At 39.4% G+C, this 72,089-nt stretch overlaps 1 protein-coding gene across 1 annotated transcript; it reads right to left on the bottom strand.

The window, feature by feature from the left end:
• Positions 1-11,695: 11,695 nt before the first annotated feature.
• SLC38A2 (solute carrier family 38 member 2) lies at positions 11,696-27,899 on the bottom strand. The gene is made up of 16 exons (XM_062491957.1): positions 27,670-27,899; positions 26,893-27,075; positions 26,563-26,644; positions 26,323-26,438; positions 23,380-23,453; positions 23,190-23,282; positions 22,914-22,995; positions 19,953-20,035; positions 18,942-19,000; positions 18,666-18,815; positions 17,806-17,885; positions 17,609-17,709; positions 17,094-17,218; positions 16,358-16,502; positions 16,142-16,239; positions 11,696-15,371 (listed from the first exon to the last, which is right to left on the bottom strand). The coding sequence occupies exons 2-16, from the start codon at positions 27,009-27,011 to the stop codon at positions 15,273-15,275; spliced, it is 1,506 nt and encodes a 501-aa protein (XP_062347941.1). The 5' UTR covers positions 27,012-27,075; positions 27,670-27,899; the 3' UTR covers positions 11,696-15,272.
• Positions 27,900-72,089: the final 44,190 nt, after the last annotated feature.

Here is a 72,089-nt window from a genome sequence, read left to right on the forward strand (position 1 = left end):
TATTTGCTTTTCTCTGACGTTCATCTAGTTTGAAATGGCTACTGGTGCTTTTCATTTAATTTCTCATGTGGATTAAATAAACATGTGCCACTCACAACAAACACTGCTACTCATGACTCATTAAGTTGAGCTTCCTAACCAGGTAATCAATTGCCTGAAAATGTTGCGACAACAGAGTTGATGACCTGTGTAATGTGAAAATGAGGGTAACACAACCAAAGGCCACCTTCTTCAGGCCTTTTGCACACAACAGTGCTGCGTTGGGACTTCTGAAAATGGAGGGATTTTTTCCTCATAATTTTCATCTCATGCTTGGAAATTTTTTTTATTGAAATTTGTGTTTTCCCCTTGCCCTTTTCCTTACCCTTTATTTAGGCTAACTTGCACCATAAATAACATTATGTCACCTTACATAATGAGAAAGGTGGAGCACCAATGTCTTTAATTAGGGACAGACAAAACTTTCCCTTTTCAATACCTTCAGTCCATATCTCTTTGCTAATTAAAAGACCACACTGCCAGTTCACCTGCATTGCCCCATATGCTGATCCAGACCTCATCCCAGCATGCCCCAAGGACATAGGGGCAGTAAGCACACCCTATACCTTCCCTCATTTTTGTGATAATATGCAAAATCTAGGTGGTCTATCTGGGGCTGTTTGAGTATGAATACTTATTTGTGTGCTCTCTTACAGTTTTGAAGTACACACTGCACATTTGGAGAATGAAATTTTAATATATACATATATTTAATATATAAATATGTATAATAACACCTAGTGTTGAACTGCTCCGGGAAAATATTCGTCTACTAACAAAAGTGACTACCATCCCCCTGCATTTATCCAGTCTAAAAATACTGTGTCATACAGAATTCACTCATATTTCATTTGTGAGTCTATAATTTTCTCTAAGAATTTATTTCTTGCTGTGAAAGTGTTTATTTTCTCCTATGCCAGTGGCACTAGTGCTTGAAGTGTTTATATTGTTGTCATGATGCTGCAGTAAAACTTGCCCTTGGTTTTCTACTCATCTGGATTATTCTGTGTTAGCACATCAGTAGAGATGGCAACAAACCAGGACACAATTTATGGAGATGGGGTGCACTAACACACTCCGGCAAAAAGGTTTGCACACTGAGTAAGGCAAACTTCTGAGCACACATGGCCATCTCTGAGTAAGATGTAGAAGCAAATTTCAAAGTTTGGCAGAAGTAGAGGGAAGCTGCTCTAAGCCAAAATGGGTGTATGTGAGTTTGGCCACCCAGCAGAAAATGTATCTGGTACTTGCTCAGCAAAATGGAAAGATTTGACAAGTTTATCCCTTGAAATGTTGGGAGGGGTAATGTGCCTGATGTGAGAATGGGAAAGGAGCAGTCAGTGATGCACAGTGAAACTTAGTTTCATAGCAAACTTTGGTTTGCTGCTTCTATTTCTATACAAGAAATATCTAGAATAATCTAGATCTATACAAGAGATTGTGCTCATGCAAGCTTTTTATATTTCTATTTTTTTTAATTACACCAATTCATATAATAAAGTATGTAATCTCTACTTACAAAACCCATCTTGTTTATTTTTTATGCCTTTTGGCTATAATGATGCTACATCTTTTGATACAAATATGGGTTGAATACTACTTATTTTGATATCTGTGACAGCATATTCTCACCTTTCATATTACATCATACAAAGGAGACAATATGCCCTTGTGAGAAAGTTTATGGAGGGAAGTCACAAAATTAAATTGTTATTCGTATGATTTTAAAATGGACTTTCCTGAGAATATGTGTTCCTCTGCTACACTGCAGTTTTTCTACAGTCCTGTTTACAATGCACAGAAAGATTTCAATGTTACTTCATTGACATCTAAATTGAACAGTCTTCAATTTATTTCTATTTCTCCTGTATTTGGTTTTAGATATATAGATTTGTCTCTTTTCTGCTTTGCTTCTTCCAGGAGATAGGTATGCACCTTTCAGACAAGTGGGAAATGATTTATCTTTGGTAGAAATATGTTATGACATATAACACTCTTATTGATTTATCATGCCGTTATCCTCAGATGTGCTTTCCTTGCAAAACTGTTGCCTGTGTTAAAGAAATGAGCAGCTGAAATTCCAATAATCCCAAGCTAAATCTGAATCAAGCTCATAAATCTAAATATGAAACTAAGAGCAAGATGTGATCAGAGTTTGCATATGTCAGCTTCATTTGCAAAATCAAATTCTGACAATGGAATTGTCAGGAAATGGAAAACAAAAAAAAAATCATCCTCGAGAGGATCCTAATAACCTCCAAATCAGTGTACTTTAATTTTTTTTTTCATTTCATCCTCTTTAAGGATTAATACAATACACCAGGATGGTGCTTCCTATGCAGGAAACTTAAGAGACAGAAAATAATGTTAAAAGCTCCTGTATTACATCAGAATGAAAAAATATTTGTAACGAGAGGAGGATGAGAAATGAATTTAAAGGAAATAGTAGCTTTTTCATAACTTTGCTACTTTGCAGCTGCAGGCAGGAATTTTCCTAATTTTCTCCGAAGTATTGGTCACTAACTAGTCGATGGGAAGGAAACAGCAGTATTGTTCTGCGTGCTGCCGTGTGACTTCCCCCAGCGGATAGCAGCGGCTTTGCGCGGGGGGCCAGGGGAAACTCCGGCATCCGCAGCATCGCAGCTTCCCCCTCCCGCTCCACAGCCGCCCTGGCAGCAGCCCCGGTTCCCCAAGGCATTCACACAGCAGCCGCCTTCCGCCCGCCAGCCTCTTCTGCCTGATTCTCCTGCTGAGAAGTCTCCGTCCCAAAGTGGCCACGGCTTCCCTGAAGCAACTTCAGGTCCCTTAGCCGAAAAGTTCCTTGAAACATTTACTGTGAAAGGACACCTGCGAGAAATTCCTTGACTGGTGAAGCTGAAGGAATGTTTGGGAATATCTGTAAGATCTCCTTAGCTGAACAAAACGGTGTGTTCAAAGGCCAAGTCCTTGGAAGATGCATCTCAGTGGCACACTTTGTTTTTGCCATGCTGGTGCCGTGCCCTCTCTTATGGGTGCCGTGTCTGATGCTGTGAAACACACACAGGTATTTCAGCCTGGAAAATATCATGAGAACAGTTTTGGTAAGGATTCAGCAGAGTATGTAACAGGATTAGGTATCCACAGCAGTTCTGGGAGCTGGGGTGGCTCTTCTCATGCTGCAGGGATTCTCCCAGTCATTTTTCTCTGCACATGTCCCAGTTACTTGCTTGTTTCAGTGCAAAGTTTGAGCTCCAGTTTCTTCCATTTCCAAATTAATTCTGTATAGGAGGTCTTGAGAAAAAAAAAAAAAAAAAAAAGCTTGTTTAAGACTTGAGTCCAAAACTATTTTAAAATCAGCATTAGTTAGTGAGACTGCTCCAGCTACTTTAAGCATGTACTTAATTTGGGTCCCCAGAGCCCCAAGCACTGTGCAGGGAAGACCGACTTTGCCTTTAAGTTCAGGTAAGGCTGGGGCAAGTGCTGCTCCTCTCCTCCAGCAGCACCATTGGGCTTGGAGTACAGATGCTTATGTTCCTGCAATAAAAGCAACATTAGGATGGTAATATGGATGCTGTCAGGTTTGAAGATGGTTTGAGTAATTTCCAGATATCCTGTGTAGAAAATTTGGTTAGATGATCGGTAAAGATCTGCACTGGATTTTGGAGGAGATTTGCAGCTCTCTTTCTGTTTGTGCCTCAGTCTTTGTTAACTTTGTGGTTGGTTTAAAAAAAGTGAAGCTAAATGTGTGACAGCTAGTACTAATATCACATGAGATCACCAATGCTAAGGCTATAAATCTCTTCAAAGCAAAGAATTTATCTCCTTTTCTGTCTTCCGGATAAATGAACAATTTGGCAACAGCAACGTCATCCAAATGAATTATTCAAAATCTAAACTTCTTGCAATTTCTCTGTTGCTATGATCTTTAAAATAATTCACCCCTGTCATCTGCTCTTGGTGCAGCCAACTATAAAGAAAAATGAAAATGGCTTCACATTCCATTAACATTCTTCTTCACCTTATTATTCTTTTCAATGGGCGAAGTTATCCTTCCTCAAAACACAGGCAGAGTTCAGGCTGTCTATTTTGTTCCACAAAGACTGTTTTTAAATGCCCAAGAACAAAGATAATTTCCTATGAGTCAAGGCAAATTCCTCCCTTCAAATGTGACTATTACCATCAATCTTTTGGCCAGAAAAAACACTTACTCTCTTTTCCTTCCTATCTGGTTCCTGGAAAATTGCATCATTCCTACCATTAAAAGAAAAAAAAAATATTTTCAGGAAATGAAGTTTCTAACTCAAGGCCAGAACCTTGTTTACGACTGCAATTTTTAGGATATCCTTGTCTTTCCAAATATTTTAATTGACTGTGATCAGAAAAGCCTACAGCATCACTGGTATGTTTTGGTACAGCGTGACAATACTAGGATCCCTCAAATATATGGATCAGGCTCACTATTCCCCAAAGGAAAGTACATTTTATATCTGTAGCACCAAAACTCATCAATATAAAAGCTTTTTACAAAGTGAGAGAGCCCTTTTCTGGAGAGACGTACACACATGTCTGTGTATTTTCCCTGTAGCTGCTTAGGAGAAGGAGGAATGCTCTGTCTGCAGTTTGCCTGTAAGGCTGTGGTGGGGTACACCAGCACATCTTGGCTGCCCTGAGATACTTGGCTGTGCCAGCAATCAGTGCTTCTTTGTTTTCCAGGATTGGCTTCCTCACTGTTGCCTTGAAAACCAGGACAGGAAAAGGCTTATGTATTTTTGTCTAAAAGTTAGAAAAAAGTTAAGTCTGAAAAAGCTTAGTTATCCCTTTGTTACTTGTTTGTAAGTTATACACTCTAAGAATCTGTGTTTAAATGGTGATGTGGACCTCCCTGCTACTCCAATGAGCTACTTCCTTGATATCACTGAGCATATAAATACTGGTAATTGCTCACAGTCAGCAGGAAAGGTTCTGACTTACAGTGATTTATTTTATTGCTTATGTTAATGTGCCAGTGGGATAGAAGAAAGCCTTGTGGGCACTAAGTAACAAGAGTTAAGTAATGACTCAGGTTGCCCTTGGAGACTGTCAACACATACCATTTTCTCCACTATTTTTTTCACATGATTTCAAAATAATTCCAAATGATTATGTATACTTGTTAATTGAGCTGCTTTACAGGCTGGGGTGGCTGATGTTTAGTTTTTTACACTTTCTTTTATATGTACCTTACTCAGGATTATTTCCACAAAGTCCTTTCCCCCTTTCTATTCAGGGAAGGCAAGGGCGCAAATAACCTCTAAATGACTTTGGGATTTCTGGTGTTTAGCAAAGGCATTTTTCTCATCTCTCTTTTCATTTGTTAGTGAGTCTACTTTCTCCCTTCTTCACCATTATGAAATCATGCTCCTTTTCTGTTCCTCTCCTTTTGTTTCTTTTGGCTTGCTTTCCTCCCCTGTGACTTGTGCTTCAGTGATTCCCATTGCCAACTCCAAATTGCAGTTGCTGTCTACATTTTCACTCCTGCTTGTGGGAGCCCTCAGTGGCACTGGCCTGACTGTGAACGTGCTGAGAAGGGTAAGAAGAAGACCTGAGGGACCAGCAGACCCCACTGTGATGGGCACTTGGCCAACAGTGGTGGCTCCTTTCCCTGCATAGGATAACTGGCTGCTGGCAGTTTTCATTCCCACCCTTCAACTACCATGATCAAGCAGCCCTTTTGTTAGCACACAGTTCAGTTTTTGTTTTGGACACCTTTCTCTTTTGGGCAGCAACCAGTTCAGTGGCCTGACCACCTCTTTGCCCCTGAATCTGCCTGCTTTCCACATCTTCCAGCTCCCTGGAAGGCTGCAGGGAATGTGGAATCATGGCTAAAAAACCAACACTGACTAATGTAAAAAAGCACCAACTGTAAGGGTTTTCAAGCCAGATCAGTGTGCAGGGCAGCAGGTAAGCGTGGCCAAGCTGCAGCAGGACGATGTAGAGAAAACTTTGTGCAGTTACATTTTCAGTTATGCTGTCCAGTGCCAAGGGCCATCCACAGTTTAGTAGCGTTAATGCATCAGTTGGCTTTCATAGTCACTACCATGATATTGCAATATTTCTCACTGTTTCTTTACCACTGAGTCTTTCAAATATTCCTCCTCTTTTTATACTTCTATAAACCATGGCAGTCAGTTTGTCAATTTGGGTGGAAAGGACCTATTGACTTCCACTTGGAAACCTGTTTATCCTTACAGTCTATGAAAAGGTGGTATGGGAAGACACAAAGCAAATGAAAAGACATTTATTTGTGAGAAGAAAATAAATGCAGAGAGTTTGTAAAACCTTGGGATAATTAGAAAAGTGAATGGTGTTAGGTGTCTGTATTGGAAGGGGAAGGGAAAGCTACAATACATTATTCTGCAGAAGAGTGAGAGAAATGAAAGCAGGAAAGATTCTGCAGAGAAACTTCTGCAGTTTATCTCTGTGTTATTGAATGTGTAATTGTTGTTGTAATAACTCATTGTGCACAGACAGGAAAAGCATCATTCCAGTAATTTCAGCAGGGAAAAGTCTGAATCACATGGACAGCTTGATTCAGATAACAGCAGAACAGACAGAAACAAAATAAACTGTAAAAGTACTTTAGATTCCATGTATTTAATTTACTCAGTATTTATAAAAATAAGAAGGCAATAAAAGTAGTTACTCTAAGTAGCTGTTGATGCCTTTTTCAGAAGGCTTTTATGTTTCTTTAATGATTCTGCATGACAAAGATTGTGTCTGATTCTTTCCAGCACTTATCCATATTCAAGTAAGAAAGGAAATACTTCAGAGGTTTAGTTTTGGTGAAGCTGCTGCTAGAAAATGCAGAACATGAAGACTGATGTTCCCTGCCAAACTAAAATTTGCAGGGGAGGACAGCTGGGTAGTCTAGTAGTTAGCCATGCTCAGACATAATAACCATCACAGAACTTCTCTTCTGGGGCTTAGAGATAAGCAGTGTGTTGATCCAAGATACTGATTGTTTAAATGTGTTGAGAAACTTAACTGCACGATGGAAACTGACTCTGTTAAGTGCAGGGGTAGTGAAGTGCTGCATATGGCCTACCATAATGGGTGGAAATCTATGGCAGCAAGAAAACAAAAACATTTGTTTTATGTTAAATTACAAACTTGGTTTTGAAATACAGTGTGACCCGGATGGTAACACAGCCTGTATTTTCTTTTGGCAGTTTAAAGGAACTCACTACAGCACTTAGGGCTGAGTCTTGGGGGGAAAAAAGGCTGCCACACTTAGTTCTCATAATCAATTCAGTGTTCACATTAACCCTATAAGATCTGAAGGAGCAAGGATGTGAAATACAGCATATGTGAAACAGATGCTGTCATGGAGGAAATTAAGATTAAAAGATAGCTTGCAGTGGCTGTTACAGTGAGTACAGGCTTCCACAGTACAATTTGTGAGAAGAATTTGAGGATCATGGATCTTTTTGGGACTGAGGAAAACAATGGAAGTGTGGAGATCAGTATTGGCTCTTATCTGGTTTACTGGAAGAGGAAATTACTGAATTCATTCCCCATTTGACCTTTTATTGTCTTTCCACGTACGTGCAAATAGATTGGAATTGCCCTTGTACCTCTGTTCTCAATGTGACAACCAGTCAGACTATGATCATAACATTAAGAAGGACTCATTTGCTTCAAAATATTTCCTGAGACACCTATGGTTTTAATAATCTGTTTAGAAGAATATAAGCCTTGCTTGTGCCTGAAAACATCATCTTTGCAGTAAAGTGAGAGAGAGACCTTTGGCTCTGATCTTTGGGAAGAAAGCAAGTGCCAAAATCTGGCATAAGCTGAAAGCATGCAGCCCCTCTGAGCTGGGTGATGGCAGCAGGCTATGGACAGTCCCCTGGGTGGTCAATCTGTGTTTGTGCAGATTTTGTAATATTCCCCTCTCAAGATATTTCGACTTGATTTCTGCAGGCAGGCTGGAGGATGCAGCAGCCTTGCTACTCCTGGCATTGCTCCTTGGCAAGAAATACCTACACCCGGTGCTGGCCCCTGGTAACTTCAGCACCTTCTTGTGACAACTCAGTTTCCTGTGTTCTTAGGAACTTCCTCACTTACTTCCCAGAAAAATGCATCCCTCATATGTAATTTTCATTTAGTCCAGTAATCCTCACAGAGCAACCGTTTCATAGTGGATGCCTCCCCAGTCATGTCAAAAAAGCAGGCATAAGTACAAATATTTTAGGGGCAGGCAGCTATTTTCAAACCAGTCTTCTGAAGGTCTCCTGGTTGCCACTGTTTTCTGATGGACAAAGAGGGAAGCTGCTCATGTGCTCTGTGGCTGCTCTCCACATTTTCACAATGCTGGGGCTCTGCTGTGGCCTTTTTCATCCCTATCTTAGCATTTTCCTCACTGTTTTCCTCAGCCATGGTGCTGGGGCATGCTCCCTATGCCTTGCCCACAGCAGGAACTCCTTTCAGTTTTAGTCATTGCCCAGGTCCTCAGTGGGGTTTGAGCGGGGCCTCCAGGTGACAGCACTACAGGCAGGGTGAGGTGCCCAGAGGGTGGTTCATGCCACCTCTCATCAGACCTCTCTGTCTGTCTGTTCTGTGCAGTTGTTTGGGCTCCAGCCCTAAGGTGCACTTCACCAGCTCATTGAATCGTCTCACTGCAGTGAGCAGGAAGGAACAATATTGGAGGTTCAGGAACTGATATTTACAAAAAGTAAACTGATATTAACAAAAAGTAGATGTGTGATTTACCGCATTAGCCCTAGCCCAGTATCTCCTGAGCATTTGGGAATACCCAGAGCACCTTGCTTCCACTTAATTTTGCTGCAATCTGAGCTGTTTGGAGATGATGTGAAGAAGACTATTAAAGATCATGAAAAAACTAGCTATATAAGCTAAGTTTCTTTTCCAGGACCCATACTGAGTTTCTACATTATTGCTAGTACCTATCCAACATATATCACCTATCAATGTATGAATTGCAATTAGAAAACATTTTGTTTTTTCTTTTTCTATATGTAAATATTAATGAATATAATAAATTACAATAAAAATTACCACTTATTTCTAATTTAAATAATATTTTCAAACATGTCTGGTTAAGCCAGCTGTTACTGGGATTACCTGACTGCTCTGTTATTGGATATGCTTCTGTTCTTTCAAATAGTACCTAGCTTCAGATGATTCTCCTGACATTTGCTATCATGAATAACTGCAGCAGGACAGTTCTTTTGTTCATCTCTGTGGAAATACAATCAGACTAAATGATTTAGCCGATTTGAGAATAAAATCAGGGAAAAGAGTATGTTTTCCTGTAGTAAAATAATAAATCGTATTTCCTAGAAAAATTTCCCCTGCCATCATCTACAACAGGGCCCTGTGCTCAGCCAAGGGCTGGAGGGGAAAGGACTGCCTGAAGGGAGTGTGGATGTGGCTTTCTCTGGGCTGGTGAAGAACTAGAGGGGTGGCCAAAGAACAAGAAAATAAGTTACAGTTACAGTTACAGTGGTGGCCATAAGGAGACCAGGTGGGTGGAGTTTAGAAAAATCAAAGGAATATATTTCCAGCTGTGCCCGGGTAAAGAAAATGTTGGTGCTGGGCTCAGGCAGGCATATAGTCAGAAAAGTAGTGGGATGAAGGAAGGTGGCTTGCAAGAGGAACTTCAAGAGGTGATATTCCAGGGCAGCTGGCAAACTGGGACAAAGGGGCAAGCAAGAGTGGCAGAGTTGAGAAAGAGTCACCTTATGACAGCCAAAAGGACAGAAGGAAATGCATGTGAAAGCAGGTGAGGTCTGCACTGTCACACTCAAGAGACTGGAATTATACAAGCCAAGGAAAATGATGCTGGGCACATCTACACTGGAGATGGGATAGCATGTCCACAATCCTTGAAGGAATGGAGGCTGCCTCATGGCATCTTTGCTTCTCCTGGAGCTGAAATTTGGGCATACACTGGCCACACTCTGTTCTGTGTCTCCAGAAAGGAAACCTGGGCATGCAGACTGAATGGGAACTGTGATGCCCTGCAAACAGGGATATGAGCTAAGCCACAGGGGGATGTTAAGGACATCACCTCATGCAATCCAGCTGCTGCATGAACACTTGGGGGTGAGATGGCTAGGCATGATCTTGGGGCAGGACAGACTTGGCAAGGCCAGGGTGGAAGAAAGAAGCAAATTTCAGGGGAACAAGAAGAAAGTAAAGGTGCCATCTGTCTCCTGGACAGACCACAAAGCTCAGCATTGTGAATAAACTTGAAGTGACAACCCTCTTCTGGAGCAAAGGCTTTGTGGCAGGTAGAGAGACTCAAAGCATGGGATTTTAGACACCGTCCCAACGTAATTTCTGTTCCTTTCTAAAAAATCGTTGCACCATCTCATTCATATTACAAGATGAGCAATCTTCAAATTCTTGGGAGTAATAAGATGTAAAAAAGACTGCTTCTCATGTTATTTAAGTTGGTGGAATTGCCTGATTGTAAACATGAGCTTAATTGTTCAGCTTGTCAAGCAGCATTCTAGAGGAAGGGCCTCTGCACTGCTATGAAGTTCCTGTGGGATGGCAGACACCTTATGAGAATGGAGCCCTTCCAGACATGATCACCCTTTCCAAATAGCTAGTTTGGTGCTTAGAGTTCTTACTCCAAGAATGATCATTATGCCAAACCTCTTTGAAGTTATGCTTCAGATGCACGTAAGCAAATGCTGAAATACAAAACAAGCAAGCATAGGACATTTAATTGTGGACTCAAATACTTGGCTGTGCCACAGCGCTTCCTCTCCATGCTTCAGCTCCCCAGAGCTGTATTCTGATTAACACCTTCTTAAAGGCCTGCAACATTATGAAAATGAGTAATTCATGTTTCACAAAACATGACACTAAAATGAGAACTAGAAAGGACTGAAGGCATTAATCTCTCATCAGGATGGGCTTTGGATTTTGAGCAAACCCATACACACTGTGAACACACAGAAAGCATCTTAAAAAAGTAATATAATGAACAGCTACCAAGTGAGGATTCCAGGAAAAAATACTATGCAATCTTATAATTAATGGAACCTTAATTAAGGATTTCCTAATTTCAGAGCATTTAACTATCCTTCTTAAGTATTCCTTTTGTATAGTGTTTTACTGTCTACTTGACACACTGAGTTGCAACTCCAGCATCTCTCAACCAATTCTGAGTATTTGGGACAGATATTCATATGACATGATACAGATTCATGGAGAACCAAGAACTCGTATGCTACACTTGGTTTGTACTCACTTTCCAAAATGGAAGCAAACCAGGCATACCAGTTTTGTCATTTTTTACATAAGCAGTTATTCATCTCCTGGAGATTCAAGTGGAGGAAAGTAGCATAGGATTTTAGCAAGACTCACTCACTTATTACACCTAAACAAGATCTAACATATCAGGTCTTGTCTCCAGCTATGCCTTTGCCACAAAAGAAATTACTTAATGCAGGTTCCTTGTAGAATTTGATCTCTCAGGCCCAGACTTGTCCTCTTTACCCTTCTAGTGCCCTAAGTTGTGGATGTAGTTGTACACTGTTCCCCCCCACCTTTCCTGCAAAGTGCTCAGAAAGTTAAATGCGCATGAAATTAAAGGTACAATTTCACCATCATCTCTAAAGAAAATCCTCCACATGCCTCCCCCAAGGAAAACATCACACCCTTACTTAGGATTATGTTTATTTCTTTCAGTTAAAACAAACATACAATGTTTCATTGAAACTGTGTTGCTGGCCACCATCTAGCCAGCAACCCTAGCTAGGCTGTGGGCCTCTACCAGTAAGGAGAGTATTTACATATGTACACGGATGTACCGCGGGATGCCCAAATTTGGCAGCCTAACGAGAGTCAGATTGCAGAGGTGGTGAACTTGCTGCATTCAGGAAATCGTAACATCCATGGTAAATTTTAGACAGAGAGTACACATGAACCTGAACAATGCTTTCTATGGACCCAAGTGATTCCTGTGTTTATTGCAACATATACATTTGTAATAAATACAATCTTAGTGTTTTCTTACACACCTTAGGCGTAACACACTTTGCTCTCCATAAGCATTATACTTTGTTGAAAAAGGCTCTTTCCTTTGACAGCTGTTACACAGATGTACAACACAGACAACTCCTTGAAATGATGTAACAATCAGTAATGAGAGAGGAATATATACATAAATCCTGGACTCCAAACCTACATTATATACATTATACTTACAGTATATACACACATACAATTTATGTACATAGACTATCATAAATACTGAAAAATAGTTTTAGTTTTAATGGATTAATGCTTTATAAATAACATGTTACATTTATGACTGAAATATCATGGAAGACAGTAACGTCTAACTGAGGTGACATAACAGTGGTTTAATACTGAAGCTGCTCTTTTAGATGGTTTATAATGTAGGTAACTTTGACAAGTTTGGAAAAAAAATAGTAATTAAAAAAAATAAATAAAAAAATCACAAGTTGGAAATCGACCCAGCCAAGTGGAACTCAACTGTTGCAGGTGTAGAGTCAGTCATCAAACTATGTAACAGAATGTATAACCTGGAAATTGCTACATTCAGAGAATTAGTGACATGTACAATACACTATGAGGCATCATCACAAAAAATTTTCCCTTCTGGTTGCCAAGAAGGACTTTGTAGTAACTTCTCACTTACGACTCCTTCCTCTTCTATGGTTGCTGTTAGAAAGGAGGATATTCCTCACTTTCTTCCCTCTTCTTAAAAGGAAGCACTTCATCCCTTATGTGCTACAAATTGCTCAAAGGTAGACAACATTTTAATCCTCTTCCACCTTTGCACAGTGGAGGAAGAAGAAAAGCTGCCAAAGTACTGAGGAGGCACAGGCACGTGCTCAGCACTTCTGTGGAGATCAGGTAACATGGGATAGTTAGCCATGGATGTACAGTACCTGAGGCAGAGAAGTACCTACGGAGCATTAGTCAGTGCTGACTCCAGGATCATTAATTGCCAGTTGAGTACCACCAAATTAATAATACAAATAACACACGAGGAATCTAACTTGTCATTACAGTTTTACAATATAGTCTTAGTGACCAGTACTTACAGTCATGCAGAAGTATCAATATAAAATACCTGCAGTTGTTTTTCCATAGATTTTAGATGGCTGGGCAGAGCTTGATGTTATCTGCCAAATGGTGACTATTGTTTAGATTTCTCTCTGATTAATTCTACAAGAGCAAAAAAGTCTCAGGCACTGTTTAATCAATGGATTACAGGCCTTTACTTGGTCTCTCTGACATGATGACTGGGTGGGACTTCATAAATAGATTTTTAAAATATCATGTCAGATGAAGACAGTTGACCGCATTGCCATGACTATTTCATTAATAATCTCTATGTAGGATTTTGTACCCAATATTGCTGTGTTTGAGAACCTCTTATAAGCCAAGTACGCTGTTATACAAATGTTACCTCTCTTCAACCTGGGACAAGAATGAAAGAGCAAACATGCACTAGAAACAAAATAGCTCATCACAACCATACAGCACCTGTTTCATCAGCTAGGGCTCGTTAGAAACTTATCTATTACTGAAGCAAACAAGTATGAGATGACTATCCAGTCTATGAGGTTATCTTCAATACTACTATACAGCATAAATTGGAAGAGGAATCCCAGTTGCATATGTGAAGAGAGTTTGTACCAAGCATGAAATATTGGTGCAGTTATTTTTTGGATTTGACTCAGAAACAGAATAGTCAAGTAATTCAAAATCCAGTAACGGATGAGGAATTTGAGAAATACTGTACAGTTTTTGAGTATCATACAACTAGAAGACTACATTAGGACGTTTTTGTTTTTCTACAGAGTGTTTCAAGATAGATTGGATAGAAAAAAATACCAACAAACATTGTTACAACTGACAGTGGACCTTATTAATAAAGGGAACTTGAGGAGGGAGTTTTGTATTAATGGCATCATATGCTCCAGTGCCATTCAGTTTTTATCTACAACAGGAAAAAAAAAACGCAAAAAAAAGCAAAAACCCCAAACCCTGTTTTGCTCAATTGCACTACTGAGTACCTCAAGAAGGGAAATGTCAATGCCTTCTTTGAAATTTTACAATTCTCAGTGCCTTCTCTTACAATTTAGATTACCTATGCTTTTCTCAAATGTACCCTTTTCTAAAGGATAGGTATTTAAAAGTTTGAAAATTTGCGTTTCCACACCATTTTTGATAACTCTAGCTACTTACATAAGCCTGGAATTATTTTCAGGATTATTTTCTCTAAGGGAACTTCATGGGAAACATTTAGTATCAGAGAATTTTGACCTGAATTGGCTTATTTTCTGTTTTGGTCATTAGAAGCATTTTAAAAATAAAATTTCTCCTAATCATGCCTTTACAGAATAATAAAGTATGTTGAGTGGGAAAGGACCCATCAGAATCACCACGTCCAACTCCTGCCATGCACACAGCACCCCAAGAACCTAAGCGTGCCCAAACACACTTCTTGAGCTCCGTCAGGCTGGTGCCATGACCACTTTCCTGGGTAGCCTGTTCCAGTGCCCAAACAACCTCTGGGCAATAAAAAAAAAACCAAACTTCTCCTGATATCCAACCTAAACCTACCCCGACTCAGCTCCATGTCTTTTCCTTGGGTCCTGTCACTGGTGACATGAGTGAAGAGATCAAGAAAGTCAAACTGAGTTTAATTTAGGACACTAATTAAATACTCTTCTGAGCTCTTCTATTTTATTTTTTCATTCTTTTTAGAAAAATGTTTCTTAAAGTCAAAATAGTGCTTTTGAGGTCCATAAGAATTTTTGGTACAAAAAATAATAGCGTTTCTCTCTTTCTCTCGCTCTCTCATTGTTATTTAAACACTTTGCTGTAAATTAAAGAGTTCTTTCTCACATCAAATGGTTCCATTAGGCACATTCAAGTAAAATAACAAAATATCCAAGTAACAATGACAAAAGCCAAACATGGCTTGATAAAAGTCTACAGAGAGTTCTGTCCATTCTCTGGAATGGAATAAAGTTGTCACTTCCTTCAGCCAGACACTCACGTGGTTTGATGCTAATATCCACTTCCAACATGCAGAATACTTCCTTAAAGACAGAGTTCAGATATTCTACAATCAGAACCATCAACAAAGAATCTGCCTTTTAAAGGAAGCTGAATAGCTCATTTTCATTCTCAGTAGATATCTGAGTGAACACTGGCATTTGAAGTGGAGTATTACAGAGATTGAACCAGGACAGTTAATGGCCATCAGATGTAACATTCTGGGTCCAGTCCAGAATAATTAGTGTCATACACCCAGTCATCACAAGTATACCACTTAGAAAGAAGAATGAAGCCTGAAAAAGAAAACATAAAACATGTATTTCAGATAACAAAGTTGTGACACTGTTCGTAAGCCACAATATACACCTATAAACTAACACCTATGCATAGCACAAATGCCATTGCTCATGGAGGCCGAAGTAAAAGACACAAGAGATCAAGTCAATGACATGGAGCTAAGTATCTTTCTCATATTTGGAGTCCATTCTCAAATCAAACAGTAAATTTATTTTCAGTATAACAGACCTCACCCTCAACTAAGGGAAGTGAATGTGCCTGCTGATACCAGTCAGGCTACACCTGACTGTGCTAACTTGAGTCTGCCTCAGTATGTCTGATTGCATTATGAGTCAGTGTGTCTGTGATTAGTAAGAGCCCCAAGAACAATCAAGATAACCCAAACAATTGGCAGAGATGAGCTGTTATGGGGAAAATTATGTAAGTAAGACTTAAAGGAATATCTGAAAAATGTTGAAGCTTTTTGAATACAGTTCTTAGGATGTTCTGTTGAAATCTGGCTCTTAGCAGCAACACAATGACCCAGCTACTGTTGAGATTGGGGGCCAGGGGCTGAGAGAAGCCACTGAAGTGAACTGAGTCTGGTGGCAGCCAGTTCCTTGGTTTTGAGTTTCTATGCAGCTCCATGCAACTACACAAGGTAACATTAAATGCCAATTCACTGACTACCTTCACCAGGACTTCAAAATTCATAAATCATGAATACAATTAAATTTTTTCCTTTGAATTAGTAAGCAAGTGTAGTTACACATTTGTCTATACATACCCCAATCTTCTGCACTGACTTCATTGGTTCCTTCTTCACTAATTTGATATAGAAGGCAGAAGGAAGTATAAAGATCAGCATGGCAGCCGCAGAAGCACCTGCAGAGAAACAACATGGAAATAAATATTCATAAACAGGTACACATACTCTAAATTAGACTGGAACTGCTTTTTCTGTAATGTGAAAAATTGCTTGATCTGACAAGAAAATGCTTACCAATAAATCCAAAGATGTCTCGAATAGTAGGGACAAAGATAACGAGCACATTGGTAAATGCCAGAAGAGCAACAGTAATGGAACAGTGACGCCACCAACTGAACTCCTTGCCTGCCCACAGCAGCTGGGTAATGGAACTGCGGATCTTTGGAAGGCGGGGGGGAAAAAAAAAGCAGAACAGTTTAGACTTCATTTTGGAAGACAGTGATTTGTCACCTGAATTAGACCTTCCTTCTGAAAGTATTTTAACATTGTTTTCCTGAATGCCTCAGATTTTAAAACAAGGTGACAGATGAAAGCAATATGGAGGGAAAAAAACCAAAAAGTATCTGGCTTGAATAAAAATAAATTCCAGAAATTTTGTAACATCTAAGAATGCCACTCAACAATATAAACATAAATGGCCAGATCGTGTCCACAAGTATGTACAAAAACATGCTGGCTTTTTAGGCTGATAATACAACAGTGTAAGTATTTTTCTAGAGGGGCAATCCATTACATTTCCCCAATACAACCATACCAGGAAAACAATATAACAGAACATACCTTTATCTACTGCACGTAAATATTACATATTTATTGAATTAACAGTATAGCTATAATTTACAGAATTTATCAGAATAAGTTTCCTTTTTCAGTTAAGAGAAAAACTCTTCCATTTTTCAATTAATAAACTGGAGTTGTCAAATCAGTAAATGACTACAGCAATACAGGTGTTAAAAAAACAGTTACTCACTGGGAAAATAACTACAGGTACAGTAAGCGTTACAGCCATAAGTACAGCAAGACGCACAATAAGAAGGAGAACATCAGCACCCAGATAAGCAGAGTAGGTGTGAAGCAGTTCTGGTTCAACTTTCCCTGTAAAGAAAACAGTATTTTAATTAGATTTAGTTGACAAACCTCTTAAACATGCACATCTGCTCTAGATTCCATGCAAATTTCACAGTTACATCATCAATATGAATTGAAAGCCTCAAGAGCTCCTGTAAGAATGTACCCATTTTATACAGGGATGATTTGGAGGCACAGAATCTGTTTTAATCCAATTTAAATCCTATGCCTTGGGCATAATTCTATTACTGTTCTCCTTTAGGGTGTGCACTTACAGAAGTACTAAAAAAAAAAAGCCCAACTAACAGTGTACATTTAGAATGCATAGTAAATGCTTGCTTGTTCTATTTTTAAAAATAATACTGTGAGTTTGCAGAACATAAGTAAATGTGAAGAAAGCAGAGAAGCAATATTCACCATAAAATGTCAAGTATCCAAAGAGAGCAGCCAATAAATACATGAGGAACATGGCAAAAAAAGATACATAGGACACGTTCATCATTCTTTTACGGCTTCGGCTGTAAGAAAAAGTACCATTGTTAGTAGTGACCACGTACTGTCCCATACTATATCTGTCTGTTTAGTGAAATTACAGATATATATCTAACACTTACCCTTTCAGTTCTTCATAAATAGGAAGAATTGCAGGATGGCAGACAAAAGAAAATGTTAGGATCGGGACAGCATAAGCAGTCTGAAAAAAAGGGTATATTTCATAAGTATCTCAACAGACATTAGAAATTTACTTTACAAAATCATCAGATTTTTCAGTTTTGGCCTTATTTGGTGGTAAAGACCAGCTATTCACAACAGAAATTTACTTTACAAAATCATCAGATTTTTCAGTTTTGGCCTTATTTGGTGGTAAAGACCAGCTATTCACAACAGAGACTTTCGAAGAAGTTAAAACAAGTCCAAATTTTCTTAAACCCAGACCCTGAGGTACCAAGTAGTCTCAAATGTCACTGAAGTCCATTCTGAGCTGAATGTATTTGCACTTAAAATCATGTTCAGCAACTCACAGGCTTAAGCCATTGCATCTTGAATGTGGTATTGAGTATTGCACATGAGGAGATTCACCACTGTAACTGGGAGCATTCAAAAGTCAAGAATTCAGGACTGAGAATAAGTCAGATCTTATTTGCACACTTCTACAATTTTCTTCATCTTCTGCAATCTACTTTTTAAAAAGTAACTAACTTCTTTGAGGAAGCTTGAAAAAGGCTGCACTGAAGAATGAGAGATGTGTTCTTTGCCACTCAAACAGGAACCTCAAGCTCCTCTAATTTCTGTGTATTTGGCATGTGGAAACACAGTCTGCATGAGGCAAACAGTACCCAAGTCTACTGGAACAGAAAGTCTTAACACATTCCAATTTTAAAATTGGGAAACTGCTTGAAGGAAAAATGACCTAATTTATCTGCCACATACTTAGTCTCGGTTATTTTCAACAGAGCATCTGATTTTCAGTTACCTGTGAATTGAAGATGAAATATTTTGGCTTGCACATATCATCACTTGTTATATTTTCATCTACCAAAGGTGCCACTGTTGCATTTAATAATGTCACGTTCATAATGACACTGTCCATAGGACAAGGAATTTGAAACATCTTCCAAATTACCTAGAAATAAAGCCACACATTTATTACTTTAACTACTGTAAGATGTGAAAATTTTTAGAAACTATGCTTAATTTCACTTTGAAATGCAGTTTTAGAAGCACTGGAAGTTTACAAGATTATACTTACAACAATCAGAAAGAAGACCATGCAAAGTAAGGAAAAGCCACTGGTGTAGCCCAAATACCCTGTGATCAAGAAAGATGAAAAAAAGTCTAAAGATACAATAAACAGAAACACCATTCAAAGTCAAAACACTATGACAAAATATATTCTGTCAAGTGATTTCTTTAGATTGCCATTTCCTTAGCATTACAAAGAACAAATTAATTATTCATTGACTTTGTGCTAATCCCAACCCAGATCTAAAGGTTCTGAAAGACATATTAGGGTCTGAACATACAATGAGTCTGTAATGGCAAACTTTGTAACTTACAAGAAAAAGCAGCAAACCAAAAAACCCCACAGCAACAACTATATGAATTATTGTATACCAAGAATGATATAGAATTAATTTTAACAGCATGCACTATCAAATAACTTAGCCTTTTTCCTTCTGTTTTTATTGATTTATTAACTTTTAGAAAATAGTAATTTGAGAGAGTAATTCACATAGACTCTCAGCTTATTGAAGTTCCATTACAGGATTCTCTGAATAAATAGCCTGTTAACGGAATTATTCACATGTATCATTGAATTACAGCCACTTCAGATAAAGCATATGGTATGAACATTCTGTCACTCCTCAGGATCTAAAATGAAAAGATACTGCCCAGGGTTAGCAGCCCTGTTCTTTGAAGGCTGTTAAAAGATAGCAGGTAACAACATTTTATTATTGACCAAAATAGGTCAAACTGGGATAAGAACAGAAAGTTACTGTTGAGCTTTGATCTGAAGCCATCCTATCTGCTGTCCTTTCATTTCCCACAAACACATCTGTAATTTAGTATACTTGTCTTGATTTTTTTATCCCTTTCTTCAAGGAGACTGACAGCAATTACCTAAATGTTAATTAGTCCCAACAGACAAGCTGGAGACAGTTGTTAATTCACACAGCATTTCGTAACTCAAACACTGCATCAACACATTTCCCCACAGCATTTCCAATGGTTTTTGTTTTGATTGCTCTCTGCTACTTACCTAGATTTTTTAGTAGGGACAGGGGAAGAATGAGGATGATAGACACCAGCAGCACTAAATAGTCACCATTGAGATACCATTCTCTGTAGAAAAGAAGGTAATACTTGTAAGCATTCAACTATTTAAAAATTACATTTGCAGTTTAGTCTTCCCTCTTATCTTCTACAATGTATGGCTTGGTAAAAAAATGCACTACCTGATGTCACAAATGACAGCATTTAATTTCCTATATGGACCTAACACCCTACAATAGCTTCTTATCTCACCCCAAATCTGCATTGTGCCTTTCCTTTAGTGTCCTTTTATAAAAACAGTAACATCTGGAAGTCAGAAGACAGAAAAAATAAATGATTGGTTAGAAAAAATTCAAGTAGGATCAATCACAGAAAAAAACCAGTTTTCTTAAGTGCTGGTTCCCAACTCTCCAGATGTGCTAGAATATTGCAGGGCCCCAGCAGTGTTTCCATTTTTAATGGAAATACAATTCTGTTGGGTGCCCTGCAGGAATTAAAGAAAAACAGGTGAGGGCTGAAGGTAAGGCAATAGCTCAAGCCCACTAGCTGAGAAAACTCCAACAATCACTAGGAGTCTCTTGGAGGCACATTTAGTCCCTTTCAGTAGGGAAACCATGATAAGAACTTCAGAAGCTTTTTCCTTCAGATAATTTTTGCCTTTTTCTTCTGTAAGAAGCAGCAGCTATTTTTTCATAAAACATTTTTGAGCATTAGAAGATTAACATCTTTTTTGAAATATGTAAGAAACAAAGTCCTACAGGACCATCCTATATGCTTTAAGCTATTAAAGTAACACTAAGTTACACATTTATTCCCAAGTATTACTACTTTACATCCTATTATGATATCATTTAATAGTATTTATTTTAAAATGGACTGTATACTATTTAGGTAAACATAATTTAATTTGAAATTTGCATATCCAAACTCAGTTGTTGAATGATAGCCTTTTATATGGTAATGGAAATACAGAATAATTAACAGACTTGCTCTGGATTTACATAGTAAATGCAAAAATGATGTAGTCATCTCTTTTCCTCAGTTTTACCTGGGGTAACTATATGTAACAAAGGAGCATTTTAGAAACTTCAGATGTATAGGACATTAACACCATACACCTTTTGTTGTTTCTTTTTTAAATATAGTAGACTTGTGGCAAATTTAAATGAAATCACAACAAAGAAACTCTTTGCAGTCGATACAATCACAAGAACATGCACTGCTATTGTGCATACCATAGAGAGGCCATCAGGACTTTCAGATCAAGGACTTCAAAGTTTTCTGTCCTGAAGAGTAAAGAATGGGATTGTGCAGTTTTAAAATATAGCCAAGTACTTTAGAAGTTGCTAAACAGATTTTAATAATGGAACTATTGTTTGTAATATTGTCTCAAAATTCCAGAAGTTCTTTTACAGTAAGCATTATGTTGGGACACTTAAACTAAATGGTTATATTTTAGGCCCCAGGCTGTCGGAGTGGAATCCACGCCAGTGGTAGCCACCCAGACTTCCTTAAGCAATGCATGGAGAGAGTCAGTTAAATGGGATTCACGATTGCCAGAGCACTGAGAAAATGCTTACTTTTAAATCAGTGTACAGCTACCTAGTACCAGCCAACAAGAAAACAAATTTAAGATATAGATCTCAGTTTCTGAATTTTCTCTGCCAGATTTGCAAAACAGCAGCTGTACCCAGTGAGACTCAGATTTTATTTTCTCTCTTAAATTGCAACCAGTTTTGAATTCTTTACTGAAGATGGGACAGTTAAAAATATTTGCCTCCAAGCCCCCTTCTACATACTCCAGGGGCTCTCTTAAGAATCAAAAAATATGGACTTGAATTCAGACAAGGGAGAGAAATTAACCTTCCCAGAAAAGATTTTGTAAACATAGCACTACTAAGTAAGCAGGGTAGGTGCATTATTTGAAAAGTATTAAAAAAAAAAATATGGCTAGCACTGTTATTATGACAGTATCTATCAGCAAGCTGTATGAACACCACCAAATGGCTTGAACCCCTTGGGGAACATGGCAGAAAAATGCCTACCTTCTGAACTCGGGCTTAGGTGTAAGTTGGAGTCTTGAGCTGCTCAGCCCTCTCAAGACTGGGACACTTCAGGACAAGGCACAGAAGTACAACTCTGAAGAGTGAGATTTATAGCACTTAACTCTATCCATCTGAACTCAGGCATCTTGTTTTTACACACCCTCTCAATACAGAGTGATATGATCAACTATTCTTTGGAGATGAGCAAAAAGCATCCAAGACACACCCAACTGACCACTACAGAGGATCACCCTTCTCCAGTGATTGTACTAAGACTATGGTAATGATGAACTCAAAATATGGTTAAATAAAATGAATCTTCTTTTTAAAGCCGAGCAGGAAAGCCACTCTGGAGTCAAGGTCACTCCAGGACTACATGACAAGGCATCTACCACTCTAGTCTTGGACATATGAACTGTGGTTTAGGCCAACGTTAAGTCTCGGTATTTTTTTGAGAACTGTTCCTTAAGACATTCCTTGCATAACTGCACCTTAGTCTTACATTAATCGCTTGCCACAATATTAATACTAGAAAACCAAATTAATCAGACCAAACCATTTTGAATGCAATAAGCCAAAACAAAAACACCAATCATAATCACATTTTTCTTTCCTTATCAAGTGTATGTACTGACTGGTACATACATTAACACTTACCTGATGTTCTTTACAGAACAGTTTTCTGCAATATGATGTAATACCTGTATTTTTCTACCCTTTTCCCATGTCAGGCTTGATCTAAATGAAGTGAAGCACTCAGGGGAAGGGAAAACTTACTGTATCTCTGTCTGAGTAAGAAGCTACGCTATGGTGTACCAAACGTGGTCTTCATATAAAAATATATACAGTCTCCATATTTGTTTCTCCTAATAGTTTCTCTGATGAGGAGTTCTAACACCTACCCTGTGGTCTCTTCGATGTTCATAAATGTCTTGATGACCAATGGTAACTCATATTTCACTATGAAGAGGTAGCTTGACATAGCTGTAGGTGAATAACATCATAGATCATTACAAATATAGAATATGCCACACGATGCAAGAATCACATAACATGTTTCATAACTTCACTTGAACACAAGCAGTTAATGAACACATGTTGTGTGACAAATAAGTCTCCAAGAATAAGCAGGAACAATAACTACGGACAGTACAGACATCTTAAGATCTTGCACTCACCTCCAATGTTCTGCATTGTAATTGATCCAGAAGCAGCAAGTTTTCCAGCCATACCGAAAGCCTTCATTCCCAACTGTTCATACAATAAAGATCCTAAAAAGAAATTACGATATCCCATTGGAAGGGTGCATTTCACAGAGATACCATAAGAAACAAGTAGTATGTATTTGTAAAATAGTAATTGCCATACCTCCTTCATTGGCAGTCTTCAAAAGAAGATGCACTGAATACAAAGAAAATATTGAGACAAACAGCAGGAGTATCCTAAGGAGAGATAAACATGCAGATTTGTAATAGCCATAAATGACTTATTGTAACCCTATTAAATAAAGATATATTAAATATAAACATTATCCATATTAAAATATTATATAGGAACAAATGTAGATTATTAGGTCAGTTAAAAGTTTAGAAGTGTTCAGAAAACCCAATTAATGCCATATAGAGAAAGGATTTTATACTAAATTGCATTTCAGAGATATACAAAGAAGTTCTAATGTAGGTTTGAACAACAATTCTATTCAGTGTAAAGTGGCATAATCATCACCAAGTGTCAGGCTACTATACTTGGCTACATAGACAATAACTAACTTAAAGTGTCAGTGGAAATGCGTGTGGGTGGGGGGGAGCAGGGAAGATTTGCATCCTTCTAAGAAACTATTTTCCCATCTTTCTGTCCCTGTTCAATCGTGTGCCATGCACCTATGGAACACATAGTTGAGGCTAACTACAGCTCAAGTGAAGATTATCTCTTGGTCTTAAAAGAAATCAGCTTTTCAGCTTAAAGCTGTGTTATGTCCTTTTTCTTCATGTAAGGATGAAACTTCAAAGCCTTAAAAGAATTGACTTAAAATTCAGACTCACTGAGAGCTGTGTTTTCAAATGAAAATACACATCTATTGTCATTAAAAAAATTCTTTCCTCAAAAGTTAACTCTTCAGATGTGCTTACATGGGAATCGCTAGTGGCTTGTTTATCTTCCCCACAGCTTTTACAGGCAATGCATATTATTTCCAGAAGCACATTTGCATCACCTAAAATTCGGATCTCTCAACAACAAATCTCTCCCACAACAAATGCACTTCCTGGAGTGGCACGCTAGGGGGGACTTCGCGGCTGCTGGAGAACACAGTGGAAAATTACAAAGCGTTAAAAAAAAAAAAAAAAACCACCTGGTCTTTCTTATACCAGTACAAGCATTTTGCTTAATCGGAAACCTGAGAATCAGCGTATCAAAAATGGCTTAAAAAGGGTAAACAATTTCCCAGAGTACATTTCTTTTTGCGTCATTTTTAGTGTTGGTGAAGTTGGTAAATGCAGCACAAAGAACTGGAAACAAAAAGATCTGAGAAGCTTCACAGATCTGTGTAGGAAACTTCCATTACAGTGTCAATTCAACACTAACACAAGCACACAAATAAACCTCTCTATTTCTGACAGGTAGAGATTAACTAGGATTTGACAGAAACATCAGGTAGAAACAGCCGAGCCGAGATATGCCAGGGTTACACTACTTTAAAACAACGCAGACCCTAGACCTCTCAGTCCTAACCTGGAATGGCTGCCTACAGCATAGACAAGATCAGTCAGCAAACTCATCTTGAATCTCATTCAGTTTCTGGCCTCCAGACCATTCTATTCATTTATTTAGTGCTGACACAAGTGACATGTCACAGCACTTACACAAGTGCCTCCATAGTCTTCGAAGAACTTACTGCCTTAATCAACTGCATCTGGATCTGATTCTGTAACCTAGTTACTAAGGGATGCCTGTAATGCCCTCACTGTCATCATAAATCCACAGTATCATCTGCGATTAACTGTTTTCCTGCCTCAAAACTGCAATCTACAAGTTTTGAACGGTAACAAGCTCACCTGTCTTTGAAACAGCACTAATGCAAATAGATCTGAATGCAGTATCTGGAAATAAAAATCAACTAAATTGCCTCAGCACCCAATTGTTCAATTGGCAATTTTCAACACTTTTCTTCAGAAAAAGAGGACCCCCCCCAGTCCATTCAAATAGCTAACCTAAAATTTTCCTTTTTCCACTCCTCAGAGACATTCTACTGTACATTACACTGATTATCTTTCATGCGCTGCGTAAAATCTTTAGAGCATGAAACTGATGTATAGAGAGAAGTATCTCTTCTAGATTCATGCTATTTTTTTCATTCAGTTTAACATCATCTAAGCCAGTGAAAATCTTAGATTAACAAATCATCATATACTTAAAACCCTTTATGTCAGAAGGCACGTTGGTAGTTTCCTCAGGAAACCTGAGCACCACCCGACACACTGTGAAACATCTGGAAGTAAATCTGACCTACTTTCTGGAAATCTGGCAGCAGACTCAGGGAAATTCTGAACTAAACATTGCTTTTTTCATGTTCTTGAACATTCAGCACATTCATTTATTTCTAGGATAAAAGCACAATGTTCCTTTAAACATATCCATGGATACTCATTTGCAGTCAAGTTACTGATACTACATGCAGTGAGCTGAACTGCCTCCAATACATGAAAGATGTACTTTCCCAAGACATTTAAAAGCACTGCACATAACTGTGTCCTTACGTTGTTTCCATTTACATTATTGTAGCTTTGTCCTACACCTCCAAGCTTTTGCCAATGTAAACAGGCCAATAAGGATATGTTGGTTATTCCAGATCCCTCCCTTGCAGGCAGACAAGAATTTTTATAGGTGTAACTGAAACCATATCCCTGAATTGAATGAAAGCACAGCAACAAAACAGACTTCTTTATTGGTTAGGAACATTGTAACTCTGTAGGCACAATGATGTCAGATGAGGAAAGAGAGACCACATCCCTGACTGGGGCTTGGAAAATAGAACTTTCAGGGAAAGCCTACCAGTCATACATTGAGAAACTACAGCTAAGTCAAGTAAAATTCACTGTAAAATGTTTCTGAGGACTGCAGAACTTGCAACAAATCTGTTGAATTTTTGCAGGTTCCTCTGAACGCATAACAATCTCTAAATTTGAAATAAGCCATAAACCCTAAAATGCGATTCTGCACCTAAGAGAATGACTTACACACCAAGTATTTTTCCATTATGAATTACACACCAGAAAGACAGGGGTTTTTTTTGACGAATCAAAAGATACTTACACAAAAAGAGCAATTCCAGTGTTAGCCATGGCAAAAGAAAGACCAAGGATGCCACTACCCACAATAGCATTGCTCAGATTAAATACTGACATTCCGAAGGAAGTAGTACCCGGATGCTGAGGAAAGGGAGACAGGTAATAATTAACAGAAAGTTATTACTCATCTCAGAATTAAACAAATTTGGCAGCACGTTTTCGTTTGCTTGTTTGTTTATTCGGAACGTCATTGCTGAGTACTTACATATTGAGTTTCGTATTTCTTCTTTCCAAGGTTGGAGTCGAGCAAGAAATTTTGGTTTTCTGGATCAATATCCGCATAGTGGCTGCAAAACAACACTGCATCATTAGCGACTCTTACGGGCAACTCGCATAGTCACTTCCCGATCAGCATTTCCAATCCCTTTCAAAGGGAAAAGGAAAATCCGATGGAACGGCCCCGACAGAACCACCCCACCTGCCACCGTGCAGGCGCGCGGAGCGTTGCGCCCGTCTCCGGCCGCAGCGACGCCCGTGCTCCCGCACGGAATGCCGACAGACACGCGGCACCGCCGGGTCCCCGGAGCCCGCTCACCTCTTCACGGCCGCGGGCTTGGTGGGGTAGGGGTAGCTGAAGTCGTTGCTGTTGGAGCTGTAGCTGCTGCTGTCCTCGTCGGGCGAGATGTTGAACTTGCCCATCTCGGCGCTGCTCATGCTGGCGGGGTTCGGGGCTCGGGGCCGGCCGCTCTTTTGTCCTTGCCGGCGGGACTCGCCGCGCCTGCGGAGGGGGCGGGAGGCGACGTCAGTGCCGCAGCGGGCGCGCGGCCGTCACGTGGCCCCGCCGCCGAGTGGAAAAGTACCAGGCGCGCGGGGCGGGGGGCGCGCGGACAAAGGTGAGCCCCGCGCCGGGGCGGGGGTGCGCGGCCGCCACCGCCGGTACCGCCGGTACCGCCACCGGCACCGGCGGCGCCGCCACGCCGCACTTCCCCCCCTCCCCCCTCCGCCTCCCCGCCCCGACAGCGGAGAGCGGACTGATGCAACACCGATCGGAGATTGTCACATCGGCTGCCGGAGCCTCCCGTCCCACGGCTGTCCCTCCCCGTGTTTACCTCCCTCCGCCCCGCCGGCGACAACGCGCATCCCGGCGTTTTCAATGGAAAAACTCAAGCCGGTCGCGGGACTGCGTCGCGCCGCAGTCGCTTTGCGGGTTTGCCACCTTTGCGGGACGCAGCGGCGGCGCGACCCTACGGAGCCCGGCGGGGTCCTGGCCACAAGCCCGGGCGCTGCCGCCGGACAAAGGCGCGAAGGACGAGCCGCGCGCCGTCCGAAAAGTCGCCCCGTTCCTCCCGGTAACAGCCAGCCCCTGCCGTACCTTCTACGCACGAGCTTCTTGAACGCGAGGGTTCCTCCCGAAACCTCGGAATAACAGTAGTTCCTCCTGTCTCTGCTGCTACTCCTCGCAAGGGAAAAAAAAGCCCTTTACTATGAAATGTCAGCGAAAACAAGAACCTAAATAAATAAAGGTAGAAAAAAATAATCGCGTAAAAAAGTGAGCGATATCAAAAGAAAAGAAAATATCGCATCCGCATCTCTCCAGCGTCTCTCCCGATCTGACGGCCCCCTCGGGGCGCCGCCGCTCTTCAGGCAGGAATGTGGGCGTGTCCATGGCAGGGGTGCGGCGCTCTCCCCGCAGCCGCACCGCCCCCCGCCCTGCCCGACTGACCCCCTGCCCGGGCAGGGGCTGGGGGGCCGTGGGGGGCTGGGAGCCGGTCACCGGCGTGAGCCCGGCGGGGGTCGGGGGCGCGGCCGCCAGCACATGAGCCGAGCAGTTCTCCAGTGTTTACATTGGGGCACTGGTGTACACGGCGGAGACGGGACACTGCGGTGCTTGTCAAGAGCGCCCTGCCCGAGAGGCGCTTCTACCGGCCCAGTACAGCATCCGCAGCGTGACTGCAGCACCCGGTGGCTACGGGATCACCCAGGATGGGCCTCCCTCTTTCCACCCGCGCCTGCCTCCGACCTCAGGCGCTGGCGTCTCCCAGTAGCTGGGTGCGTGGCAGGGGACGGGGTGCCATTGACCCATCATAGCTCCTCGATGCGGTTACTCCCTATTTTTAACACCTGCAGCAGCGCACGTGCAAGCCCGGACCCAGAGGGCAGCCGACAGTCTCCCTGAACGTTTCCTTCGGGAAGTGAACCAGAATGACAGACTCCCCCCCAGTGATGTGATTCACGATAAACCCCCTGTAGGGAAGAGAGGGGGAAACAGAACATCCTCCTTCCTTTTCCTCAGGTAATCACTCCAGAAGATTTGGAGAGCTTTGTTGTTCGGCCCTCCCTGGGAGTGGGCGGCAGGGCTTTACTGTCCGCTGCAGCTCCTCACACGCACGGCGCAAGGGCCGCTCCGAAGGAGGCTTCACGGGGGTAGCGGGGGCACACTTGGCTGCTGTCTCTAGAGGGACGGGGGGTGCAAAGCAGCCTCCCCAGCTCCTGTCCTGTGGGCACCAGCGCACTCCCAGGCCAGTCTGGTGCTGCTACCCTCGAGTGTGGAGGATGCCCTGACACCGAGTCGTTTGACCCCCTGCGTTATCGCCCTTGCTCCCTTCTTCTGCAGCATCGAGAGCCCGTGGAGGGTGCGAGGGGCGGCTGCCTGTCTGCTGTCCCGGGGCAGTGGCGGCCGCCGGGACACGAGAGCAGCTCGCACCGTCGACGGAATCCCTCACGACCACCGCCGCTCCTGGGCCCACTGCAGTGCCCGCGGCTCTGACGGAGACTCGACGCTTCCCAGGGCTGAGAGAGGCGGGAGGACGGTGGCTCTGCCCCGCTAGGGTCGCCGGGGCAGGCGGGCGGCGCGAGGCGGCGGCACCGGACCGCCACCACCACCGAACCTTCTGGACCGCCCCCGCCGAGGCCGGGATGGGGGGGCGGGAGCGAAAGCCGGGAAGGGGCGGGGACCGGCGAGGGCACGCGCAGGAGATGCAGAAGCCGAAAATTTTCCATGACTGCAGTCGCCCCCCCCCGCCCCCATCCGTCGCGGCACGTCACGCTCCCCCCGGATCCCGGCGGGGCGGAGCGGGCGGGATGCGCTGCGGCGCCTTCCCGCGCGGCCCCGGGGCGCGGAGGGGCGGTGGCGGCGGCGGCGCGCCTCCTTCCGCGGGAGCGGCGCTCGAAATGACCCCGGAGCTCAGCTCGGGGCGTTCTGAACTGCAGCCGGCTCTGCCCTGCCGGTGCGGGGCGCTCGCCTTCACCCCGCCTGCGGACGCGGCGGAGCGCGACTGGGGCTGTCTATCGCGGTGAGGGGTGATAAAGTCGCCCCAGCAGTGCCAGTCCGCGACGTTTTCGGTCCTCTGAAAGTCTGACTGCACAACGGGCAATTTGCAAAGGCTTCGGCGACCTAACGGGTTAAATGGAAAGGCTGCATCGCTCGTCTTCGCAGCGCTATCACGGCGATATATAAATAAGCACTACTGCGGGAAAGGCAGGGCGCACTCTTTGCAGTGGAAATGGTGAATGCCTGGTGCCTTTTTCAGTCAATCCCGTTCTTCGGGTGGCAGCAGTTCTGTGAAACAGTGTACATGACAGAGGTCAAGGTGACCTGTTTGTTGTGGGTTTTGCCAGTGTGGCAACAGGCGTAATGACGTATTGGTAACGTTTTTGGACTGTATCATCCATTTCAAGGCAAGCGCACAGATTCTGTGCATGGTAAAATATCCCACATGTGCTTGATAAATACAGAAACAGTCTTTATAGATATGATCTGGTTGTCGTGGACAATACGCTTTTTAAAAACTTCAAACCAGATTTTTTTAGCAAATTAGAAGTTTTGCTCTACAAGTGCTTGGGTTTTTTTTTTTTCTCTAGAAGTGTTCTCATTTTATATAGAAAATGACGATGAGGCTTAGTTCTCTCTTGTTTGTCTCATTTATGAGACAAAAGATTAGTAAAATGCATCCAGGAAGAAAAACTGCTGTATTTCTAATGGCCCCATTATTAGAACTCTGCAACATGTAAGTGCAATCTGCACTGCTCCAGAATATCGAGTCTTTAAAATTTTACCCATGCAGTCTGTTTGCTGGTTCAAATGATCTGCTTTTTTCAAGTGGTTTTAAGTAATGCCTCACTGATTGAATTATAATTTTCCTGACATTGTAATTGCCAAGAATGTCCTTGGCAAAACATACATAGAATGTGTTTCATCCAATTTTGAAATTTATTTTGTAATCCGAATAATAAAAGTTAATATTCATCAGTTCCTCCCACCATAGTTTCAACAATTCGTTTGTTTTCATTGTCATGCTTTTCTTTCTCTCTTTTTAAAGTGTTCTTTTGTTCTTTTTTCCACTTTCCTTTGTTTCCATCCTCCTTATCCCTAAGTCACCCTAATTTTTATACCTTCCATTTGTTTGTTTTTTATTTTTTGTGTGCCTTTACACATTGGAAGCTTCCTTACAAAGTTTGAGCATTTAGGATTGTTAAGAATGAACTTTTTTACTTTTTATCTCGACAGTCTGTCCCTGCTTTATGTTTTGAGGCTGTTGTAAAAGAAACTGTAAGTTAGTTGTAGTTAGGTGGTGCAAAAATTGAATTGTGTTCAGTGACACAGGTAGAAATTAACTAGAGTTTTCAATTTATTGTACGGGGAAGTAATGGAGGTTTTGTAGCTTAAGAGCTATCTGCTGTGTGCTTCTAAATATCAGTCTGCAGTAGAGACCTATCTATATATTCATACCTCACTGTAACATCACCTGTCATTCTTCATCCTGTGAATGGTTTCTTTTGAAATTTGATTTTTTTTTGCATATTTAGAAAAAGAACTAGCTTGAAAGTGCTCAGGGTTTTTTCTGTTGTTGTTTCTTGTTTTTTCTTGGTTTTTTTTGCTTGTGCTTTAGCAAATAAAAGGCCTTTATTATATGGGAGGGTTTTTTCCATGCTATTTCTTCCTACATATATAAATAAATCTTGAGAGATACCATAAAACCATCTGTAACACACACCCAGTAGAGTCATTTGTGTTTATGTTAAGCATGGAAAAGTAATGTGTACAGTAATACTGTAAAAGTCAACTCCGTTCACAGGATTTTTAGATGATACTTCCTAAATTGTCCAAAGGATATCTAATGAAATATGTAATATATCAAAGCACTCTGTACTAATAGCTACATAACATTCATTTTGTCTGTGCCTAGTATGAATAATATGAAAATCCCAACAGAGTAGGGATCTGCATTGGGTGAAATTCTCAGTACTGCTAAGAGTCTGGGGAAGGATAGTAATGGAGAACAGTAACAGAGACCTGAGAGCTATGTTGTGTCCTGAATGTCCAGTCTGCATTACTGTCTACATGACAGATGTGATCTGTCATGAGGAAGAGCTGGAAGTATGAGTGAGTGGGGAAAATGAGGATTCATGGTTTTGCTGTATAGACTCAGTGGTCCGTAAATATGCAGGCGGGGCTAATGGGTTCCACCATCCTTCCAAACAGTTTGGTTCATGATTCTTACCTCACATAGACTGCCTGTGGCATGCAATTAATGAAATTATAGGTTCTGATTATATGCTTTCTTAAACAAAACTTCCACTGAAGCCAAGAAGTATTACGAGTGCATAAGGAATGCAGGATTGCATATCCTCCCTCTTGGGCTTTGTGATGGTGCGTTGGAGTTACATATTAAACTTGGTTTAAACCTTAATTTTTCCCCCTCTGTGCTTATTCTAGTCTTGTTTCAGTTTTGCAATATGAAAACAACAAAATAACTATGTTAAGACTATAAGCAGCAGTATTCTTTTAAAAAAATAGTACATTTACTCTAATTATAACTTGGATTTAAGCCAAAAATAGGGAGAGACTCTGAGTTTTAAAACCATCAGATTATGCTGTTATACTGCAATAAACTCAAAACACTGAGAGCTGCATGAGATATGTAGTACTAATCAACTGAATTTGTCAGCCTTAAATGGACATTGCCAGCTGCTATAAAAATAGTTTTTACATTATATTTTTAACTCTGTAACATTTTTGGGAGTTTTAAAAATAGTGTTTCTCTGTTAATCTTGATTCATCTTTTCCACTCAGCAAGCTCTGATTTTTTTTTACCAGTATAAAATTCACATAAGTTTTTAACGTTGTGATGTTTTGTTTTTGCTTTTGTTTTTGTGTTTGTTTGCTTGTTTTTATTTTAGTATAGTACAATTCTATAAAAACTTTGGAAATGGTATTTGTTAATTAACTGAAAATGTTGTCATTTTCAAGAAGCCATTCCACATATTTTTGTTTAGATTCTTACAGGAATAAGAGCTACTATTTTTGTTCTTTTAGCATTTGCTGGTGGCAGAGAGTATAATTTAAGACATGCATTTGGATTCCCAGAGGTGTTACTGCCATTATTACAGCAGTCTGTGCATCTGTATCACTTATTATGTCAGCAGATCTTTGAGGACATTGTTTGTCAACCAAATAATGCTTCACATCTTTGGAGAGTCACTTGCATTTTTGTGGCTCCCTTAAAAATAATTTAAGTTTAAGAAATTAGATGACGTTATCTGGGCATGCTGCTGTTCAAGAGGTATGTACAGAAGGGAACAAATCTGGAACAATTGTATAGTTATGAAGAGGTTTCTGTGCTTTACCAGACAGAATAATCATGTATGCACTGACATGGCAAAAAAAGACCAGTTAGGGCAGGAGTTCAATAAGCACTTTATTCTGATGGATAACAAAGCCCCAGTGAATCAAGAAAATCAGCTCCTCACTCCGTATTTCTTGTCAAAAATACCATGAAAACAGGTAGCAGTCAAAACATATTACAACTGGATCTCTATTCAGTAAATTCATGTGTATGTAACTTTGTATGCATTAACCTTGTTTATGGTAAAATCACTGCTGTTCCTAAACATCTTGAGGACAGGATCCTACTTTGTGGTTGACAACCATTATCTATTGAACTTAAACTTCAGCTTTTTGTTTCCAGTGCAGAAAGCACAAGAATCGTTTTTTACAGTATCACAATAGGTCCCTAAAATCTGATACTTTGTGTCTGACAGTAGCCAATGAGGATTTTTTTGTGGCAAAGGTGGGAAAGAGGATAAGACCATGCAGTTGAACGTTAGAGCAATCTGACATTTAGAATTTGGGATTTACTGAACCAAAAGTTGTATCCATGTGTTTGTATTTCATAGTTTCTGTTACTCATCTACATGAAATTGTTGAATCACTTTTGAACCCATGTTTGATATTTATCATAAGCAATGACAAAGCTTACTTAGGCATTTACAAAAACTTCTTCCATTTGTTATTTTTTCCCCCCCAGACTTCTTCACAATCAGCTCATTTGTGATCCCCATATTATGTACAGTAATAATTGGGGTTTATACACCTTTATTCTACATTGTATGGTTGTCTTTCTTGAAGTCAGAGTCCTAGTCAATCTGAGAGAAACTTTAATTAATCTTTGTTTTCCTTGGATTCCTGTCTCAAAGAAAATGAGGATTGTTCAAGATGTTATAGGTGCTTTCTCCTTTGCTAGAGAACAAAATTTAGGCATGGAGTCTTTCATAAAATGGCAACAAGAAGCTTTTACCTTGACTTTTTTTGCAGCTCTACATTCATGTTGATGTGTGTTCTTCTGCATGTTCTGAGGAAGGACTTCTCCCTCACGTTTTTAGACTGTTTGCTGTAGGTCTGAATATTCTAAGTTGGCTGGTGTCCATATGTAGAAAATTCGTAGCAATTTTTTTTTATTTTTGAAAGATGTTTTTTAGTTGTGAATAATTATCACTCAAATTTATAAACCCATTTCTTGTGGGAAGAAAAATCTCTCTCCTACCTTAGTATAGTGTACAGTTCTTTGGTGAATAAAACAAACATCTTTAATTCAGTTGAAGAAATCTTCATTGATCAGTTCCCGGCAAAAATTAGGAATGGTTAAATAACCTAGTTTATACTCTCTTCCTTGCATGCAAACAGAAGATTTGATATAAATTAATGAAAAGAATTATTACATAAATTCTGTATGGTAGTAAGAACATTTTTGTTTATATACATACCAGAGAATTGATGTGCTTGATCCCCCTCCTGTTTATCTCCTATGTGCAGTGTACTTTTACAGACTAAGGAGGTGCTGAGTCACACTTTCACCAAATGGTTGACAGCCCTGTTTCTACGAAGAGCTGGTCGACTTTCTCGCCTGCGTATCAGGCGAGCAGTGTTAATGCCACTTACTTAGGAAATGAAAGTATGACACAGCATTATAGCTGACCTCACTGAAAATGCTGTAAGCAGCTGAATGGAAATGTGTTTAGGCAGCCATGTAGGGCAAATCAAAATCTATCCACATTAAATTATTTACTGGCAGTAATGATTCACTGTTAAAGAAAGTAATGTAATAGTATTCATTTCAACGTGCTGAACTAGCAGTTTTGCAGTGCGGTTATTCAGAGGAAATTTTGTTTGAATATATGAGTAGTAATAGATCTGAGAGAGACATATATCTCTCTGTTGGCAATGTTTCCTGACCTCGGAAAGATATGTGCATAACTAGAGTAATTAAATCTAAGCCTAAATAATCTACAATTTATAATACCAATATATAATTTGGTATTGAATAGCTTTTGAGTCCAAAATAAATTAATTGCAAGAAGCTGCAAATATTGTCTTCCTTTTTAAAAATGTAGGAATGTTTTGTTGTGGAACCATAAATATGTTCAATACATTTATTTCCCCTTGGTATATGATCTTTTAAATCAGCTTTTCTTCGAATGTACATGCTTGGAGTATGACAAGCAGAATCCAGTTTACATTTGCACAAATATCTGCAGTTATTACTTGCTTTAAAATCCTTTAAGTAGTTACCTAGTTTATGTTGCTCTTAGAACAGAATTATTCCATAAACAGCACAGCTCTTCATGTTTCATTTAGCTATTTGTTTGGGTTTTTTTTGTTAAATGTATGACTCTTCTAACAGAGACAGAAATTTACCTTTAACCAATAACAGTTTTATTGCCATTTGGCATGTAAATGCACATTTTTTGAGGTTTATTGTACTCCTTTGGTACTCCATAAGTTTTGCCATGGCATTCAGCAGGGTGACTGCACTTACTCGGTTGCTGCCATAGAAGTGCTTATTACATCATTCTTTTGATGACCTTCTTTGGATTGCAAACAGATTATGATATGATTCAGGTCATTTGGATTTTCTTGTATCCTATAGGTACCTCAGGTGCCATGATACTGAGACTTCACTGTATGGGAAACTTACTCATCTGAATAGTCAAATAGTCTTTAGAAGGAAATAGAATCCCTTCATCAGAAATTTAACATCATTTAAAATACAGTATGGTCAAATATTTTTAAGTATGTATACTAATTAATATCAAAATAGGTAATATATAGAAACATGGTTTTAATGGAACTTTGGAGTCAATTGTGGCTAGTGAACACTATTATGATATACAATTTGTTTCTTTCTGTTCTGATTGCCACTGACATTTTTAATGTCATGTTGATTTACAGAATTCTTCACGACCAGGATCTAATTTGTTACGATTTTCTGGTTAACAGTTGGAAATGGAAAAGTCTCACAGAGAAACCAAATTGTCAAGATAACATTAAAAAATTTTCTGCAGAATGAAAGAAATGTAGGTTAATTATTATAGCAGTGTACTAGACAAACACATAATTTATACTTTTCTCCCAAACTTTGCATTCTTTATTTTAATATCATTGGAATAGTATATAACAAATACTGTTTGTGGTCAAATAGAAACTTGTGACCAAAATGATCTCAAAAAGCAAAAAAATTTGGAACTCTTCCCTCTTACAGATTTACAGAACTGTAAATATTTACAGAATATCACTGTAGAGAGAGTAACTGACCTAACGAAAACAGTACAAACATGTAGAAAATTTTACAGAACTGGCAGTGTTTCTTTTCCACCTCTCTCCATCTAACTCCCCTACATGTATGCAAGTAATGTTTTATTCTGTTGTTCTTTGTCTGCTTCACTTCTTTCATTCTGTTTCAGGTGCAGGACCATTAGTCCTCAGATCAGACTGGCACATTGCCAAACCTTAATGGTACAGAAAATCTGCTTTGTAGCTTTTGGTTTTTTGAAAAGTTTTGGAATGAACCTATAGGCAGGCTTGACAAAAAAAAAAAAAAGTGAGGAGAGTGGTGGAGGAAGGCTTATTGGGAGTCACAGAGAAGTTAGAAACTCATCTAGAGACCAGTGTCACCTTTTCCACTAAATTTCCATTGAGATCCTGTCATGGACCCCGTACTGCAGTACCCCGTACTGCCCTAGGCTGAGTTCTCTCCTGCATGTGCATAATCTTGTTGCCAGTCACTGGTGCAAAATGGTTGTACACTGTCTTCCCAAAAATTAAAGGACCATTGAGTGTATGACTACTTTGGCTGACACAAATCCCATTTGGGCTCATTATTCATGTATTCCCAATGGTCCTTAAGGTCTCTGCAACACAGAATGGACCATTCCTCTGCACCCCTTGTCCCATCAGTTCTTTGCTGTTGTAACAAAATCCCTCCAAAGCATGGGAAGAAGAAGCACAGGGTAGGACCTGGGTGCTGACTGGCCATGAGGTACTATCAGAGTCAGGATATTGGCCTTTTGCTTGAGAGTTGGCTCCTATAAGAATCTCCCCTCTGTAGTTAAATGAGTGGTGAAATCTGTGTTTTCTACAGGCTGTAGCTGCCCTGCCCAGCTTCCTTGGGACTCCCACCCACATCCTGCCTGGACATCCCATTACTGCTTGTGTGGCTGTGTGTGTGGATCTGCATCCAGCTGTCTCTTGCAGTGCGGATTTGCTGGCTGCCTTCCTGGCTGCCTTGTACCTACAAGATAGACAGCCTTGCCTCTGTCCTGTTTCCTGACTGGACCTTGAACTCACGTGATAGTCAGCCTTGGCCCTGGTACTCTTCTGCAGGAATACCTGGCTGCACCCCCTGGATGGACCATGGACCTGGTTCAACACCAGGTGTCTGGGTCTGTTGGTGAACTGTGATCCTACCATCACCCTGGCCTTGCAAGGATGAGGGACTGCCCTGCTGCTGGGGTGCTGGTGTTCTCTCCCGGCCTGTTTTGGGGTTCCCGTAAGCTTCTAGTTCATCCTCCCTTGTGGCAAAATGCTTCTGTCCCTTTTCTTGATAGTGCCTAACTTCATTGACCAGCTTGGCAAAAGCATAGCTCAGACACAGTTTCTGATCTTCATGATATATGAACATTTTCACTCTTAGACAGATGGTACAGCTTCATGCTACCTGCCTGTATCTTTCATGGGAACTTTCAGTATGTACAGCAGAAATTAATGTTTTTTTCCAAAATTTTATAGAACTTCAAGATACCTTTTATTATTGCTGTAGGGATTTTGTATTTGCATAGTAATATGTTGCTCATAGTCAAAGACTTTCACCAAGGATTTAGCCCCAAACCCTGCAGTTATTAAGAGAAACATGTGTGACTCCCTCTATATGAAGTCACTACAAGCTTTTTCAGGTAAAAAAATACTTTCTTACTCAGTGCTACATTTGCAAAAAGAAAATAAGTAAGTCTGAAGCTCCAGCTGCTTATGATGAAGATGATATGGTAGTAGATTATGTTGATCTATTTTTGGATGCATACCTCATTCAATAGGTTTCTTTGTGAGCATCTAGACCCAGCATTGAGGAAACAGTCTTTGCATATTAAAGTATAGCTGTTAGTCTTTTCAAACTATCATAAATACATAAGTTAAAAGTATTGAAAATTAGTAAGGTGTTGCATTAGTTTATAGAGTGAAAGACATGCCAGTACATATATTGTAACACCTTATTTCAAGGGGTTTTTTTCCTTACTATTGAATGAATTAAAGAGGGAGAATTCTACTCCAATGAATTATCAGTACTATGCAAACAGTTTTATTTTTAAAGCACATAGGGCTGAAGAAATTTAAAATATTGTCTTATCAGGTTTCATGGTTATGTACACACAGATAAATAAACACTACCATACAATCATTGCTGTATTAGACCATATAATTATTAAAATAATATTTCAGTGATAGTAGTTACAAATATTCTTGTATTTATGTGCCTGTAACATGTATGCAGCTGCAGTAACCAATCTATGATTCTTTTAAATTTTATCAGAACTTGTATAACTAATTTAGTCTTTTATCTATCTGTGGATAATCATGTAGAAGCTAGGCACAGAGGAATGCCGAACAGATAATATAATTGGAAGTGTAAATCTGAGTGGGCAGGCAGTTGGATTTCCTTCAGTCAGTTCTTCCTAGCCACTGTCTTTGAAGCTGTAATCCTTCTGAGCCAAGCAAGGTCTCAGGTTCCAAACACACATTAATGTCACGATAAGAAACTTGCTGTGGAGAGGTTGTGCTGCACTGGGGTGTTACTGCTCCCACAGCCAAACTGGCTGGGAAGTTTCCTCATTTGTTTCAGTACAAAGTCAATAGCTTTCCAGGATAATTTTAAACAACACAAGCTCTTTTGCATGAAATGCATGAAGAAAGCTCACGTATCTTTCATCAACGTCAGCTCTGGGCAGAGTATCTTTCACTAAATTTGTGATCACAAACATCTGGTTAGTGGTAACTGTTCTTGCAGCTGGGCTGAGTTGAGATACACGGTGTCTTCAGGGGTGCAAATGATGGGAAGAGAAAATGACACAAAGGATGATGGGATCTGCTTTTCTTTTTTAATGGTTTGACTTCATTCAGTGGGGTATATCTGTGGAGCCAGCATGTTCCTCACAGGTGTATAGATACTAGGATTAGGACCCAAGTTCGTATTTTCTCATGCCCAGTGCTGGGTAAAACATTTTAAACTTAGCTTTCTGTTTAAATACTCAAATACACATATTGCTTTCGTTAAAACTACTGAAGCTGCAAGAGAATGAAAACTAGCAGAACTCAGTTTTCTTCTGACAATTGAACAAGTGTTGCTTATGCCAGGCAAGTTTAAAAGATAAAGGATAAGAGCTTGCAAATTTAGTTTTTTTCTAATAATTTTCATTAATTTCTATGATCAGATAGTGTTAATACTGTGCCTAAATATACAGGCAAATAGTGTAAAAGTTTCCTGAGATGAGATGACATAAGCTTTCATAATAACATATGCATTCTTAAGTGTAGTATTTCCCTCTTCTCCAGGCCTATAAATAAAAAAATATGTGGGCAGTAAGTGATATTCTTGTCTTTCTCATTTTATACATCTCCTATTTCCAATGGAAATGAAACATTAAATAACTAACTTTTTGTCTACTGCTTCTGGTCTTTATGATAGTATATTATTTGAAGAAGAAATTCCATATTTCAGATGTAGTAAATAGTTACAGTGAAATTTTAAATTTATTTATGTGGTTTAAGTTACACAAGAGCTTCATCAACCAATTAATTTTTTTTCCCTGCATATGCAAATCTGAAATTTTAACTCCATTAACTCCATTTTCGTGGACCTTCCTTCCTTCCTTCCTTCCTTTCTTCCTTCCTTCCACCTGACTCTTAAACATATTTTTCACTGTGTACACCTTGCAGACTTTTGTTTCAATGCCCAGCTTGAATGTTTATCAAAATCATATTGCAAAATTTGTCCTTCACAGTTGCAAAGCATGACATGCTTTTATGGGGTTGTTCTCTCACAAGATAACAGTTGTGTAAATGAGATGCAGATGTTGACCATCATTGAATGCTACCATACAAGTGATGCAAGGCAGAGTCCATACTGAGGCATTTTTTCTGCTAGTAGACACTTATTGCCTGCAGGTGATCACAGACTTCATTCCAAACTATCTGTGCAATCCTTCCTCTAATCAAAAAGCCTGATTGTGACTTCCTGTGCATATGCACACGTGAATGAAATCAGGGATATGTTCTTTCTGTACATAAGAAGGCTTTAACTTCTTCTGCCAGATTTGACAATACCAGGAAATATTTTCCCATAATTTTGACATAATTTGGTTAAAACCAGGACTAGAATTTTATCTAGATGAATTAAAAAAAAAGGGGGGGGAACACTAAATCTGGAGTCCAAAGAGACAGGTTTTGGTTAATTAGAAGCCTAAGGATCCAGTTTCCTTCCTTTGGTGGATGGTAGTAAAACAGTTATAATAATTAATCTGTTCTAACTCTGTAGCTAAAAATCATTAGTGGGAAAAACTGTTACTTTGAAGAATGAGGTAAATGCTTTATCCTAAAATGTTGTGTCTGTGGACAAAATAGTTATTTTGCTAAATCTTGTTGATTCATTTGGTCTTGAAGGAAGTTCTTATGGGTCTTTACTATAATATTCATATACAGCTGTTAGGCATTAACAGTCATGAATGTTGTGAATAATCATCTTGTTACTGTTTCCTCCCTTCATTGGTTTTGTTTTTAATTAAAAAAAAATTTAAAAAGATATTTCCTAAGAAGTCATATTTATACTTTCTCCCTTTTCTCACAGTTGGTGTAGACATATTTCCTTTATTTTTTGTTTTTTAAATTTAGATGTAGGAATTTTCAGTTGGGATGTATTAAGTTAAAAATACACTGAAAAATAAGGCTCCAAATGTGCAGAAATGTCTGTATTTAGCTTCTGGAGCAATTAAAATATTTTATTGAAGTTTGTATTAAAGGAATCATAGAAAACAAAGTAGCTCTTAAAAGACATCTAGTTCATCCTCTGTTCTCAGGACGTAGATGATTAAATCATTCTTGGCAGAGAGTAGTTTGGTTCTCTCTTTGATGTAATTTAAATCCACTACTGTCCGCCTTTGCAGTCACCTTTTACACATCTGAAGACCATTATCCTGTCTCCCTGCAGTCTCTTCATTTGCAGGTGGTAAAGTACCTGGTCCTTTCAATGTCTCCCAGGCTCAGGGAACCCTCTCTGTTTTCTTCTGTTCTCTCACCATTTGATTCCTGGCATACCTGGAAACAATGCTCAGACTGAAGATAGTACTCCATCTGAACAAAGTCCTTCTACTGACCCTTTCTTAGGATGGTATTCATTTTTCTTGCAGCCTTGTGGCATTGTTCTTCTGTGACCCACTACCACCTCTGATCCCATTTCTAGAGCTGCTGTCCATTCATGCCCATGTTATATTTGGGCGTTCAGTTATTCCCAAGTGTTACACTTTGGATTTGTCCATAGTGAATACATTTTGTTTGTTTAATGACCACATGCATCTTATTTTGATAATGCATCCTCTCTATGTCTTCAGTTCATCTTCTGAACTCAAATCCTCTGGTCTGCATAGGTCTTACAGCTTATCTTAGCACTGCATCCTTTGCACATCTGGCATGAGTACTACTAATTCCACTGTGCAAACCATTAATGAAAACACTGAAAGTGCCACATCTGGTACAAGTACGGTAAAATGTAATGGATATGGAATGTCCTAGTCAGTGACTTTTCATTACTGCAGCTCACAGGACAGGTGTGGTGTGGACAGATGGTTTTTCTACTAATAGGCTATGACTGGAGTGAGCTCAAGTGAAACTGTGTCAAACCATCCAGATCTGGGGAGGTCTGAGTCTCTTCAGCAGCAGTGCTGATGAGGGTCCCCATAAAGCCCAAAGCCAAAATGACAATGGTCTGAAGCATCAATGGCTCTTCAACAGAACCAGGAGAATTATATTTGCTCTGCTCCCTATGGCTTTATGCTTCTGGATATAGAAATCATCTCTGTATAACCATACTAGATCTTTAAAAAAAATGTAATATAAACTCTTTTGTGAAAAATTGAATTTGGTTTGGCCTAGTTTTTCTAAAAAAGAAAAAGATGGCAGTCAAGTGTGGGAAAGAAAGAGTTAGAAATATGAGCAGGAAGTAGAAGTATTATTGGGACAAACATTAAGGAACTAGAGCTGTTGTAGTACTCAGAGTAAACCATGATATTTAAGTTTTCTTAATTAATGGAAAATCCTGTTGATTTTCACTTTTGAAGGCATAGATTTAATATTCCCCTTAACATATAATTGGCATGTTTCATTAGGAAATTGTATTTTTCTCAAAAAATATCGACAAAGTTTTTTTGCTTTCATCACTGCTTCTCCATGAAAATAAGCCACCAGATATATTCCAGCTTCAGAGTGAATTTTTGAATTTCATGTGTTTTAAACTACATTTCTGTTACAGTTTTTTTCCCAATAACTTCCAATAAATAGATACAGCACAAGAATGGTCTTTGACAATAAATTTTGCTGTGAAAACTGCCTTTCTTTCTTAAAGCTTCCTGTAAAATCTTTCCTTATCCAAACTCATGATAAAGATGAGTTTGCTGTTCTTGCTAACAATTATTGCACTCTTTTCCAAGGCCGTTTACAAGGAAATAAATAGTTTGAGCTGTATGTACCCTTTCTGTCATTCAGCTCAGCATATGAAACAGTTGAGATCCACAAGGAAACATTTTAATATGTTTTGCTGTAATCAGCCTTGAAATTAGTAGCAAAAATAATGCACACTTAAACATAACTCCTTTGTTATAGGCATGGCATAACAGGATTCCTGAGACCAAACTCAGATTTTTGCAAGGGCTCTTTATAAGTACTTGCTTATTTAATGGAAGTAAAGTTACCAAACACCACACCTGCTATGTATTACATGGTTTATAAAGTATAGCCCTGTATTTCCTTTGAAATGAGTAAGGCATGGAAAAATTACCTTAAAAAATCATGTGTCATCCAGGTAATTTTCCCTTAAGATATAATTGATTCTTAGAGGCTGATTCTTGCTGCTGTGTTACTCAGTGAACAACAATACAGCCTGATATAAAGCATTGTTTTGCTTTATGTTGATATTCTTCTTGACCGAGTGATGCTGCATTGTATCAGCATAATACAACCAGAATCATTCAATAGTATCCCAAACATTAGAATAATTAATAAGTGATTTTGGGCATTAAAAATACTGAGTTCTGGCATGGCCACAGTTTGAATTGGATCGACCTGGATTTAACTCAAGGTTTGCTCAGTACAAGACTAGTCTGAAAGAGAGCAAATGCAGTTACTAAATCGGTGACATATGACCACAACAGAAGTATATTTGATGGAAAAAGGAAATTGAGAAATCCAAGACAATACGATAAGGCAGTGGTCTCTTCATGGTTTATTAAAGTTAGGCAATGTGTACCCTAAGAGGCTAACTTGCCCCATATTTTTGGAGCTCTCATTCAGAGCTGTTATTTTGCATTTCAAACAGTATTGTTACTTGAAATGAAAAGTTGAAACCGAAATGAATACTTCCCTTCCTCCCCCCCCCCCCCCCCCCCCCGACTTTGTGATGTGTAAATGAAATTTCAGACTTGTTTTTGTTGTCACTCTTCCATCTTTTACCCCAAAACCCAGATCCTGTTTGTACTGGAACATTCTTTTCTACTTGTTCCTGAATAGCAGGTGTTGTTGACTGATTGAAAAGCATGAGTTAGTAGTAACTGAAGGGCTAGGCCTGATTTTGTTAGCCCATATGAGATTTGCCCACCAATTTGTGGCATCTGCTGATGGGTTGAAACAACTGACATGCACAGGCTTTTTTCATCTGCCTGCAACTTTCTTCTAGCTGTAAATATTTATCCCCCTACCTCACTCCAGTCTCCATCAGAACTGAATGTCTGGTTACTCACTAACATTATTCTGTCAAAGTTATTTGAGTGATTTTAAATACTTCCTAGTGGGAGATTAAAAAACAAAAAATAACCCCTCAATCAAATTTGTCAGAACTGGGTTAGAGTAGACTATGTGTGCAGTGGCACCACACTTGGGATGGAGGCCTGAAAGGGCAGCTTGGGGAAGTCTGTACAGGTAACCACTTACTCTGAATGTGCCACAGCCAGAGAAGTTCATCTGACAGGCCTTTCTTTAAATCTAGCTTCACCTTTAGTGCATTTTTCAATTAAGAAAAGTGTGAGGTGACAGCAGCATCAGTGAAATAGCAGCATCAAAACATCTAAAGAAAGAAACAAGAAAATTCCCAAGAAAAGGAGGTACTTTTTAGCTGTAATTTTTAGGCTTTGGGGGTTGGGGGGGGATAAGTTTGTAACCTATTTTAATGCCCATGATTAACTTGCCTTTGGAAGTCACAACTATTGCTAAAAACATGGTGACTTCTCACCTTCGCTGAAGGTTTTATAGAAACTTGGAGCAGTTTTTCACACCTCTGCACAGCTGCTCCCCAGCCACTGGAGGATATTTCTCAGGATATCAGTCTGGGTTAAGAAGATAATGCTAGTTTAAGGAATCATGAATCCTTGCACGTGCCTCTTCTGCTCGTCTCATTCCTGCCCCTCCACCACAATGTATTACCCTCTCCAGGCTTTTTCATGACCTAGACCCTTTCTGCAATTCACCTCCTCAAAGAGCCTCACTAACAGCTCCATGGGGATTGCTGTGGGGGCAGCAAACTGGTGTGGTGAAAGAGGAGAAACCCAGGTTTCTTAAACTGGTTTTGCTACAGAAGCCAGTGACAAGTGAAGCAACCGCTGAGACAATAATGTCTAAAATTATTGTAGAATAAATATGTTAAAATGTTCTAGAAACTATTTGGAAGACTGAAGATGACTGGGTATGGGTGGGACTTCTTGTTTTCAGCTTTTCAAAGACAAATGACCTGAAAATATGCACATTTATTATGCTTTCCAACATGACAAAATGAGAGCATCCAAATTTTGTCTTTGACTTTCAGATCCAAAGAACACTATGTATGATGCATTAAATCTAATTATTGTGGTCACTTGCATTTGAAATGTGCTACTTAGAAGCATAAGAGGTAAAGCATTGAATTAACGTTTTAGCATCTGTAAAAATTGCTTCTATAAAGCGGCTATTTTGACTAGGCCAAGGGCGTGAGAACCATTGCAGCTTTGTTCATTGGTGAAAGTCATGTCATTTCAGGTAATGTTTTAAAACCTGCATAATCTGGACAACAGTGAATTCTTTTGTACCGTTTCTTCCTGTGTATGTGAAGCTCCTGCTGCAACAGAATCCCAGTAATTTGAGAATGAGAACATTCAAGATCACCTATAACACAAACAATAATCATAGTTCAACAGGCCAAGTACTGATTTATAGCTTTCTGTGTAGGAAGATTACTAACAGGCAAGAGTCCAAAATGCTTCAACCATCTTAAAACGTTTCCAAGCAAATATCTGATTTTAATAAAGACTATGCAGTATGTAGGAATCATGAATGCTAGAGGTTAAGAGATCAGCAAAGAGTTCTCAGCAACACCGATTTAACACAGAAAGCAATGGGGAAAGTCCAAGATTTAACTGTTCAGCTAAAGCCAGAACGGAAGCTGAGGCAAGAAAAAGAAAACACAGGTTCATAAACATGATGACATCTTTGTGCCAGGAAGATAAGTCACAATAGTTGTAAGACCTAAGTACAAAAATTTCATCATAGATTATAGCAAGTAAGTCAGAGTGGTAATTGTGTCATGTTTTCACCATAGATTAATCTATTTCCCCTTTTGATTAAAAAGTTAAGGGAGTGCAAATGCAATCAGATAAAGCACACGGTAAATCACATAGTCAAAGTACCCCCTGTAATTTAATAAAATATAATAGTGTGTCAATGAATTCTTTTCAGGTTAGGCAGAGAAGGGGTTTTCTTTAGCGTATTTAGGCACACAGGTAAAATATTGCAGTATTAAGTGAAAAGAAATGCATGTTGTTCTAAACACATCAACTAATAAAAGAAGCTGAGGAAAGTGTCCTGATCATCTCTGTCCTTTCAAATGAGGAGAAATACAAATGCTGCAAGGAGTTGAATTCTCTGGTTTTTGCTCAGGAAAGCTCACAAGCACATTCTTATTTTCAAGCTCAAATGTTCCACTGGAAATCATTGGTGGTACCTCAACAACTTGCAATATCGAGTTGTTAAAATGTTTAATGTTTGGGGTTTTTTTGTTATCTTGCATATGTGTGGCAGGTTCTCCTAGTGCAAAGCAGCGAGCTGCTACATGTCTCTTGTAACTGTGGGTACAGAGGAATTTACAATGTAAGCATTTTGTTTCATATTTTGTGAACTATGTGCCCTCACCTCAAATCTGCTCTAGATTCATTGTAGCACAGAAATACTGCAAAACTAACAAAAATTCAGTGGAGGGGATGGGGGATAATCCTTCTTTATAGTCAAAAGACATTTATTTGTGGGAGACTTTATGGAGCAAGAGCAATTTATCACAAGTTTTATTGCTTTGCATGTGAGGCTGGGTAATGATTTAATAAAACTCCATTGTTTGCTAACTGGAGTCATGGCATTTTGTAAAGGAAAGGGCCCTTCTATGTAGTAATACAGAAATACTCTGGCTGTCATATTTGTAAAGGAAATAATCTATGTTCATTTCATAATAATAAAGGGGCTTGAGGTTATGCAAGTACACTAATGCAAGATGGTGTTTCACTATTTAAGAGGCAGATGACTCCATTATTTTTCCATTAGTTCTCCCTGTTTTGTTCATAGCAGTTTTAGCATTTGTTTGCACTTACAGCCTCTTGCTCCTAGAGAAAAAGAAATTATTTTTTAGAAGTAGACAGTTTACTGTATGCCATATACAGACTGTTGTTTGCTTATATTTTAGTGCAGCCTTTACCTCATATTCTGTGTTCAGTTAATACTATATGAAGGAGAATAACATCCTCTTCTCCTTCATTGTTTCTCTTGATTCTGTGTCTTGGGATTTTAACAGGAAGAGAAGCTCCAATTAAAAGCTGGAGTTAGCAACTAAGGGTTTCAAAAATACAGCCTAAACAATTACCACAGAAGTGGCCAGAGCAGCTAGTTTGACTATGGGTCTAAGATTTTCCAAGATTTTCCTTTAAGCTGTGGTTCTGGTTACAGCTGACTTTAATAATCACAGTTAATACTGATTTTCTTCATGGCATCCTGTTTGCAGCATCTGGACAGGCAGAATCCTGATTTCTGCCAAGGACTTCCAGGCAACACAGTTAAGAGGCAAATGCTAACACTGCTGTCAGTAACAGAGAAGTTATCGCTGTAATTTAAAAAACTGCAAGCTGAGAATAAATTGACTGATGTTGTTGGACTTTTCATTAAAAACACAACAAAAAGTAAATTCAGATCCAAAATCTACTTACTTGGTTTCTGCATGTGGTTTTGGTGCAGCAAATGCCTCTAGATGCACACAAGTCTAAAATAAATTGTGCTAAAAATCAGTACAAACTTTATTTTTTATTCCCTGAATGTGTAAACCAGTGCAGAGTGCCAGCACTGAGATGCTTCTGATCATCTGCTAGCTGCTGGTCTGCATTGGGGTGCTCTGTATTGGGGCACAAGAAAAGGATTTAATTTTACAATCTGGAGAGGCAGTTGCAGTGTTTCAAAATATGGAAATTTTAATCACTGCAGCCTGTGAACTACTCTATATTTTGTGACAGAAGAAAGATGAATGAATAAACTGCATCCTCTGTGCATACCAGTCTTGGGTACAACAGTACTTGCTGGTATGAGAATGCACCTTCTGTTTACTCTTTCTGAAAAAAGTGGGTTTTGTGAAATCTGTGTCTCTAATAGCACATTATTTACTATTCTTTGGAAATTATCTTGCTTTATAAGTGTTCAAATTTTCTTTTCTTCAACTCAGAAGATGCTGTTGGATTTCGAATTACCTGTCTCTAAGGAAGGAAGCCAGTTCAAAACAAGAGACTCTTGATCCATCTTTCAGGCAAACATGATGATGTTATTCCAGTGTCCTGGGATGAATTATATCAAATAAACTTCTTAGATTTTAAGGTGATTTTGCATAAGGAGGGTTAAGATTTGAGGCATGTGCCATTACCAATGATGTGCCACAAAACAGAAGCTGGGTTTAAAATTACTCCTGCTGCTGGTGATTGGTGGACCTGGAGGTTGGGCTGTTGCTTCAGAGTAGCTGAATAAGCCTGTATTTCAACTGTGTTTCTGATGAGAAGGATGCTCAATATTTGTGCTGAGTAATTTATCAATATGTACCTGTGTTGATTTTTGATGTTTTTCTTAAAGAAACCCTACTGTAAACTGTTTACAGCTGTCTCAAATTTGTAAAAAATTGTTCTGATCTCTAGGTTCTTCACAACTATTGAACTGTTTATGTATTTAGTTAAAATTAGCTTCTTAGCCTGATCAGTTCTGCCATATGTATATCAGTTCTGCATATATGTATATTAGTGGTAAGTGAATGCAAATGGGAGCATGACGACACCCAAACAAATCTAAATTTTAATTTGCATGAATCCTGTTTGAAGGTTTGGCCTAGTGTTCAAAATGCAGTGCTTCTGAATCAGAAGCTATAAAGTTACAAGAGGGAGTGCTGGAAATAATCCATGGACATCTTGTTCTTATTAGACATGGGCTAAATCATTCTGAGAGATTTCAAACCTGTTGAAATATTGTTCATTAAAATTTTGATGTTGATTTCAGCATTACTGGGAGCACGTTTTTCTTATCTTGGTAAAGATGACTATCAAAAAGGGAGAAGACAAGTATATACGATGAAAAACATGAGAAAAGAAGTCAGATGACAGTGTGAAAAAGAAAGAGACACACTGGGAAAACAGCAGAGAAAAAAAAATCCAATTTTTGTAGTTATGTCTGTTTAGGACTGAGACTGTGCCAAACCTTGGACTTGGAGGCTGTTCTGTCCTTAATACATTGCACATGATTGTCTGTAGCTAGAAAAACATTTTTGTGGTTTTAAAAATATTGAATTATCCTTATATGAAATAACATAAACTATGAGTTTAAATGACAGAGTAAGAAGAAATTAAGTTCATTTTGTAAGCCCTCAGAGAGTTTAAAAATTCCTTAGGTTCACAAAACCTCAGACTCCATAAGGTCCATGAAGTCCCAGAGTAGGACACCCAATGAAGTTATTTCCATGTGCTTTAATAAAGTTTTTATCAGACTTTTTCTATTTAGCTAACAAATTCTCCTTTCAAGACATGTTTGTGTTAAGGACAAGATCCGAAATACCCCATTGACAGTTCCTGTGTAATCTGGATAGAAGTAAACTAAGGAGGGAGATTATAAAATCTGCATAACTTTCAAAGGTACAAGACCATGGCAGTTGAGTATTATTATGAATTTTTATTTCAGCAGCTATGTCTTGTTCCAGGTAGGCTCATTTGCCTTTTAGGATCTGCATTTTTATCCATTGGAAGCATTTATTGTGTCTAAGCTCCAGAGAGGGTGGTCTATAGTATATTCCTTATAATAGAATTATCTCCTGTTGGCTACCTGCAAGTAATTCCCCACTTAACAGGGCTTTTTAGCTTGTTCCTCAGGAGAGCCAGTCTCCACCCTATATGATGTCTAGGCTCCCAGCTTAGTACCTTAACAGGCTGTGTCCATTTTTCAGACCTTGGACTGCTACTGAGCACTGTGGAGCTGTGTCTAAGTGTCAGCTTCAGCAGGCTTGTGGCACTCAAACCTGCAGCTGCCATGTGCCTTCTAGGTAAGTAATGCCTAATGAGTGGGTGCCAAAGCAGGGGCGTGTGTGGAGCTAGATAGTGAAACAAGCTGATGTGAATAGTCAATATCACTAGACTGATAATCAACAGAGATACCTTGGGGCTGGGTGAATGGAAGAATGGCTGTGCTAGGTCACAGCAAGGATTCACACAACCCAATATGGTGTCTGTGATACTTATCTGGCAGGGAGGCATTCTGAACATGAAGGTGGTTTTTGAGATGGAGCCTCATTACTAGCACTTCAAGTAGTCTGACACCTGCAACTTCCCCAGATCCAGGGAACTTGACTTTAAAATTTGTGATGTGGGAGATTGTTTTTGTTCTTTATCCTGAATTAAAAAATATTTCTACCTCCGAACTACCAGTAAACTCAAGTGAATGCCTTAATTTAGGAAAAATTTAGGAAGAGGTGGTCTGGTTGCTGCATAGGTCAACATCAACTTACAGCATCTTTGATGTTCCTTGAAAGGAATTCCACGAATTTAATGAGAATGACACCTTTTGGTTCAGTTTGAATTCTTATTTGGAGCTTCATTCGATAGTACTCACTTTTGAGTTGGTAGATGCAGTACAAAATTGGTGCCAGACTACCCTCTCCATGACACTTGTGATTTTACAGATTTCTGGTACATTCCTCAGTCATCTGTTTCCTTGATCAGTGTCCTGAGTAATTTGATAATTTCTTTATTTGGAGCAATTACAGACTTCTGATCACCTGTCCTTGCTATTTATTATTATTATTATTATTATTATTATTATTATTATTATTATTATTATTATTTTGTTTAGAGCCCCATTTCTTTATTCAGCTTTGGAGGTATCTCTAGATTGTAGGTGGAGCCTTCCTCCAGTCAGAGGTGTTTCTTAGTGTTATTAGCCTGATTAGACAAAAATGATACGTAGTGACTGACTTTTCTTAGGACACATTATGTACATGTATCAGTGTGAGTGTATGTGAGTACTTGAGATTTGCTTCACCTACTCTTCTACCTACTGCAGATAACACAAACCTGTTTACACATTATTGTACTTGGAGCAGGTTTGGTAACTCAGGTGTCCTGTTTTCCTGGCCAGTATATGACCCTGTGACTGGAGACTCACAGAGGCTCTTTCTCTTACTCAAATTACAGGACCATCACTTCAGCCGTATGCAGTGTGACTGCTCCAGGAGGAACACCCCTACTGCAGCATGGCCTTGCCTCCTGCTTCAGGCCAGCTCTCAGAGATGGCAGAGGTGGGTTTGGGCTTGCTTGGGATCTGGGAGCAGGTTTTCCTTATCATCTGCAATTCCAAAGCTATTGCATAACAGGGCTTCTCCTCCAAGTGAAACATCTGCTGCAATACTTTCTTCATTACTTACTCCTATAGTAGGGAGTGTGTGCATGCGCCACTCAGCACTTGGAAGTTTGCACAGTGGCACTGCAGGTATCAGAGGCCATGGGTCATAGAGCAGTTGCTGGTGACTTTGGATCACAGGCAGGAGATAGATAGTGTACTGAAGAACTCTGCTGACAAAGGCGTAGGTACCTACAGGATTAAGTGGCAGGAAAAACAGAATCCTAGGATTTATTTGGGACTGAAGAAGTGCACAAGGTTAACTTGATCTCCGTAAGAAATTGATGATATTGTGCAGAAAGTTGTTGAGCAGCAATTGCATTGTCATCCTCATTACCAACATGATGCAGCACTGTCAACCTGTGTAAGAGGTCAACAATATCCTAGGTGCTTGATGTGGACTTACTAGGAAATAGCTATTTCACTAAAAACTATCTCTATGGGTTCACAGAGGTGGCATTGCTGTTATCCCTGTGTAATTCATGGGCCTGGGGAGCAGAGGGGTTCAGGATTGTCTAAGCCAAGATCATTTAGAAATTCTCTCACAGAGCCCAGAAGTGACACCTGACACCTGCTGCCTAGAGTCCCAGCATCATAACTGGCCACCAAATTTACTCCCTTCCTTCCCTTCCTTCCTTTCTAATGCTTTCAACTGCTCTTCTGAGAAGAAAACAAATCACTTGTAGGGAACACAGAGGAGTATATTGATGGTTCATGGAGCTGGTTGGAATCTTTCTTTCAATGATTTTTCTTTCCCTCTAAGCATGTCCAAATCTTATTGCTTTCATAGAACAGTTTTACAAAATAATGGATCAGTCATATTATTTGTCTGTGAAGAGAAAATGCTGTCTGGTTTTCATTTGAAGAGGAAGTAAATGAGCTGTCACAACCTTTCTTGGGGACAGCTGATAGAAAATCTAGGTGATTAAAACTGGAAATTAACTGGGATAGAGGTACTCAGTTTAGAAATGTATTAATAGAACACTAAGGTTGGGATTTACACACACAACTAACAGAAGTTTCATCTGTGTGTTTGTTGTGACATTCCTAGTCACTGTTATCAAGTAAAAGCAAGGCAACTTTCTGGTCAAGTATCTGTAATGTAACTATGAGCTAATTTGGGTAAAATAGTATACTGAAGTGATTTTAGTAGAAGGATGTGTCAGACTTTCTTAGTTTGAGGCTTTGCTCACCTGTTGCTGTAGGTAAAAGCAAGGAAGAGGTGGAGAGAAGGAAATTCACCTTCATCTTTTTCGGAAGAGGAGAGGTAATGGTATAATGTGATTAATGATTTAGTGTTTTCATGATCCACAGACAGAGCAAATCACTCTGACTTCACCTCAGGGGTGTCAAGATAGAAGCTGGAGCTGCATGGGTGCTGGACCCTTTGCCCACTGAGGTCCTATTGATGCCTTGGGTTCCAGGCAGCACTATGTGGTGGTTGTCAAAGGAAACTTTTCAGATGGAACTCATCTTTAGATCTGTGTAATGAAGCGCATTAATGTAACATGGTAATGGAGCTAATTTCTCCTGGGAGGCTCTGATACATTTGGAAGGATACTGGTGTGTTTCTTCTCTGCCCACCTGAGATCAGAATGAGTGTGGGAATGGTGATGGCAGGGGGATAATTTGAGGTGTATAACCCCATGTGGGAGCTCCTTCTTCTGTGTATGCCAAGGAACAGAGGTTAAAATTCATTTCTCATTGAAGTAAACTAAGAAGGTAAGGACATGAGAGTTTGTATATGAATTTGCCTATTTCAGTTTGCAAGTATAATGAGTTGTGAATAAGAGCATTCAGATGAGGTTATTTTTACAAATGTGTTATTACCTACACAACAACATCACCCTGTTTTGTACAGTTGTCTGAAATTAGCAGAACTGTTGTTGAATGATGAAATAAAAACATCACTAAATTAGCTGCAGATCAATATGCCTTTCTGTGAGCAAAATAACAGGTGCTACTGTGGTTCATGGCAATGAGTTATCAAAGCCTACTGATATATTTTAGTACTAGAGAGACCTGTGAAAATGCCAAAAAATTTTGTTTTGTTTGAAATCTCATAGTGACATTCCCAGTAGGAGAGCTTAAGCTAGAAATCCAGAGGTATGTAGAAATACCTTGTAACAATGAGCAAAAAAACCAACAAAACAAAAACTATTTGTGTTTCATGTAGGCAAAAATCAGTTTATCTGTTTGTTTTTCCCAAAATACATAATCTCCAGGAATATCCATCTCAGTAAGGTGAGTAATTTAACTCTTTGCATGTTACATGTTTATTATGGTCTTTGTGAGTCTTTTTTGACCACGCATAGAGAATAAGGAATTTTGCTCTCAAAGCCTTATAAGGTCTGGTGCTAGTGAATACATGAGAATAATAGTGCTAACAAAATTCTCATCCTTTTTTCACCCATGGCCTCTTTATCCCCTTTTGAGTGACTAGTGTTAACATCATTGTCCACATGTATTCATGCACAGGAGCTTTTAATCTCAGCTTTTCCGCACTGAGTGGCTGTGCATATGTGGACACATAGCTGCTGTCATGTTAAAAGATGGTGAAATGACTTTTGCTCCTAGTATTCTCCTGCCATTTACTCTTTCCTGCAGGGTATTCACATAAGTGTTCTTTCCAACTTCCTTTATTTTATAATGTGTGAGCACTTACATCACGCAATTGAAATTATTTTTTGATTAATATTGAGAGACTATACATTGCACACATGAATATAATATGCATTATGCATAGGTACTAGTGGTTGCTAGCTACTGTTTTCCAAACAAGTTATGCATATGTATATGTGTATGTGTATGCGTATGTATATGTATATTTCAAGTTACATAAGTGTTAATGTCTGCCTTGAGCACTGTAACCTACTAGTATCGAAATGGAAAACTGCATGTTTATTCTTGCAAAATAGTAATAGAGTATAACTAACAAAAGTACACTGGAACACAGAGAAAGATGTAGAATCAAAACATATTCTCTGCTATGTTAAAAAAAAATTACTGAGTTGAACTTAAGGGTATGTTCATATGTGAAGTGAGAGATACATAAGTTCTGAAGAAATTCAGAAATTTCTGTTTTATGAATAGTTTTCAGAATTGTATGGGTCATTGGTCAAATTGATTTTTTTGCATTTTTATTAAAACTATGTTTTGGATGGTTTGTGACTCAGATCCTTTGGAAAATATTTTACATTTTTGTGTCTGCAAAATGAGAATTGTTTCCAATTTATGCAAGATGCCTAATCAAAATAGTGTATAATATACCTCGGAATGAGATAAGAACATAATAGTTTTGGAAGCAATTGCATATTTATTAAACAACAATAACTCGCCTTTATTTTTTGTGTAAGCGTTTATTATTTTCATCTAATTTTCCAGAGACCCCATTACAATGCTGTTTGTTTTATTACTACTGCAGTATTTAAAAAAATCTCCTGTTACTTATAAACAGAAACTTCATATGGGTTATAGTTCTGACCAAAACTGAACATAAACTCTCATTAGATTATGGCACCTCATACACGAAATTATTAAGGTCGCTTGTGATCTTAGGAATGAATGACCTGTTCATCCAAGAGAAATGGGAAAGGGCAAAGGCAGCACAGCTTGTTTTTCTACTGCACCCCATTTGTAGGCAACAGTACGCAGATGAATATACAGTAAAAAGAAACAAAGTCTGAAAGTTAATACCCCAGGCGCCAAACACATGTCTGTGAAAGAGGAATGCAAGCAGACATTTCTATGTGCAGTACATTAATTCCTAATGGGCTCTTTCTCTTTTACAAAGGTCAGATCATTGAACAGAACAGAATCCCATCTCAGCAATGTATTACCTGCCTTGGTGTGTGTGGAGTAGTGGCATAGCTGGGTTTCCTTGCTATAGGGGTAACAACCCACAGTGAGTGATTCATACTTCCACTGGTTAGAAATGGACAGCGCAACAGGTCAATCCTCTTAATGTTGGCTGTGTATAAATTGGGCTTTTTATACTGCCAAAGTATTGTTGGCCTCAAAGTGCTAGGTGTCCCTGTAACACTAGAAGGGTGGGATGCTGATGAAGATGCCTGCACAGGATCATACCCCATCTGGAGTTTTGTTCATATGGCCCTTAATTTAGTATCCTTCTTTCCTTTTTGTTGCTGGTAATGTGATGGAAAACATAAGGTTGATAGTTTTAGTCTCTGAAGCTGGGGTCTAACATAGTCATGAGGTGTGAAATCAGTGCAACCTTTGCCATGAATTGTCTCCAGTGAATTTTGCCATGGGAGAAATCAAGCCTGGGCAGGGCCAGTGAAAGGGTCACTAACATGCACTCAGGAGAGAGTGGAGTGACTTTGTAGATGGCCTTGCTGCTCCTGAACAAATGCACAAATCATGGCCAGCTGCAGGGGCAATTTCTGGCTGCGGCCGCCTGTCCAGCAGAGACCACCAAAATCACACCCACTTCAGCCACCAAACAAGTGAGAAAATGTGTTCTGAAATCAGCTGAAATCATACAACAATCTGAGAGGTTGAAAATAATAAGCAAGTTCTTGAGTCTTTGCCTCTTTTGGTACACATCTTCTTTCTAAATCAAGGTTCCTAATTTAGATTTTGGACTATTTTGTACTTCTGGCTTCATATACAAACAAACAATTATACTACATATACCTATAGGACAGCAGTTTGCAAATCTGATATATCAGCATTTCTCTTGGTTTCAAATGCATTTTTTTCTCAACTAAGAACCACAAAATTTCATAAAGCAAGTTTATGCAGGATTTAAACTAGGAATAAAAAGTTATAACTGTAGGTTACAGGTTATTCCTGTAAAAGGAATAACTGTATTAGGTTAACTTTTGTCAAGAGAATATGAGTGGAATAAGCGTAATTGAGACTGGAATTTTTCACTGCCATTGTTATCCAAATATTTGACAAAAATAAAAACTGATCTTTATATAAGTAAGTAATGTTTTCCAAGAAGGAGGTTGGTAGCAAACAGTTACTGAATTTGTGTTTCAATGACCCTTTATGCGCAGATTTCCATACAAATATATAAACAGGTTATACAGCTTGTTAGCATGGTGTATTACAGATATTGCATAACCATGTTTATTATTCATTGTCAAATTTTTCCTTTAACCTTTTCAAAACTAACTGAGAATCTTAAATGGTAAATGTAACATTTTTGTAGGTGATTTCTACTGAAATCTCACTGTTTTGTACTATGCAGTGAGAATAAAAGTTATGAAGAGTGTAATAAATATACAATCATCCTAGATATTTTGAGTTAGCTGTGTCTTGTTTACTCCAGCTGTAACATTGACTGAAAATTTTAAGGGAGGATGAGAAAAACAGATTCTGGAATTTCTATCAGATATCTTTTTCTCACTCATCATCCCTTTGTGAAAGAATGAAGTTTGTGCATTAGAAAGGTGCAGGATGTGATATTTCCAGGTGCTCACAAAAATGTGTTTCAGTGTTACTTAATGAAATCCGATGGGTGGAAATGGCCTCTGAAGGCAATTTCCTTCCTTAAACAACAAATGCTGTCATCAGCTATTTTTGATTAGCCTGTGAGTTTTGATCCTGTCAAGGTAATAGGGCTCTGGTTACAAATGCAACAAGCCTTCAAGTCTAGCTACAATTGCATAATCATGAGCAAAACTTGACCACCTGCAGTGGTGTGGGATTATTCTCATGGTCCACAATGAATCGTTGGGTCAAGACTCACTTGTGTAGGATGTTCTTGAGTCTTCAGCATCCCTGACATTGGCTGTGGTCATAATGCATTTGTTGCTGAGAGAAAACATAGTAACTCCTATAATACTCATCACTAGAAGAACAACTGCCTTTGATGAATGTGATTGCAAGATCTAGATTTCACACCATTTCCAGAAGGGAATCCTGTGCTGCTTACTACATTCTTCCATTATTTAACCTGAAAAACTAAATGCAAATGAGCTTTCCACTGATTCATTGGACATTCACAAACCACCTCCAACTTTTTAGAACTTCCTAGTCTTTCAGGAGGTTTGCTGTCTATTGTCAAACAAATGCAAATACCACCACACAAATCAGAAAATAAAGCAAAAGGACAACGGCTCTCAACTTTGCATGAATTCCTCTTCAAGGACTCGGAGGTGACAGGTCCAACCAGAAGTCAGAACCACCTATTGATGACTGACCGTGCACTTCCAGCTGATGGAAAATAATCCCAAAATCCCACCTGGATAGCTTGTAGAAGATGTGCCAGAGCAGCCTTTGATGAAGTGCCCCTTTGCCTTGCAACGATAAAGCAGTCAGCCAGCATGGGGAAGCCACAAACAAAGGAGACAGGTAGAGCTTCATAGTGAAGTGTGTTCCCAGAGATGCACAGATAGCCATGAACCTTCGTACTCTCAGGGCCAAAACCAGAATTCTTTCTTTTGATTTTGTACTTGCCTAAGACCCTCTCATATGCAACAAGCAAGTTGTTCTAGTAGCTGAAAGGGGGGAAAGAGGATTTGTGTTTAAGTATATTGATTGTATTTTGCTATGGTTATGTGGGTTTAATGCTTGCCTAAACAACCAGAAACATTCAAAAATACCCTGGTCAACCAAGTAATTTAATTAACATTTCAAGGAAGGTTTAATATAACTCCCACTTTTTGAGCAATCACCTTTTTCTACAAATTAAACGATGTAGCTGTGTTCCTTAGCTGATAGGAAAGACCGCACAGGGCTTAAATCTCAGGACTACCTGAATCATGGTATCCACAAAGTTGCATGGTACATAATGCTGCTGGGAAAATTATCCATCACCTCCTCTGCTTCCTGCCATCACCAACCATAACTCACCTACCGAGGGAACTGAGCATGGAGGGCTCCAGCATTGCATGGGGAGAGCAAGCCTTTGCTGCTCTTGGAAGAGCAGAGAGGTTAAGGCCTGAGCTGAGACTCTTACAGGTGAGGCTGTTTTCGATTATGCTGATCTTGCCTTTGTTGTCAAGAGTAAGGATGATGCAACCGGTCAGAAATGTTGAAGCAAAAAACCCCTGTCTTTAAAAGTAATTGCTTCCTTGCTTTGTAAACTGCCTACTCTTTAAGCACTACGAATCACTGTAATTAATCCTTAATTCAAGCTGCTGTATCTATGTTACATTGCTGTGTTTACTTAGACGTAAAATGCATTATTCTTTACAAGATAATGGCATCAGTCCACACAGTCTCTGTGACAGGCACAGGCAGCTCTAAGCTGAAACATTAGGTGGAGGGTTATAAAGCTAGTTACGTGCCAATATGTTAATTAATTAATCACAGGCATGTTTTCAAAGCATTCTTCATACCTCAGGTGGGGCTCCTGGGCTATTATGAAATGCCAAACTTCCCTTGGGGCTTAGAGGATTGCACTTCTAAATTCCTCAGAAGTTCAGGGAAGTAAAAGGGTATGTTTTTGGTGTGAGTCACTGAAGTGAGGCTGGAGATAAGGATTTTTTTGTTTTGTTTTATAGTGGGGGAGGAGGGCAGTAACTAGCCAGCAAGCAAGCAAGCAAGCACTTCAGGAGGGAGCTAGGTGGAGGGCAAAGGTGTATTTTTCTAACCCTATGAGCCTATTTTTTCTAAATACATCTAATTTTAAATTTAATTTTCTTTTGGTTTAATTTTTCTGAACTTTCTTAATTTTGAATTCAGCTCTCTGGTATATATCCGCCAGTCTTCTCTTCTGGTTAGAAACTCGGCAGCTTGTGCAGTACAGGGCAAGTGAATATATGCTTCTTTCACAGTTCAGCAACAAGGATGTGAAAACAATGTATTGTATCCTGTGTTTTCGCAAACAAGACATTCCTGCTTTCTTTTAGCTTGTCTGTGAAGCTGAGAGGTACCTGCAAGCCTGTATCTGTAAATCCCCCCATTGCTTCTCCTTTTGTAGCAAAAGACAAGATGCCAATCAAATAATTTCATTCCATTTCAGTGGAGGTCTAGGGTGGGCAGGAAATATGAGATTTGGAAAAAAAAGAAAAGAGAAAGAAAAAATAATGTATACTTAATAGGGATTTGCTCCCTTTTAAAGCCACACAGCTCTAGATGTGTATGTGTTGGAGCGGTGTAATCCAGCAAGGGAAGCTCCTCAACTCTGTAGCTGTCTGGCTGGTCCTGTGCCATGAGAGCCAGGAAAAAAGAGACACCTGAAACACATCCTTGGTGAGTCTCAGTGAGACTGGTGCCTAAAAAAGTCCATGCCAGCTAGAGACTGGACTGTGTCAGAGACCTGAAAAAGGCTCTCCTCAGGACTGGGCTGAGCAAATTTGGTGGTGATGTCTGCATATGGATAGTGATCCCCACTGCCTCATCCCAGCCTCTTATGCCAGAGGAATAAGGTTAGCGAGTTGTAGGCCACCTGCTCTATGTAAAACTTTCACTTGAATGGGCAGGAAGAGTAAGTGTAATGGAATTTTTTAAAGGGTTGGGCAATTCTGTTTATATCTGACTCATATTGCATGTAGATTCATGAAATGTAAAGTGATTCCTGGATTAGATACAGAAGAGAAGTGCCTCACATGTCAAGACAAAACTAGTACTATGTGGCATGTTGGTGCTGAGGGAAGGTCACTCCGTTTTGAATTTTTTCTAATTACCATTCCCACTCGGTATCTCATGCTTCACCTGCGGCAAAGTTGTGTAACACCCTGGGAACGCATTTATGCTTTCCCAGAGAAGGTGCAGAGGAGAGACTGCATTCAGAGAACCCCTCCTAAGTCCTGCACAGCTCAGCCTGGAATATGTTCAGGCAAGACTTTGGGAGTGCATCCAGTGCTGCATAGATATCACTGATGGAGAGAAAAGATGGCCAAATAGTCAGACTCTTTACTCTGATTCAAAGAATTCTCAGTCCACTGGAGAAATGAGAAAAGCAAGAAAAGTTTTTCCTCATTTGGAAACTTCACAGAAGCTCATTAGAGAAAGGTCTTTGAGATACAGTGTGCTGCAGTTAAAGTGCTTTGTGAAAAGTGCCTTTTTTTCTGAAGAAATAAAAACTTTAGCAGAACATCAAATATTTTGCTTGAATTCTTCTGAGATTTCAGTTGCTGATTTAAAAATACATCTTCAGGAAAAGGAAAAAAAAATTCAGATGAATGTTGGTGTGAAGGAGGATCAACCTTTCACCTAGATTTGTTCTGCACTAATCATGGGAATATGGGCATAAGCTCAAACAAATATGGAAAGGGAGTGGCTTACTGAAAGCCTTATAAATAAAGTACAAAGGTATCGCAATGGAATCTTTAAAATTGGTAGAGCATTTTGTAACCAGGAAAGATTTGGCAAGGATCTCTTATTAACACTCTACTGGATTCAGCTGTTTTTAGCAGTTCATTTTTTACTTTCAGCTGAAATGGCTAAATGCAAACCCACAAGACAACTCTTCTTTTATTGATTTGAAAATTAATGGGTATTCCTCTTGAGTGTGGTAGTAGAATATCCTGAATTAGAATGTTGAACAAATAGTCTAATAAAGAAATTTACTTTTTTTTTCTTCTTTCCCTTTCTTTTTTCCTCCTCCTTTCCCTGTTATGGTGTTTGCAAAAGAAATGTACAACAAATACAAAGATGTAAAAAAATCAGGAGTTAAATAATGTAGAAGGAAGGGATGAAAAAAAAAGGAACTGCTTTATGTAAACAAGTTTTCACTTTTAATACTGTATTTTATTTAACTTTTCTAGGACTCTGCTGACAAGTGGCCCTTAATTTACGGAGCTGTCATGCACTTGAATTCAGTGAAACAGCTTGTTTGGAAAAACTACAGAACAAAGCTTGGTTTTATGCTACTGGAAATATGTGTGCTTTCTTTTGGTATCAGCAGGTGATCGGAGTTTCTATGGACCTGGTGCTAACAGAATTATAACAGCATGAAATGATATGGTGATGAATGAGCCTGCAGGTTAGGGGGAAAAAAAGCATATGCTTTGGAACAGGATAGTGTTTGGTAGCCAAGGAGGATCCTGACACTATATATGGTCACTATTTTGTTTGTGTACTTAAATTCAGGAAGAGCCACACCTTAAACGCTTCATGGGTTGACACTGCAGGATGATAACTGACTGCCACTTTGCATGTGGGACAAGCACTCTGATATAACACTCTGGGCTGCACTTGCCTGTTTGCATGTTCTGGCTTGTGTTGTGTTTCGAAGTTGTGATCACAAATAGGAGCTAAATTTCTGCACCTCTGCCCATTGGTATTGACAGAGTGGATTTTCTCAGAAGCCATCTCTGAATAATTCTGGATGGATTTGTATCTCCAGAGCAACAGCTTATTTGCATTAGTAAATAGTCAGCTTTATGACTAATTAATATATTTATCTGTTACTTGAGTCTTTATGCTTTTTTTTCCCTTTGATAAATACAGGAAGACCCGAAGTCCTCTGAAAGCCAGTGGGAAATGATCATTGATATAGCAGAGTCAAGGATTGACCTCTGATACTAAGCACAGGCAGAAAAGCACATTGACAAATGGAAAAGAGGAACAGAGGTTACATGTCTTTCAGGAAATCAATTGTTATGTAGCAATTTATTCTTAAAGCTTAATTATTTTAATTAGACATTACATAGATATCTACCTTGCTCTTTAAAAGTGGCCTGGAGGACTTAAGCTGTTGCCATTTTCTTTTGAGCCTGGTAGACACGTAGGGTCCTGCATGCCCCAGCAGGCACTCTGGCTGCTCCTGAGCTGGGGCTTTACTCTTCCACAGGCCATGAGTGTGGCATTGATGATGACCTGAGAAGACAGCCTATATTCACCAGTCATACTTCCCACATTAATCACAGAATGAACGCAGGAGGAAGCAGAAGGCTTATCTTCCATTTTGCATCTCTCTCCTTGAGATACTCTCTGATAGTCCAAGTTACACTCAGTCTTTCAGGAATCCAGCAATGATGTTCTGTTGCTGTGATGGAACCTGGTTCCATCTCCTCAGCATGTGTTGAATGCCCACAGTAGAGTAAGCCTTGGAAACAGTAGGCTTCTGTCCCTGAGATCAGAGCTCAGAAGGTATGTGTGTAAAAGATGGGTGAAGCATTTCACCAAAACTTGATTTTACTGTGATGCCAACCCTGTAGAGAGCAACATAAGAAGATGGGACTACTTCTCCAGGAAATATCTCAAATGACTTCTTGCATTACCTTAAAAGATGACACACAGAATCAACTCAGTTTTTTATTATAGCTAAAAGGGTATTTCTGTATAAGAATATATGGAAATGCTGTCCAGTGCTAAGACTTAGTCCTAGAAGCTTATGAAGTCCCTGCATTGAAGACTTGAACTTTTATTTGCGTTTTAATTGCATCTAAAGAGCTATGATATGCGATATATGAGACAGAAGCAAAACCATACATATGAATATGTATGAAGGAACAAATATTCCTTCTCATCCAGAGAGTATGGGGGTATAGGAATACTGAGAGCATGGGCTGCATACCTGGTTGTGAGATATGGTCTAGCAGGGCCATGAGTTGAATTAATGGTCTGCATGAGTTCCTAATTCATACCCACATGGAGATCAAAGACCTCTTCCCTGCTCAAAATTCCAGCAAAGCTCTTTTTGTCTGGTTACCCTGCCTTTGCAATGTCATGTTTCCCAGGGCATGTCTAGCCAGCTTGGATCAGAAATGTTTTTTGCAGAAAACATTCCCATCATCACTACTGGTGGTCCTCCAATTGAGCTGCAAGTCTTGGACTACACAGCTTGACTGAATTTCTTTGTCATGAAGCTAATCCTGTTAATGCTCTCCTGGAGCACACCTCATGGTACACAGGATCAGGATAGAGCTCTTCTGAAGGAAATCTACAGTTGGCATGGTGTGCCTGTTGGAACCTTGAGGAGTGACTCTCTTGTGCTACATATCTGCTACTCTTGGGACTCAGGGTTTGCACACAGAAATCAACTCTTTGCAGTTATGTTCCTTTCCAATACATATAGGTCCCTTTCAGTCTCAGTTCCGATTTCTGCTTGCATTCCTCAAATCCTTCTTCAAAATCTCACTTTACAGTTTTCTTCCATTATCACTTTCCAGTCATGAGCAAGTTAGCTATGAACCTAGGGGAAACACGAGGTAGAACACAGGTGGAACAAAAGCCACAGGCCTGGTGTCTCAGTTGTCTGGGAAGACTTACCAAGCAAGACAAAGATGAAGGCTGGGCTGTTTAGAATTTTTCTCTCTATATCCTGTTCCCAGTCCTCACCAGAGCTCCTCTATCAGCTGCATGAATGTTTTCATAATTTTTTTCAAGTATGTGTATTATATTAAATTTAAAAGGAGCTAGTTATAAATAGGATACTGCACTCTGGGCTGAGATCTCCTTTAGCCAAGATACACATAGAAGGGTGTGTATGCAATTTTCACTGTCCTACATGACCAAAGGTGTACATATTTTTGCCGATGGAAAAGCAGCTAATCCAGTGAGGTTGAAGGTGGTTGCAGCTAAATTTTTGCTCCTGAAAGTGCTGGGGTGTATTTAATCTTGTGCATGTGAGTGGTATGGGTATATCTGACCTACTTCTACTCTTAGGGTCTTTCAGGGGAACAAGGTGCTTAACTACTTAAGGACAAGCATGTGCACAAAGAGCAAGAATGGTTGAACTTGGCTGTGCAAAGGCCTCCTCCCTTCCCTGCTCCATCTCCCCCCACATCTTCTCTCCAAAAATGCATTAAACCACCTCCAAACTGCTCATGCAGTTGGGGATTATCATTCTCTGGGGATTGTAATTACTTGCGATCCGTATACTTTCCAAGTTCTGGAGGCAATTATCATTTGGCCTTATCCTTCAAAGAGTGCTTGCAGAATCTGGAGCTCTTGCAACCATGCCTCTGAGATATTCCTTACATAACTCCCAAGTTATGAAAATACAGTGTTTAATTTTTACAGGCAATGAGACTGCTTGGTCTATTGTTTCCTGTTAAATTCACCACACCAAATTCCATCCCATGGGAACTGAAGCCAGTCAGTAACTGAGATGAGGATTTAGTCCATTCTTTCCTGTCAAAATTGAGGTATTTCACATATCTGAGAGTGCATCTGTTAAAGGAACAAATTCCTGTACAGTGTGTTGGTCACTTTATGTTAAAATCTTACCTTAAATGTGTTCACATTGCCATTCAAACTTGTCAAGTTATTTAACTTATTAAAAAAAAAAAGAAATGCATGTTTTCTCTGTAGTCATTGATCTTGTCTTTTGATTCCATGCCCATTATGCTACAATGCATCTGGAAAATAGCCCATAATTTTTCTTAAGGCAGGAAAAAGTATTTGTGTCTGTACAATAGTATTTTACAGTACATATGATCAAAAGATTGCAACTTCATTTTCAAATCAAGTCCAAACAATAACAGAAACCACTAAGATACTGTGCTTTGTTTCCCATTTCTCAGAATATCCCTGGAATTCTGCCTTCATTAGGTATACTTCCCACACTGCATGGTTTGGGATCTGAACAGATGTACTACAGCCTGAGAAAGCACAAAACAAAATGAAACAAAACCAGAAGTGAAATATATCTGTGGGGAATTGCTTTAATTAATGGAACTCTGCCTATATGTTGCCCTGAAAGAATCATTATGTTGAGCGCGGGTGAACAGAAATACTTGTAGTTCCTTCAATCATGATATCATAAGTTATATGTAAGTGAGTTCAGGATGGTTAATCAAGCAGCAATTTTTTCTTTTATTAGCGAGTGCAGTTCATTGTCACTCTGCATTTTAGAAAATAATGGATAGCAAGATTCAGCAATTCTTGTGAAATTTCAGGTAGACAACTGACACATAGGAGTATCTTGAGAGAGAGTAGCAACGAGTGCAGAAAAAATCTCAGGCTGTGAGGATATCTACAGTTCTCCAGGTTTATGACAACCAGTGGAAAGCAGGACCCTTACATCACTGTTGTATATGTTTTTTTCTACTGTAACATATTTTTTGGCGGCAGTACTTGAGGGTAATGAACAAGTTGATGCAGAGATCTAATTTTGTATTGAAAATCTGGTGTTTTCTTTATTTTTCTTTCCTTCTATCAATAAAAATCTGTTATTTTGATTCTATTGAGAGGAGTATTTTTTGCAAGCTTCACAAAATTGTAATTTATTGGTAAGCTGAGGAAATGGAGGGAAGCTCTCTCTTCAGGATACAGGAAAATCAGCATTAACTCTTATCTCAGATTTTCCTACTGACAATAAAAATCTGTGACTAAACTGAATGCAACTCAAATGCAATTTGAGTTTGATGTATAGTCAAGTTGTTCTGAAAGGAATTTGGTTTTTTATCTCTTATTTTCTTGATAATACAATATTTACAGTCCTGGAGCAGTTTTAAAGTAAGTAATCAGTGCTGTCTGATATCAATAGCTGACTGGTGATGTCACAGTGAAGCTATTCCAGTTATGGGAAGCCAACAGACTGAAGTAACTGGGTTCCCTTCCTCCATGGTGTTGCAGTGACAAGAACATGCTCTACAAGTGCTGCAGACTTCTCTTTTTCACTTGTTGCAGGAGGGAAGATGAAGCAGTGCCCAGAAGCTAGGAGCCTTGACTATCACTCAGCACGTGCAGGCACAGGCAGGAGCTTCTCTCTCTGTTATACTCTGGAGTCCTTATGGCAATTAATGTATCATTGGGAACTGAGTGTCATAAGTCTCCTGGAAGCTGATGATTGTAAAAGCCACCTTTGCCTTAGAGCAAATGTAAAAATCCTGAAAAGATAGGCTGATGGCCTTGGCACAATCCATTCAAGGCCATCTGTTAGGTAAGATGGAACACTGCAAGGGTTTCAGAAGACGATAAAAGAAAGGAATGGGGTATGTCTGGGTGTGAGCTGGATAAAATTGTGTGTAGGCAGTGCAGCTGTGATACCACAAAAGGAGACAGAGACCAAGAATTGTCAAATAAGCTTCAGTAATGGGGCCCTAGAAGGGAAAAAAGTAACAAGGAGAAAGGCCATGCTTTTTGGGTGAAGTGCTGGCTGGTGAATAAAAGACTTGAAATAAAGAGCAAAGAAATTCCTTCTTGCTGTTTGATGATTGTATTAAGAGAAATACAATTTAATGCCCATTTTCAGTAAATAAACAGGGTTGCTACCCTGTTTGTACACAGTTCAATCTTCAGTTTCCTCAAGAAAAACAATCTGAACACTGTCTAAGGACTCTGGCCCAAAGGGGTAATAGTAGTCTCTAATGGGAATAAATAGAGGGTAGGCGGCACTCTTTCAACACACTCTTTGAAGACTAAACTGAATACAGCCCTTAAGAAAGGCGCAGGTACACAAATATTTACCTATTAGGTCTCTACTCATGATGGGCTCAACCCTATTGTACTCAGCTGTTGCTTTCAGCCCTCCATAGATCTGTCCCCTGATGTGTGACCTGCATTTGCAAGTAGTAATTAGAGAACTGGGTGGCTCTGCACCATCATGGGGTGTTTTGAATTAGGGGCAAGAACAAGTTGAGTTCTGCAAAAGCAAAGTTCTCTGTATTGTCTCCAGAACTGGGGGCAGCTCAGAATTTTGGCCTAGATCAGCCCAGGGCTCCTGTTACTGATTCACATCCTGGGAGCCAGCAGTAACACTAATGAAGGGTTAGGCTTTGTTGTAGTACTTGATGGATAGAAAGTGTCCTCCTTTGGAAAGAGTCGTTGACAGAGCTGCCTTTCTCATTTACCTGCCCTGTAATCAGGATACTGGGAAAGTGTTTTACTAACTGTCATTTTCATGTTGGGCCTGTCATGTAACTTGATCATGGTAAACCATTTTACAGGATTAATTCAGTGTAGTCTTGTATTTGCAGTTTTGTGAGATTCATAGAAGTATTTTTGTTAGTTTTTTGGATTTTTTTTTGTTGCTGTTGTTTTGTTTTTGTTTTTTTTACAGAAGTGGGCAGATGGACGAGGATTAAAGGAATTTTCTTCCAGCCAGATCATCCTGAAAGAATGAAATACGTTGTTCTGGAGGAATAATTTCCTCCTTGGAATATGCAGGACTGCAGTGAAAACACATTGTAGGTGAAGAAAGGAGTAGGTGTTTTGCTTTGCTGGCTGTATGCAGTATCTTGCAGTTTGTTTGTTGAGGGCCCTATGTGGAGCAGAAATACACACCAGTCCCATCTAGTGTGTGACTGGAGCAGTCACAGAGTGTGTAACTGGTGGCACACAGGAGAAGGCCTGAGGAAGCAGGCACCAGGACTGCTGGCAAGAGGTGCTCCCAGGTGCCACCACTGACCCCCACACGGCAGCCAACAAAGGCCCTATTGAGAAGGGACAGGGAGGCAGGGCTGTGGTCAGGGTGGAGGAACATGATAGCAGCCTCTTGAGGCCAGGGAATCTGTAAAATAAACTGCTGGGCAGCGTGAACATGGAGGTGAGGAATGTGAAACCAGAGTCGAGTTATTTGGGAGCAGTGCCAGTCCAATGCTGCGCAAGACATTGCTGGCCAACAGAAGAGGCATAGCTGGTTATAAAATACAGCAGTGACAGGACAAACTCTTTGTTGGTATAAATAACTTAAACTCTGATCAAATCAACTGCCCACTTGCACCAGGGAACATGGACAGCACCTGTGGATCACTGGCTGTTGCCTGGCTGCTTTCCTCACCCTAGGCTTGGCCAGGCTGATGGAGCCTGTCAGCTGAGGCTGCATAGTTTCTGTGACCTCTTTGTGGAGCACATGGCAAAATGACTTCTGCATCTCAGCCAAGCCTATACCCTTTCCTACTCCTACTGTGGTTACATCCCAGACACATTCTTGGCCTATTTCACCCAAGGATGAGGTTTAAGGCTAAATCTAGGCTGCGTCTGCTGGGAGACATGGTCCTGCGTTCCCTCCTTGCACTATGTTTGGGCTCTTGTTTTCAGCTTTTCTATACTAACCATAGTTATGTGTCTTGGGTTTTCCTTCTGCCGGTTCAGGTCTGGTTCACCACAAGCACTGGTCTTGGCATAAAGGGAGCTTACAGGCCCATGCAGGCAGGGGTAGAGGGCCAGAAGGGCATTGCCCCTTTCTAGGTAAGCATGTTCCCAAACCTTCTCCTGCTGCTCCCCAAACTGCTCTTTCAGGGGTAGTGGTTTTCCAAGCCTCTCTAATCCATCTTGTGGTTATAGTTTGCAGATGCCTTCAAGAAAGAGAACATACAAACAATTTGTGCAGAAAAAAACTGCTGATAAGAAGGTAGGACAAAGGTTAAAATACAGACATGGTTTAGCAAACGCTTTCAGTGGAGCAGGCAGCAGGTCTGGTCTCCTCATGCTCCTCAGTTCTGTTCTTTTTCTGCTAGATCAGCTGCTGACAGAACATTCCAAAACAACTAAAAGTAGTGACTGGGTCATTTCAGCTGAGGATAATTAAAGAAATAAATGAAAATGAAACTAGGATTGAGCAGTCAGTCTTCCACCAATCCCTGTGTGGTGCTACTTCACTCCTGCAAATCATGCAGTGGAAAGTGTAAAGGAATGTTGCCATTCAGAAAGAAAAATAAAGCAAGAAAAAAGAACCAACAAGAATCAATTCCTTTTGATGCAAACAAGCAAAGTGTGTGGTAGGCAATGCCTGTTTGACAACCAAGTCTTCCTATATGACAAGTTTTGTATAACATCAACTTCATTTAGAGTTTGTAACACTACTAAATTGAGTGTTCTGAAAGGCAGTTGGAGTGTTTACAATCATAGCAAAGGAACAAACAAACAGAAAGTAGAATGAGAATGGTTTTAAAAGAAAGAAGCCTAATTAATATTAAGAGACTGAGCTATTGTCTACACTGTGGTTTTCAATTTAATTTATCTCGTAACAGATTGTAAAAGTGCCCACTGCAATATCTCGTATCTAATGCTTTCCTTTGGGGTGAAATGGAGTAAAAATTCATTCTTCTAACTTGATTCAGATATAACAGATACAACAAAACCCATTAATTTTTACTATTTATGTTATTAATAAAATATTATTTTTATAACAAATCACTGTCCTGTCCTGTGTCCTTGAAGAACCTCTGCACTGTGGTGGAACCTGACCAGCAATTTGTTAAACTGGAGGGATGAAGAAAATAGCCTGTTATGAATCTGTTATGCAGGACTTATGATTAGTTCCTTTAGTTAACATGCAGCTTATTTATATGCATTTCATCAGCCTAAATTCTAATTAAAACTGAACAATAAACTAACTTCTCAGAGTGTTCCTGCATCCTCTCTTTAACAGCAGTATTTTAAGAAATATATTTGTGACTTCTCCAAGTTCTGGATCTGTTATCCTTGTTTAAGAGTTGGAATGGAACTGACTAAATATTTGCAACCAATAAAGAGTATTTGGCTTATTTGTGGAATAATTTTATTCATTCTTTGTATATACTGAGATAGCATAATTTATACTGAGGTCCTTGAACAGATGTTTTCACAGAACTTGCCTGAAGTTGTAGTTCAAATAATTATTCCTAAAAAGGAAGCAATGGCTTGCTATTTGGTGATGTTAACTCTTTGTTATTCTTGTTGTCCTTAAGTTTGGTTCTGCCTGGTCTTTACAACCATCTGTGTGGCTTTGATTACCTGGATGCTATTATTTGGGAAAAGACAAAATGAATACTTGAACTGTAGACTGTGTTCCTTGCCTGATCTCTGAAATTTAAAGATGATCTAACAACCTAGAAATCTGAATGAACATTTTAAAAAATCTAAGCGAAAGAAAGGAAAAGCAGTTTGCAGTATCAAGCATCTCATTCCACTGCAGACTTCTCTCACTTTAAGGATTTGTGATTTTAGCTCTCATTGAGATCTGTTGCTTTTATGTGTGTGGATTATTTTGTTGTCAGTGAAATTTGAAAACATTCACCCATGTTCCCAGGAAAGGAGCTGTCTTAAGAAGTACTTAGTAATTCTGACTTGCTCGAGGAGTATCTGTCTTCCCCAGCATGTCATATCTTTTGTTCTTGGCTATAGCTCGCTTGCCTTGCAATGGGAGTTGAAACGGGCTCTCACTTAAGTCATGCCTATTTGTGGTAGAGCCTAGATTTAAAGAGCAAGACCTTCCTTTCCTTTAGAAGTAAAGCAGTGCCATGATATGTCTTGATGACAGTCTTGATGAGGTGTCTGAAAGACTGGCTTCTTATAAAACAACATGTGCATTTAAACAAAATAATTTCTGTCTTCCTTTCTAATATAGAAAACCTATTTATTATGTAACTTTCAAATCCTCTTTTAAAGATAGACTTGCTTGTAAAAAATGCACAAAAAGCATTAGAAACTGAAATTCCAACTTAAGTGCTGCAGTTGTTCCTGTGGTGTTTTGCCTCTCAGCTTCCAGTGAGGCCACTAGGGATGAAGAGATAGGACAATTATAGACTTTTCCCTGAGCAGCAGGAAGTTTTGTAGCTATATATATTTTCTGCTGCTTTGCCTGTAACACTTCCCTTCCTCAACTCTCTGTCCCAATTTGTCTGTGTGTCCAGAAAAGTCTGTGTTGAGATAAGCTCATTTGTCTACCAGCAGATATCTGCTGCTAATGATTTCTTTTCATTCTATACTTGCTTGGACTGCATGTGAAACAGTAAACTAAAGATGAAATGACCCATATTATGTTTGTAATCTCCTCTGCCATATAATCTTCATTTAGAGATTTAGATTTAATTGTTCTTGTGTAGACTGGTAGATAATATTCTCTGAGATGAATATATATAGGATAGGGAGTGCTTAAATTTTTTTTGGATTTTGTATTTCTTCTTTTTGCACTCTTCTGCCCAGACTATGGGATGTACATTGAATGTCAGCTCTAGCTTCTATTGAAGTCAAAGAAGCAAGGGAAGATTTTGACTCTTATGTAAGAATGTATTAATATAAAGAAACAATTTATTATCCTTGTCTATTTGTGCCAACTTTTAATATTATCACATTAAAAAAAAAAGGAAAACAATGAAAGAAAAAGGAATGCCTCATATATAAGTGCTTGTATTGAATATGTATTACAAACTGAAATGAAATGTTTTCCTTTGGAGTATCATTCTTGCTGTGACTCTGTTCCTAAACATTTATGATTTCAACTAGAATATCAACACAATGTATAATAGTATGAACATTCTTTTGAAGTACAAGCTGAAGAGATGAGGGCAAAGGGAAAAATGGTATGTTTTTAAAAACAAAGTACTGCATGGTGAAAAAACTACTGTACTTGCTCTCTTAGTTCAGGTGGAAAAAAATCACAAGTCTTTCATGTCAAAACTGAAGGGGTTTTTCAACTCATCTCTTATTCCTCAGAGTTGCTGCCCAGGAAACTAAATAGGTGACTAACAAAGTATCTGGCTAAAACAATGTCATGTAAAAAAATGTACCACTGTGTTTATAGTAGTGCAAGACCAGCCAATAGATTGACTGAAAGTGTAGAAATTGGAAAACGGCACTCCCCAGTTCTGGAAAATCCCATTGCTCAGAATTCAGATGTTTTGTAAAGGAGGGAATTCTCTTCAGAAGATTTGGCTAAATTTTTTACATTCTTGTATTATCTCATTCTGCTGGAGGAATGTAAACAGTGCTCATCTGTCAGTATAGCTGTTGCAGCTGGATGACCTTTAGGACTGGGATTTTTTAAAAAATGAAGTTGTATCCTGAATGTGATGCTTACAAACTGGCAGCTCTAAATAATAAAATTTCCACTGTGATGGGTGAGGTATGACAGACAATTTGCTTTGTGTTGCCCCATTGCTCTGTCTATTGTGACTTGTTGAGGAATTAATCCCAGGCTGGATATGTAATCAGATTTGATGCCTGACTTCCCGCTCTCCTAAAGTGACCAATTAAGATGCCATTAATTAGAAGTGAACAAGTATGAATGCCAAAAATGAGATCCCCTTTTTGTCTTTTTCTAGTATTGTTTATTAGAAGATTGAAAAATTTTGCTTGTAATGATTAGAAAACATCTGCTTTTCCTCATCAGCATGATATACAAAGCAGTAATCCTTCACAACCCTGCATCTCTGGCTACCTTGCAGAACATGATTTTCTCAGCAGCTGGGGGCTTTGGACTGGGAATT

The sequence above is a fragment of the Cinclus cinclus genome, chromosome 4, assembly GCF_963662255.1.
Source record: "Cinclus cinclus chromosome 4, bCinCin1.1, whole genome shotgun sequence".
Lineage (NCBI taxonomy): Eukaryota > Metazoa > Chordata > Aves > Passeriformes > Cinclidae > Cinclus > Cinclus cinclus.

Excerpts from the sequence above, each read along its gene's own strand:
- SLC38A2 (XM_062491957.1), bottom strand. The coding sequence starts at position 27,011 with ATGAGCAGCGCCGAGATGGGCAAGTTCAACATCTCGCCCGACGAGGAC. Across the intron at positions 26,439-26,562 it reads AGAAATACGAAACTCAATAT|CATCCGGGTACTACTTCCTT; the intron begins GTAAGTACTCAG and ends CCCTTTCCTCAG. Across the intron at positions 17,886-18,665 it reads ATTTCATCTTCAATTCACAG|ACTGCTTATGCTGTCCCGAT; the intron begins GTAACTGAAAAT and ends CCTTTTTTTCAG.